Here is a 72,089-nt window from a genome sequence, read left to right as displayed (position 1 = left end):
ATCACCCTTGATGGTGGACTCTGAGACATATGCGGACGTGCAGCTGCAGGCATGTGAGGCCTCCCCTGTTTGTTACGATTCGAAAACAACATTACTTTGTTCACAGTACTTGCAGCAGCACTCGTGTGCTGAGAGATTTGTTTGGTATTGTCACTGATGGCGATGAATGCCTGGGCTATCGCTATGGCTTTACTCAAGGTTGGGTTCTCTATAGTCAAAAGTTTGCGAAGTATTACTTCATGGCCAATGCCAAGTACAAAGAAGTCCCTGAGCATGTGCTCCAAGTGTCCTTCAAATTCGCAATGTCCTGCAAGGCGGCTTAGCTCGACGACGTAGCTCGCCACTTCCTGGCCTTCAGACCTCTTGTACGTGTAGAACCGGCACCTCGCTATCAGAATGCTTTCCTTCAGGTTTAGATGCTCCCGGACCCGTGTGCACAAATCATCATATGACTTCTCTGTGGATTTCGCTGGAGCAAGCAGATTTTTCATGAGGCCATATTTTGATGTCCCGCTTCTCCTTCCACCTTGTTGGCCATGAAGTATTGGTCGAGTCACTCCCCAAGGTTTTCCAATCACCTCCCTCCAAAAATTCCTCTAGGATGCCCACTGTTCTCTGCGTCGTTGCGGTGGGGTTCGTCATCTGTATCTTGTCGCCAGTTGTTATGTATCGAATAAAGAGTCTGACCAGATACTGTGAGCTCAAAGTAAGGTGTGACCGTAGTCCTTTATTACAGGTCTCCAGAGTGCCTCTCCAGTCTTTGAGGCCTCCTTATGTGCAGGTGTTCCCAAGGGATTGTGGGATTCCTTGGGACTCCAGTGGATGAGCCCTCTGGTGATTAAACAAGGTATTTACAGGTTTACATATATAACACTAATCACCATCTTTATAAGAAATAAAATATGGAAGAAAGCAACTAATCTTTCTATGTGTAACTTGAAAGAGATCACTGAGAACCAAAATGCTGAAATGGATGTTCTTCATTTTTCCTCTTGTCCCAGGACACCAACACTGATGAACTCCAGTCAACCCATTGGCTCCTCCCATCGAAAGATAAAAACTGCTGTACGCAAACGAAGGTGAAACTACCAGTGCAACTCACCTAGCTAGTGTCTAGTCTTTACATGCTTTGCACACTACCTGTACTGTTTTCATTCATTTAGTTTGCTGCTGTATCAATATAAACAAAAAGGGAACCCTCATTTTGTTTTCTTGCTGCTTCCTGGTGTTTCAGATATGTTTCATACGGTTGAAGATTATAGAGAGCTGATTGATCAACTGAACTCAGCAATATCCAGGGCAAAATGATTCCATTTTACAAATGCTTGCTGCCAAAATTTATTGTAACATTAACAAGTTATATGTATTTTTATAAATAGGCAGAAATAACAATTAATGCAAAATATGGATATTTTTATCAATGCAAATTATTTCTGTCAACTCTGTGGGTTTGGGGGATGTGGTTTACTACTTACGGTGTAACAAAGTTCATGTTGGGAAAATATGCCTATTTACACAAAGTTAGCACCTTGCATTACTGTTTTAAGTATTAAATTGTTTATACAGGTTGAACCTCCCTTATCCAGAGCTCCCTTATCCAGAACCACCCCTCATCCAGAACCATTCCCAGCCACCGGGTGGCACATGTGCAGAACACCAATATGAACAAATTGAAGTCCTTCCTTGCTGTCGATTCCTGCAATCGCTGGCCTGACCCCGCGATCCACCGCCCCCACTCCATGATCTCTCTGCCACACTCCCAGCCCCAAGCCAGGCAGCCCCGATATCCCCTTTCTCAGTACCTGTACCATCCAATTTAACGTGACCATCCCTCATCCAGAAAACTCCCTTATCCAGAACAGGCCAGGTCCCGAGGGTTTCGGACAAGGGAGGTTAACCTGTAGCTCGTTTATTTTCACTTATTTTTAATGCATTCAAATGTTTGTATTCTATCTGTTCAATTCCTTTCAGCACTTCTGAATTTCCTGATTTGCCCATGCATTTATATCAATCATTTATTGCTACATTGAGGTAGTTTCTATGTTTTAACCATTTTACAGAGGAATCAGTTGAGGGTTGGACCCTAATAGCACCTCTGTTAACACCAGAGAGTACTAGTAAACAGTGCAAGATCGGGAGATCGGGAGCGGTGATAAAAGGTAACAAGAGGACACCAGTAAACAGCCAGCTGCAGCAGCACCGACCGACTGGGAGGATAAGAAATAAAAAGAATCAAAGTGAGACATCACAGGAAAGCAGGGAAGTGATTGTTTGGTAAGTATTTCTCTCTTTTTCATAGAATCATATCATCATAGAAGTTTCTAGCATGGAAGGCGGCCATTTCGGCCTATCGTGTCCATGCTGCCCAACAAGAGGCTATCCAGCCTAATCCCACTTTCCAGCTCTAGGTCTGTAATCCTGCAGGTCACGGCACTTCAGGTGCACATCCAAGTACTTTTTAAAAGTGGTGAGGGTTTCTGCCTCTACCACCCTTTCAGGCAGTGAGTTCCAGACCCCCACAATCCTCTGCGTGAAGAAATCTCCCTTCAAATCTCCTCTAAATCTTCTACCAATTACTTTAAATTGTTGACCCTTCTGCTGAGGTCAAAGAGGCCCCTCATAATTTTATACACCTCAATGAGGTCTCCCCTCAACCTCCTCTGGTCCAGTGAAAACAAATCCAGCCTATCTAGTCTGTTCTCATAGCTTAGATTCTCCACTCCTGGCAACATCCTTGTAAATCTCTTCTGCACCCTCTCCAGTGCAATCATGTCCTTCCTTTAATGCGGTGACCAGAACTGCACACAGTACTCCAGCTGTGGCCTAACCAGTGTTTTATACAGTTTAAGCATAACCCCCCTGCTCTTGTATTCTATGCCTCAGCTAATAAAGGCAAGCATTCCGTATGCCTTCTTAACCACCTTATCTACCTGGCCTGCTACTTTCAGGGATCTGTGGACATGCACTCCAAGGACCCTTTGTCCCACTACACTTCTCAGTATCCTACCATTTAATGTGTATTCCATTTCCTTGTTAGCCCTCCCAAAATGTATTAGCTCACACTTCTCTGGATTAAATTCCATTTGCCAATGTTCTGCCCACCTGACCAGTTGATTGATATCGTCCTGCAGTCTGCAGCTTTCTTCTTCATTATCAACTACACAGCCGATTTCAGTATCAACTGCAAACTTCTTAATCATACCCCTATATTCATGTCTAGATCATTGATGTATGTCACAAAAAGCAAGGGATCGAGTACTGAGCCCTGTGGAACCCCACCAATCAACCATTACCCATTACTTCTGCCTCTGAGCCAATTTTGGATCCAGCTTGCCACTTTGCCCTGGATTCCATGGGCTTTTACTTTTGTGACAAGTCTGTCATGTGGGACCTTATCAAAAGCTTTGCTAACATCCATATACACTACATCATACACTTTGCCTTCATTGACCCTCCTGGTTACCTCCTCGAAAAATTCAATCAAGTTAGTCAGACAAGACCTTCCCTAAACAAATCCGTGCTGACTGTCCATGATAATTCTGTGTCTTTCTAAGTGAAGATTTATCCTGTCCTTCAGGATTTTTTCCAATAATTTTACCACCACTGAGGTTAAGCTGACTGGCCTGTAATTACTCCCTTCTTAAACAAAGGTATCACATTAGCAGTCCTGCAGTCCTCTGACACCACACCTGAAACCAGAGAGGATTGGAAAACGATCGTCAAAGCCTCTGCTATTTCCTCTTCTGCTTTACTTAGCAGCCTGGGATACATTTCATCCAGGCCTGGATATTTATCCACTTTCAAAGCTGCTGAACCCCTTAATACCTCTTCTCTCTACGTTTATTTCATCTAATATTTCACACTTCTAATCGATAGTAGTGTCTTTTTTCTCCTCGATAGTAGTGTCTTTTTTCTTTGGCATTAGTTTAAATTAAGAGCCGGGATTAAAAATTAAACGTTCAAAACATAATTATACATTAGATATGGCAGGGCAGGTGATGTGTCACTGCTGCAGCATGTGGGAGCTGGTGGACGCTATTGAGATCCACGGCGACCACATCTGCAGTAAGTGTTGGCTGCTGGAGGAACTTCGGCTCCGTGTTGATGAGCTGGAGTCCGAGCTGCAGACACTGCGACACATCAGGGAAGGGGAGAGATATCTGGATGCTGTGTTTCAGGAGGCAGTTACATACCTTCGATTAATTCATTCAAATTTGGTCCTTGGTCAGGGACAGGAGAGTGTGACTACGAGCGAGGCAGGTATGGGGACTCAGGTTGGAGTGATGGAGGAGCCTCAGTCCTTGCTCTTGTCCAACAGGTTCGAGGCTCTTACTCCCTGTGTGGACGAGAGCAGGGACTGCAGAGAGGATGGCAAACTGACCACAGCACCGCAGTACAGGAGGCCATTGAAGCGGGGGGAGTAAAAAGAAATGTGATAGGGGACAGTATAGTTAGAGGCATAGATACTGTTCTCTGCAGCTGAGAACATGAGTCTCGAAGGCTGTGTTGCCTACCAGGGTTAAGGACATTTCTTCTGGGCTGGAGAGGAATGTAGTGGGGGCGGGAGGGGGGGAAGATCCAGTTGTCATGGTCCATGTAGGTAGCAATGACATAGGTAGGACAAAGAAAGAGGTACTGCTGAGGGAGTATGAGCAGCTAGGGGCTAAATTAAAAAGCAGAACCACAAAGGTAATAATCTCTGGATTACTACCTGAGCCACAAGCAAATTTGCATAGGGTAAATAAGATCAGAGAGATGAACGCGTGGCTCAAAGATTGGTGTGGGAGAAATAGGTTTCAAATAATCATCATCATCATCATCATAGGCAGTCCCTCGAAGCGAGGATGACTTGCTTCCGTGCCAAAAAGGGATGAGTTCACAGGCGTTTCAATTCCAGATCCCAAACTACATCGTGAAGGGTGGAAGATGCCTGTGCTTGGATTTTTTTGGACGTGTGGTGGCCGTTGCACACCAGCCACCACATGGGCTTGACAGGGCTAGGTCTTAGTCCAGTGGCAAGGATTACCCAAGACTAACTGGAGACCAGCTCTGCTGCACAGACCGAGCGCGCACACATATCGCAGTGTGGATTGGCCTGTACTGCCCCTGGGCCCTCGCCTCTTCTGGGCCCCAGATTCACGCCTCTCCTGGGCCCCAGTCACTTCCCTCTACGGACTTTTGCAACTCCTTCGCCCCTCCTGCTGTGCCTGCCCGCACTGCAATCAGCGACCTGGCTTCGTAGCCATCGCCCTCTTGCAGCAGCACGCTGCTCCCTGCAGTGGTATGCCGCACGCTGCTCCCTCCAATGGCCCCGGCCTGCTGAATCGGTCCCGGCCTGCAAGAGTCAATTCATAGGGCACTGGCACCAGTACTGGGGTAAGAGGGAACTGTTCTGTTGGGACAGGCTTCACTTGAATCAGGCTGGGGCAAGTGTCCTGGTGAATTGAATAACTCGGGTTGTAGATAGGGCTTTAAATGTAAAAAGAGAAAGAAGGCGGCAAAAGTGCAGGGTATCAATAGGGGTAATGATAACCAGAGTGTGACAGGAAGGGACAGAGCGTATAAACATAAGACAAAATTAAAAGCTCTGTATCTGAACACACGCAGCATTCGTAACTAGATGAGTTGACGGCACAAGTAGAAATAACTGGGTATGAGCTGATTGCCATTACAGAGACGTGGTTGCACGGGGACCGAGGATGGGAACTGAATATTCAAGGGTATTTGCCAATTCATAATGATAGGTAGAAAGGCAAAGGAGGTGGGGTAGCTCTGTTAATAAGGGATGAGATCAATGCAGTAGTGAGATATAGTATTGGCTCAGAAGATCAAGATGTAGAATCAGTTTGAGTGGAAATAAGAAATAATAAGGGTAAGAAGTCACTGGTGGGAGTGGTCGACAGGCCACCAAACAGTAACCACACTGTAGGACAGAGTATAAATCAAGAAATAATAGAGGTAAGAAAGGTATGGCAATAATCATGGGTGGTTTTAATCTTCATATTGATTGGATGACTCATATTGGCAAAGGTAGCCTGGAGGAAGAGTTCATAGAGTGCATGCGGAATGGTTTCTTGGAACATTATGTTGTGGAACCAACCAGGGAGCAGAGTATTTTATATCTGGTAATGTGTAACAAGTCTGGATTAATTAATGATTACATATCTAATATACGTATGCCTGGGTTTACCTGCCACTAGGGGGAGCGACCGTCGGAGGTCATTGGGCCACAGACACACACGTGCAGCCCTTGTATATAAAGAAAGCCTCCATGTTTAATCCTCACTTTGAGAGCTAATAAAGTAGAGTCAGGTCGCATCTGATTGAGTTCACGGTACGAAGCCTATTGAGATATTGCATGAGCAACATTTGGCGACGAGGCACAATACGAACTTTCACGCACAAAAAAAAGTGCACCGTTGGAATCCTGGAGCAATTCATGGAGGGAGAAGATTGGGAGGATTTTACAGATCGCCTCGACCAGTACTTCATGGCCAACAAGATGGATGAAGACGCTGACGCAGTTAGGCGCAGGACGATTTTCCTCACGGTTTGTGGTCCAAAAATCTATGGCCTCATAAAGAATCTATTTTCACCTGCATGTCCAACAGAAAAGACCTATGAGAAATTGTGTGCTCTGGTTCAGGACCATCTCAAACCTAAAGCAGGCATCATTATCTCGAGATATCACTTTTACTAGCATGTTCGTTCTGAGGGCCAGGACGTGGCGGAATTTGTTGCTGACCTGAGACGTCTCGCTGGGCCCTGTAAGTTTGAAACCGTGTTGGAAGACATGCTGTGCGACGTCTTTGTAATAGGCATAAATCACGAGGTGATCCTGCGGAAGCTGCTGGCTGTGGAGACGCTGGATCTGAGCAGGGCTATCACGATCACCCAGGCTTGCCTGACCACGGTTGATAGTACAAAGCAGATATCCTCGCAGAGTCGGAACTCCACGGCAAGTACTATGCACCAGATTGTGTCATCGGTTGGCAGAGCTGCACCTGACAGGGCCTACCCGACTGTGGTTTGCTAAACCTGTAGCTGCTCGAAGTCCGCCATTGGGCACGAATCTGATTTCACCCTGCTGGCATTGTGGGGGCAATCATCGGCCTCATCAGTGCCGTTTCAGACAGTATATTTATGGAGGCTGTGCGAAAATGGGGCACCTTCAGCGGATGTGTCCGCAGCTCAGCAAGCGTGCTGCGACACACCACGTGGATGATGATGACCGATCCGGAGCGGATCCGGCAATGGAACCCGAGATACCCGAGGAGGAAGTATATAGTGTACATTCGTTCCTGACAATGAGCCAACCAATAATGATTGAAGTATCTAGGAATTAGACACGGGTGCAAGTCAGTCAATTATGAGCCAGAGGACTTTCGAAAAGCTGTGGGACACCAAGGCCGTGAAACCCAAGCTGAGTCCAGTAAATGCAAAATTGCGTACCTACACCAAAGAGCTCATACCAGTGATTGGCAGTGCAGCAGTCAAGGTGCAGTTGATGATCTATCGCTGTGGATCGTTCCAGGCAATGGTCCAACGCTGTTCGGCAGGAATTGGCTCAAAAAAATAAAGTGGAACTGGAATGATATTAAAGCTTTGTCATCGATGGATGCCGCTTCGTGTGCTCAAGTGCTGAGCAAATTTCCCTCGCTGTTTGAACCGGGCATCGGCAACTTCAAGGGAGCCAAGGTGCAGATCCACCTGGACTTGGATGCAAGACCCGTCCATCACAAAGCCCAGGCAGTCCTGTACATGATGAGGGAGAAGGTGGAAATTAACTGGACAGACTCCAGCATGAAGGGGTCATTTCACTGGTTGAATTTAACGAATGGGCTAGTCGCATTGTTCCTGTGCTGAAGAGTGATGGCACTGTCAGGATTTGTGGAGACTAAAAGATTACGATCAACTGAATTTCGAAACAGGATCAGTACCCGTTACCAAAGGCTGATGACCTGTTTGCAACGCTAGCTGGGGGAAAGTCATTCACCAAATTGGATCTGACATCGACCTATATGACACATGAGCTTGTCGAATCATCGAAGAAACTTACGTGCATCAATATGCATAAAGGACTGTTCATTTACAACAGGCATCCTTTTGGAACTTGCTTGGCTGCAGCCATATTTCAGAGAAACATGGAGAGTTTACTGAAGTCTGTCCCTAGAACCGTGGTGTTCCAAGACGACATTCTGGTCACAGGTCGTGACATTGCCGAACACCTGCACAACCTGGAAGAGGTTCTACGTTGTCTGGACAAAGAGAGGCTCAGGCTGAAACGTTCAAAGTGCATCTTTAAGGCACTGGAAGTTGAATTCCTGGGAAGGAAGATTGCTGCAGACGACATCAGGCCTATGGACTCGAAAACAGAGGCCATCAAAAATACACCCAGACCCCAGAATATGACGGAGCTGTGTTCGTTCCTTGGGTCTTCTCAATTACTTACCTAAAATGAGCACATTATTAGAACCACTGCACATGCTGCTAAGAAAAGGCGACAACTGGGTTTGGGGTGTATCTCAAGACAGGGACTTCGAGAAGGCTAGAAATCTGCTTTGTTCCAACAAATTGTTGGTACATTATGACCCGTGCAAGCCGTTTAGTATTGGCCTGTGATGCTTCATCACATGGGGTTGGTTGCGTGCTCCAACAATCCAATGAGTCGGGCAAACTACAACCTGTTGCATACGCGTCGAGAAGCATGTCTAAAGCGGAAAGCGTCTATGGCATGGTTGAGAAAGAAGCTTTGGCCTGCGTATATGGGGTTAAAAAGATGCACCAGTATCTGTTTGGACTTTATTTCGAGCTTGAAACCGATCACAAGCAGCTCATATCTTTGTTTTCAGAGCATAGAGGTATCAATATCAACTCATTGTCCCACATCCAGAGGTGGGCGCTGACATTATCTGCCTATGATTATGTCATTCGCCATAGACCTGGCACCGAGAATTGTGCCGATGCATTGAGCCGTTTACCATTGCCCACGCCGGAGGTGGAAACGCCACAGCCCGCAGACCTTCTGTTGGTCATAGATGCCTTTGAGAGTGAAGGGTCGCCTGTCACTGCTCAACAAGTTAGGACCTGGACCAGTCAGGATCCGATCTTATCAGTTGTAAAATGTTATGTCCTTAGTGCTGATTGGTCGGCCATTCCCAGGGAAGTGTGTGATGGGACCAAACCTTACAACCATCGCAAAGACGAACTATCCATTCAATCTGATGGGTTTGCTATGGAGTAATCATGTTGTTATGCCCAAGAAAGGCAGGGAGAGATTTGTACAGGATTTACATAGTACCCATCCTGGTATTGTGATGATGAAGGCCATTGCCAGGTCTCACGTTTGGTGGCCTGGCATTGACTCTGATTTGGAGTCATGTGTGCATCAGTGCAACACTTGCATGCAGTTAAGCAATGCACCAGTGGAATCTCTGCTAAGTCTGTGGTCGTGGCCATCCAAACCATGGTCGAGGATCCACATCGACTATGCAGGTCCTTTCCTGGGCAAAATATTTTTGGTGATGGTGGATGTGTATTCCAAATAGTTAGAATGTGTAATCATGTCACCCAGCACATCCACAGCCACCATTGAGAGCCTTTGTGCCACGTTCGCCACTCAGGGTCTGCCCGACATCATTGTGAACGACAATGGATCGTGCTTCACGAGTTTGGAGTTTCAAGAGTTTATGAGACTCAATGGTATCAAGCACGTAAGGTCAGCACCATTCAAACCCGTGTCAAGCGGAGCGGGCCGTCCAAACCATCAAGCAGAGCCTGAAACGCGTAACTCATGGTTCTTTGCAGAATCGCTTGTCGTGCATACTGCTTAGTTACAGGACGAGATCCCACACGCTTACTGGGGTTCCCCCTGCTGAACTGTTGATGAAGAGAGGTCTCAAGACCAGGCTCTCGTTTGTCCACCCTGATCTTAACAATCACGTCGAAAACAGACATCAACATCAGCAGTGGTAACATGATTGCACTGCCGTGTCACGCGGCATCTCTATTAATGATCCTGTGTATGTGCTAAATTATGATCAAGGCCCCAAGTGGGTCACTGACACTGTTACGGCCAAGGAGGGTAACAGGGTGTTTATTGTCAGGCTCACTAATGGGCAAACATGCAGGAGGCACATTGATCAGACGAAATTGCGGCACACAGACGAACCGGAACAGCTTGAAGAAGACACCATCAATGACCAACCAATTCATATTCAGCCATCAGAAGACCCTGCTGTTGTCAATTAATCTGAACCTTCAATCCCTGACATGGACACTGCCACTCCCATTAGATCGGCTACTCAGCTCAAGTCATGAATGGCTTTGAAAGCTCACCCAGATCTGGAATTGAACTGAGACAATCAACTAGGGAGTGGAAAGCCCCAGATCATCTCAATTTGTAAATAGAACTGATACCAAGATCTTGGGGGGAATGATGTAATGTATGTATGCCTGGGTTTACCTGCCACCAGGGGGAGCGACCGTCATTGGGCCACAGACACACATGTGCAGCCCTTGTATATAAAGAAAGTCTCCATGTTTAATCCACACTTTGAGAGCTAATAAAGTAGAGTCAGGTCGCACCTGATTGAGTTCACGTAATAAGCCTATTGAGTTGTTGCATACACAACAACGTAGTGAAGGATCCTCTTGGGAAGAATGATCATAGCACGGTTAAATTTCAAATTCAGTTTGTGGGTGAGAAAGCTAGTTCTCAAACTAGTGTCCTGTACTTAAATAAAGATCATTACAAAGGTATGAAGGCAGAGCTGGTTAAAGTGGACTGGGGAAAATATATTAAAGGGTAAGATTGTAGAAAAGCAGTGAAACATTTAAGAAGATATTTCATAACTCTCAGCAAAGATATATTCCAGTGAGAAAGAAAGACTCTCAGAGAAGGATGAACCATCCATGGCTAACTAAGGAAGTAAAGGATGGTATCAAGTTGAAAACAAAGGCATACGATGTTGCAAAGAACAGTGGAAGGCCAGAGGATTGGAAAATTTTTAGAGACCAGCAAAAGATGAATAAAAAAAATTATAAAGAGAGAGAAGATAGCTTATGAGAGTAAACAAGCAAGAAATATAAAAACAGACAGCAAGAGCTGCTACAGGTATATAAAAAGGAAGCGAGTGGCTAAAGTAAACGTTGGTCCCTTAGAGGATGAGATTGGGGAATTAATAATGGGAAACAGAGAAAGTGGCAGAGACATTGAACAAATATTTTGTATCAATCTTCACGGTAGAAGACACTAAAAGCATCCCAATAATTGATAATCAAGGGGCTATTGCTGGGGGGGCGGGGGGGACGACTTAAAACAATCATTATCAGTAGAGAAAAAGTACTAGACAAACTAATGGGACTAAAGGTGGATAAGTCCCCTAGACCCGATGACCTGCATCATAGGGTCTTAAAAAAGGTGGCTGCAGAGATAGTGGATGCATTGGTTGTAATCTACCAACATTACCTGGATTCTGAAGAGAACCCAGTGGACTGGAAAACCACAAATGTAATGCTCCTATTTAAGAAAGGAGGGAGACAGAAAGCAGGAAACTATAGACCAGTTAGCCTAACATCTGTCATTGGGAAAATGCTGGAGTCCATCATTAAGGAAGTAGTCGCAGGACATTTAGAAAATCATAATGCAGTCAAGCAGAGTCAGCATGGTTTTATGAAAGGGAAATCATGTTTGACAAATTTGCTTGAGTTCTTTGAGGATGTAATGAGCAGGGTGGATAAAGGGGAACCAGTAGATGTCGTGCATTTTGATTTTCAGAAAGCATTCGATAAGGTGCCACATAACAGGTTACGGTACAAGATAAGAGCTCACGGGGTTGGGGGGTAGTATATTGGCGGGGGTAGAGGTTTGGCTAACTAACAGAAAGCAGAGTCGAGTTAAATGGGTCATCTTCAGGTTGGCAAGCTGTAAATAGTGGGGTGCCACAGGGATCATTGCTGGGGCCTCAATTATTTACAATTTATATTAATGACTTGGATGAAGGGACTGAGTGTAATGTAACCAAATTTGCTGATGATACAAAGATAGGTGGGAAAACAAGTTATGAGGAGGACGCAAAGAATCTACAAAGGGATATAGATAGGCTAAGTGAGTGGACAAAAATTTGGCAGATGAAGTATAATGCGGAAAATGTGAGGTTATCCACTTTGGTAGGAAAAATAAAAAAGCAAATTATTATTCAAATGGGGAGAGATTATAAAATGCTACGGTACAGAGGGATCTTGGGGTCTTTGTACATGAAATACAAAAAGTTAGCGTGCAGCTACAGCAAGTAATTAGGAAGGCAAATGGAATGGTGGCCTTTATTGCAAGGGAGATGGAGTATAAAAGTAGGGAAGTCCTGCTAAAACTGTGCAGGGCGTTGGTGAGAACATACCTGGAGTACTGCGTATTTAAGGAAGGATGTTCTTGCATTGGAGGCAGTTCAGAGAAGGTTCATAAGGTTGATTCCTGAGATGAAGGAGTTGTCATACGAAGAAAGGTTGAACAGGTTGGGCCTATACTTATTGGAGTTCAGAAGACTTAGAGGTGATCTTATTGAAACGTATAAGATTCTGATGGGCTTGACAGAGTAGTTGCAGAGAGGATGTTTCCCCTCATGGGGGAATCTAGAACTAGGGGGCATAGCTTCAGAATAAGGGGTCGGTCACTCATTTAAAATGGAAATGAGGAGGAATTTCTTCTCTCAGATAGTTGTGAATCTTTGGAATTCTCTACCCCAGAGAGCTGTGGAGGCTGGGTCATTGAATCTATTTAAGGTGGAGTTGGACAGATTTTTGAAAGATAAGGGAGTAAAGGGTTATGGGGAGGGAAGTGAAGTTGAATCCACGATCAGATCAGCCATGATCTTGTTGAATGGCGGAGCAGGCTCAAGGGGCCAAATGGCCTACTCCTTCTCCTATTTCTTATGTTCTTATGTTCTTTTGTAACACACAGTGGTATGCAGTTTGATCAAATGGGTTTGAGGAAGAATCTTGAGAAACGTCAGAGAAATCTAGCTGATAGCAGCTTTAAAGAGCGACACTTGGGCTTTTTACACCGATTTTAGAACGGAACAGTGTGTTATGTGTTCAATTATGGTTATGTTCAAGTTCTCAATGTAACACAAAGTTCTGTTTATTTTGAAATTCTTATCTTTTTGTCCCATTCAGTAAAGATAATTTTTCTAAAATTCTTGTTGTGGTGTATCCATCTCCTGTGCATCTCATTGTTCCAGATGGAAAAATAGGTATAAAGTGACATCAACGAACAAAAAATATGACCACATGCACTGAACCGTAGGTTAGTGTCGTGTTGTTTAAAGCTGAACGTTGATTTGCTTTGGAATTAAGAGTATGCAGTGGTTAGGCTAAATAGTCACCAGGTACTAAGGAGCCAGACTTGGTCAAGGTTTTGGACTGAAAGTTCAACATTGTTGGTAGATTTCGAAGTAATTTTTAGATATCAAATATATTATTTCCCATTCATCAAATGCTCGTTATTGGCCAGTATTGTACCGAGAGGGCGCCGAGCACCTCGAGTCTCAACGCCGAGAGCATGCAGAAATCAAGCGCAGACAGCGGAAAGAGCGCGTGGCAAACCAGTCCCACCCACCCCTTCCCTTAATGACTATCTGTCCCACCTGTGATAGAGTCTGTGGCTTTCATATTGGACTGTTCAGCCACCAAAGAACTCACTTTAGGAGTGCAAGCAAGTCTTCCTTGATTCCGAGGGACTGCCTATGATGATGATTTGGTTAAATAATATTATTTATGCAGTGTGGATGTAATCACACATCAATGAACAGGTTGCCTTTCTTCATCAGTTACATCAAGCCAATGTGAGGAAAATAATTATAATCCCACTTCCATAAAGTCCACATAGTAGGTTATAAAACCCTCTTCAACCTGCAATGTCATCCCAACAAATGAGAATAACTGAATTGATCGATATGTTGACTGCCTTTTAATCACTCCCTTTATCCATTGTTCTCTACATAATTCTGCAATTACTAAAGAATCACCATAATGGCAGTCGACAGGTTTGATCAATGTTGTCCAAGAGCTTTCTTGATATTTTTTGGCATTTCTGTCAAAAGTTTATCTGTTCACAAGGATTATTCACAATTCAGAATTTAGGCTTCCCAATCTCCCGGCGTAACTTTGGTTAAGGTTATAGCAGGAGATCGGAAGAAACCCCATCAAAATTTCAGCTGTAACTTTTCAAAAAATCCTTTATAATATATATCCTTAATAGATTTCTGGGAAATAAGGAAATGATTGCCCTTATAAACTACTTTAAATGCACTACTTGAGGTACTTTATAATAATACAGTGGAGCCCTGTTATTCCACTGAGCTATTACAGATCTTGTGATTACAACCTCTTGTTAGTAAATTATGTTATTACAGACTGCATTGCAGACCTCTTATTAATCTATATCACACTCTGGCATTGCTGACTTGCATTATTACTCATCTTTCATTAAGCTGCATTAGACACTTACCGTTTAAAAAAAACCTTCCTGCTCATCTCTGTAAAAGTTCTGTTAAAGTCATTGGAGAAGCTCAAACCTCAATAAGGATCTTGTTAAGAAATCAAATTTACTAATGATTAGATCCACCCACAAAAATCCCAGAATAATGTAAAATTGTCAATAAATTAAATAATATACGTCCAGTTAAATGTGCTTAACCAGCATTTTTTTAATATTACAAACCTATAGGTGAATTTAAATGGTTGAATAAAACAAGTTCCGACTTTATCAGGTGGCTCCTAGATAGGAACATGTAATTCCTGATAATGAAGTGATTTGGTGCATCATTTTATCCATCGGAAAGTCGTCTGCCTCTGCTCACTGTAGAAATCATGTCTCAAATTAATTTGGCTGTAACACAGTTTTTAGTGGACTTCCAGGAATTTGGTACAAACTGCCATTAAATTAGCAATGTCACTTAAAGGCCAAGGATAGCTACTGTGGGAAATGCAACATTTACACTGCTACAGTATTGGGTGCTTTCCTGGGGTCCAGGCTAATGGGACAGAGTAGATGGAGATTTATCCTCTATATAATTATGTGCTGAATAGTGGATATCCTGATGAACTAGCACAAGGTGAAACTCTTCTGTAAGTTTCATAATTATGGCTTTTCTAGGAATTAATAAATGCAAACTTCACTTTGGTACCGAAAAGATTGTTATATCTGTGTTTACTATAGTAGGGATTAGCGATTTGCTGAATCAGAAACGGACAATTTGAATTGAACACATTTTTATACTGTTTAAAAAAAAATCTATGCAGTGAACACTGCTTCATATTATTCATACTTTTCTCAATTCATACTGTTCCTATCTGGTTAACCAGTCCAAAAAGATCCTCAGTTCCAGATAATGACCGAAGTTTTGCACAGTTGCGATTGTCTTTCTGAACTCATCTAATGAAAGGATAACTGGTTCTGTTCCTTCCATGTGCTCATCACCAGAAGTTTCCTCATCCTCTCCCCTACTCAATGTCACTGATACAATAATATCCTCATCGCTCATGGTTTCCTGTGCAGGAGCTTGGCTTTCATGAAATTCAATTTCCTGTAATGTTGTTTCTGAAATTCTCAGTGGATCACATTCCTCTCCAACAGACTTCTTTTAATTACAATTTTCTACCGATCATCCAGCATATTTAAAGCAGTTCACAAAGCACATTTCTGACCCCTGCTCCCATGCTTTGCGCGTGAAGTGCGTGGCTTGCAGACTGTCTGCCTATCAGTTGCTGTCACTCTATCATTTCCCTAAGTAGGAACTTTCTGTACCAGGATTTGATGCACTGAATAACACCCTGGACCACGGGCTGTAGAACACTTGCATAAGAACATAAGAAATAGGTGCAGGAGTAGGTCATTTGGCCCCTCGAGCCTGCTCCACCATTCAATAAGATCATGGCTGATCATTCATCTCAGTACCCCTTTCCTGTTTTCTCTCCATACCCCTTGATCCATTTAGCCATATCTAACTCCCGCTTGAATATATCCAATGAACTGGCATCAACAACTCTCTGCGGTAGGGAATTCCACAGGTTAACAACTCTCTGAGTGAAGAAGTTTCTCCTTATCTCAGTCCTAAATGGCTTACCCCTTATCCTTAGACTATGTCCCCTGGTCCTGGACTTCCCCAACATCGGGAACATTCTTCCTGCATCTAACCTGTCCAGTTCCGTCAGAATTTTATATGTTTCTATGAGATCTCCTCTCATCCTTCTAAACTCCAGCGAATACAGGCCCAGTCGATCCACTCTCTCCTCATATGTCAGTCCAGCCATCCCGGGAATCAGTCTGGTGAACCTTCGCTGCACTCCCTCAATAGCAAGAACGGCCTTCCTCAGATTAGGAGACCAAAACTGAACACAATATTCCAGGTGAGGCCTCACTAAGGCCCTGTACAACTGCAGTAAGACCTCCCTGCTCCTATGTTCAAATCCCCTAGCTATGAAGGCTAACATACCATTTGCCTTCTTCACTGCCTGCTGTAGCTGCATGCCAACTTTCAATGACTGATGTACTATGACACCCATGTCTCGTTGCACCTCCCCTTTTCCTAATCTGCCACCATTCAGATAATATTCTACCTTCCTACCAAAGTGGATAACTTTACATTTTCCCACATTATACTCCATCTGCCAAATTTCTACCCACTCACTTAACCTATCTATATCCCTTTGCAGATTCTTTGCGTCCTCCTCATAACTTGCTTTCCCAACTATCTTTGTATCATCAGCAAATTTGGCTACATTACACTCGGTCCCTTCATCCAAGTCATTAATATAGATTGGAAATAGTTGAGGCCTCAACACTGATCCCACTAGTTACAGTTTGCCAACCTGAAAATGACACATTTATCTCAACTCTCTGTTTTCTGTTAGTTAGCCAATCCTCTATCCACGCTAATCTATTACCCCCAACCCTGTGAGCTCTTATCTTGTGCAGTAATTTTTTATGTGCCACCTTATTGAATGCCTTCTGAAAATCCAAATACACTACATCTACTGGTTCCCCTTTATCCATCCTGCTCGTTATATCCTCAAAGGACTCCAGCAAATTTGTAAAACATGATTTCCCTTTCATAAAACCATGCTGACTCTGCTTGATTGTATTATGGTTTTCTAAACATCCTGCCGCTACTTCCTTAATAATGGACACCAGCATTTTCCCAATGACAGATGCTAGGCTAACTGGTCTATAGGTTCCTGCTTTCTGCCTCCCTCCTTTCTTGAATTGGGGCGTTACATTTGCGATTTTTCAATCTGTTGGGACCTCTCCAGAATCCAGGGAATTTTGGTAGATTACAACCAATGTATCCACTATCTCTGCAGCCACTTCTTTTAAGACCCTAGGATGCAGACCACCTTTAGACCCATTAGTTTGCCTAGTACTTTTTCTCTAGTGATAGTGATTGTTTTAAGTTCCCCCTCCTGATAGCCCTTCGATTATCTATTATTATTGGGATGCTTTTAGTGTCTTCTACCATGAAGACTGATACAAAATATTTGTTAAAAGTCTCTGTTATTTCCCTGTTTCCCATTATTAATTCCCCAGTCTCATCCTCTTAGCTACTCCCCTCCTTTTTATTTACCTGTAGAAGCTCTTACTGTCTGATTTTATATTTCTTGCTAGTTTACTCTCATAATCTATCTCCTCTCTCTTTATTATTTTTTTAGTTGTCCTTTGCTGGTTTCTAAAGATTTCCCAATCCTCCACTAATCTTCACAACATTGTATGCCTTTGTTTTCAATTTGATACCATCCTTAACTTCCTTAGTTAGCCACAGATGGTTCATCCTTCTCTTAGATTCTTTCGGCTAGACTTTCCACGAGAGGGCCATCGCCCCCAAAAATGTTCCAGTGATGAAGGACGTCTCAGCCTTACTGGTCGCTGGTACAAGGCCCATTTTTTTGGTGCGATTTTCCACTCGGCCTCAGGCCGGCGATGTGGAATGGGCGATGTGATTTTTGGCGAAGTCGTGTTCGCCCACCAAAAGAGGAAGTCAAAAAGCTTCCCTAGCAACGGGCTTCTGGGCATGTGTGGGAGGTCAGAGGGAGGTCAGGGGTCATCCACACATGCGCAGAAGGCACAGGGAGGGGCAGAGAGAGAGGATAGAAAGAGTGGAGGAAGGCAAAGTCAGAGAGGAGAGAGGAGAGATCATTGTTTATTGTATGTTAGATTGTTTAAATTGTTCGTTCATAGTTGGAGGGGTAGGGAGGAGGTTGTTTGAAAAGAATTCTGTTTGCAATAAATTTTGTTAATGATTTTAACCATTGTTGTGCATTTTCTGATAAGGTTAGTTAACTTAGGCATTTTGAATAATTTAACATCTTTATTCTCTTGTATAACATTACTTAAGTTAAGCATTAATGCAAATGCTGCACTACAAAGGACAGGCCAGCGCAGGCAAGGCTAAAACGTAACTCGAAGTAACTCAACTCAAATGCAACTTTTGTATAAACGTAATTGTTAATCTAAATGTAAATGTGATGATCCCCAATGTAAGTTCATGCAAAGCGTTCCTTTATCAACTGCTGACACAACAGCTTTGCGGCCGCATAACTCCCACGGGGTACTGTTCTTCTGCGGGGGGCGGGGGGGGAGTTGGTTGTGGTAGGACCATGGCTACATCGTCAGGCTGGTCCTCCTCGAGGTCCTCACCAGCCTCCTCTTCCTCCTGCTGCTCCTCCTCCTCTTCCTCTTGCTCCTTGCCGGCTGGCTCTTCCATCTCCCCTCCTTCTGGAGGTGGACCTGCAGTCCCATCTGGCATTAGTTGTCCTCTCCTTATAGCTAGGTTATGCAGCATGCAACACACCACAATAAACTCAGCGACTTGGTCTGGGTGGTACTGTAGGCTGCCACCAGAATGGTCCAGGCATCTGAAGTGCTGCTTTAGGACTCCAATTGTCTTTTTGACGATGTTGCATGTCGCTATGTGGCTTTCATTGTAACGTTTCTCTGCTTCAGTGACGGGATTATGCAATGGGGTCATCAGCCAACTGGCAAGGCCATATCCCTTCTCCCCCAGCATCCAACTGTGACCTTCTGGCTGATTGACAAACAGGTCAGGGATAGCACTCTCACGTAGCATGAGCGCATCATGGATGCTGCCAGGCAATGTAGCATTTACTGTCATGATTATTTGTTTGTGGTCGACGACAAGCTGCACAATTATAGAGTGGAATCCCTCTCTGTTATAAAACACCTCTGCATTCTTTAAGGGAGCTTTCATGGTGATGTGTGTGAATTCTATTGCTCCCTGCACCTTGGGGAAGTCTGCTATTCTGGAGAAACCCAAAGCCCTCCCGGTCTGTGCCACCCTGGTCATAGGAAAGCTTATAAAGTCCATCCTGCGAGCGTAAAGGGCTTCAGTTACCTGCCAAATACAGCAGTGTGTAATGTGCTGAGAGATATACATAGAAACATAAATAATAAGAGCAGGAGTAAGCCATTCAGCCCTTCGAGCCTGCACCACCATTCGATAAGATCATGGCTGATCATTCCCTCAGTACTCCTTTCCTGCTTCCTCTCCATACCCTTGATCCCCTTAGCCGTAAGGGCCATATCTAACACTCTCTTGAATATATCCAATGAACTGGCATCAACAACTCTCTGCGGCAGGGAATTCCACAGGTTAACAACTCTCTGACTGAAGAAGTTTCTCCTCATCTCAGTCCTAAATGGCTTACCCCTTATCCGAAGACTGTGTCCCCTGGTTCTGGACTTACTCAACATCGGGAACAATCTACCTGCATCTAACCTGTCCCGTCCCGTCAGAATCTTGTATGTTTCCATGAGATCCCCTCTCATTCTTCTAAACTCCAATGCATAAAGGCCCAGTTGATCCAGACTCTCCTCATATGTCAGTCCAGCCATCCCGGGAATCAGTCTGGCGAACCTTCGCTGCACTCCCTCAATAGCAAGAACGTCCTTCCTCAGATTAGGAGACCAAAACTGAGCCCAATATTCCAGATGAGGCCTCATCAAGGCCCTGTACAACTGCAGTAAGACATCCCTGCTCTTATACTCAAATCCTCTAGCTATGAAGGCCAACATACCATTTGCCTTCTTTACCGCCTGCTGTACCTGTATGCCAACTTTCAATGACTGATGAACCATGACACCCATGTCTCGTTGCACCTCCCCTTTTCCTAATCTGCCGCCATTCAGATAATATTCTGTCTTTGCGTTTTTGCTCCCAAAGTGGATAACCACACATTTATCTACATTATACTGCATCTGCCATGCATTTGCCCACTCACCTAACCTGTCTAAGTCACCCTGTAGCCTCTTAGCATCCCCCTCACAGCTTACATCGCCACCCAGTTTAGTGTCATCTGCAAACTTGGAGATATTACACTCAATTCCTTCATCCAAATCATTAATGTATATTGTAAAGAGCTGGGGTCCCAGCACTGAGCCCTGCGACACTCCACTAGACACTGCCTACCATTCTGAAAAGGACCCATTTATCCCGACTCTCTGCTTCCTGTCTGCCAACCAGTTCTCTATCCACATCAGTATATTACCCCCAATACCATGTGCTTTGATTTTGCACACCAATCTCTTGTGTGGACCTTGTCAAAAGCCTTTTGAAAGTCCAAATACACCACATGCACAGGTTCTCCCTTGTCCACTCTACTAGTTACACCCTCAAAAAATTCCAGAAGATTTGTCATCCATGATTTCCCCTTCATAAATCCATGCTGACTTGGACTGATCCTGTCACTGCTTTCCAAATGCGCTGCTATTTCATCCTTAATAATTGATTCCAACATTTTCCCCACCACTGATGTCAGGCTAACTGGTCTATAATTATCCGCTTTCTCTCTCCCTCCCTTTTTAAAAAGTGGTGTTACATTAGCTACCCTCCAGTCCATAGGAACTGATCCAGAGTCGATAGACTGTGGGAAAATGATCACCAATGTATCCACTATTTCTAGGGCCACTTCCTTAAGTACTCTGGGATGCAGACTATCAGGCCCCAGGGATTAATCGGCCTTCAATCCCATCAATTTCCCTAACACAATTTCCCGCCTAATAAGGATATCCTTCAGTTCCTCCTTCTCACTAGACCCACTGTTCCCTAGTACATTCAGAAGGTTATTTGTGTCTTCCTTCATGAAGACAGAACCGAAGTATTTGTTCAATTGGTCTGCCATTTCTTTGTTCCCCATTATAAATTCACCTGAATCCGATTGCAAGGGACCTATGTTTGTTTTCACTAATCTTTTTCTCTTCACATATCTATAGAAGTTTTTGCAGTCAGTTTTTATGTCCCCAGCAAGCTTCTTCTCATACTCTATTTTCCCCCTCTTAATTAAACGCTTTGTCCTCCTCTGCTGAATTCTAAATTTCTCCTAGTCCTCAGGTTTGCTGCTTTTTCTGGCTAATTTATATGCTTCTTCCTTGGATTTAACACTATCCTTAATTTCCCTTGGTAGCCGTGGTTGAGCCATCTTCCCCGTTTTATTTTTACTCCAGACAGGGATGTACAATTGCTGAAGTTCATCCATGTGATCTTTAAATGTTTGCCATTGCCTATCCACTGTCAACCCTTTAAGCATCATTTGCCGGTCTATTCTAGCCAATTCACGACTCAAACCATCGAAGTTACCTTTCCTTAAGTTCAGGACCCTAGTTTCTGAATTAACTTTGTCACTCTCCATCTTAATAAAGAATTCTGCCATGTTATAGTCACTCTTCCCCAAGGGGTCTCGCACAACAAGATTGCTAATTAGTCTTTTTTCATTACACATCACCCAGTCTAGGATGGCCAGCGCCCTGGTTGGTTCCTCGACAAATTGGTCTTGGAAACCATCCCTAATACACTCCAGGAAATCCTCCTCCACCGCATTGCTACCAGTTTGGTTACCCAATCAAATCCTCCTCCACCGCATTGCTACCAGTTTGGTTACCCAATCAATATGTAGATTAAAGTTACCCATGATAACTGCTGTATCTTTATTGCATGCATCCCTAATTTCTTGTTTGATGCTGTCCCCAACCTTACTACTACTGTTTGGTGGTCTGTACACAACTCCCACTAGTGTTTTCTGCCCCTTAGTATTCCGCAGCTCCACCCATACCGATTCCACATCATCCAAGCTAATGTCCTTTCTTACTCTTGCATTAATTTCCTCTTTAACCAGCAATGCCACCCCGCCTCCTTTTCCTTTCTGTCTATCCTTCCTAAATGTTGAATACCCATGGATGTTGAGTTCCCAGCCTTGGTCACACTGGAGCAATGATGTCTCCGTGATGCCAATTACATCATACCCGTTAACTGCTATCTTGCTCAGTTAATTCGTCCACCTTATTCCGAATACTCCTCGCATTGAGGCACAGAGCCTTCAGGCTTGTCTTTCTAACACACTTTGCCCCTTTAGAATTTTGCTGTAATGTGGCCCTTTTTGCTTTTTGCCTTAGGTTTCTCTGCCCTCCACTTTTACTTTTCTTCTTTCTATCTTTTCCTTCTGGCCCCATTCTACTTCCCTCTGTCTGCCTGCATAGGTTCTCATCTCCCTGCCATATTAGTTTAACACCTCCCCAACAGCACTAGCAAACACTCCCCCTAGGACATTGGTTCCGGTCCTGCCCAGATGCAGACCATCCGGTTTGTACTGGTCCCACCTCCCCCAGAACCGGTTCCAATGTCCCAGGAATTTGAATCCCTCCCTGCTGCGCCACTCCTCAAGCCATGTATTCATCTGAGCTATCCTGCAATTCCTACTCTGACTAGCACGTGGCACTGGTAGCGATCCTGAGATTACTACTTTTGAGCTCCTACTTTTTAATTTAGCTCCTAGCTCCCTAAATTCGTCTTGTAGGACCTCATCCTTTTTTTTACCTATATCGTTGGTACCTATATGCACCACGACAACTAGCTGTTCACCCTCCTTTTCAGAATGCCCTACACCCACTCCGAGACATCCTTGACCCTTGCACCAGGGAGGTAACATACCATCCTGGAGTCTCGGTTGCGGCCGCAGAAACATCTATCTATCCCCCTTACAATTGAATCCCCTATCACTATAGCTCTCCCACTCTTTTTCCTGCCCTCCTGTGTAGCAGAGCCACCCACAGTGCCATGAACTTGGCTGCTGCTGCCCTCCCCTGGTGAGTCATCCCCCAAAACAGTACCTAAAGCGGTGTATCTGTTTTGCAGGGGGATGACCGCAGGGGACCCCTGCACTATCTTCCTTGCACTGCTCTTCCTGTTGGTCATCCATTCCCTATCTGGCTGTGTACCCTTTTACTGCGGTAAGACCAGCTCACTAAACGTGCTATTCATGTCATTCTCAGCATCGTGCATGCTCCAGAGTTCATCCACCCGCAGCTCCAGTGCCGCAATACGGTCCGTCAGGAGCTGCAGCCGGATACACTTCCCGCACACGTAGTTATCAGGGACACCGGAAGCGTCCCTGACTTCCCACATAGTACAGGAGGAGCATAACACGTATCTGAGCTCTCCTGCCATGACTTAACCCCGATATAAACTTAATTTGGCAACAACAAGGCTAAAAGGTTACTTACTGATAAAGAAAAGAAAAAGAAAAACCGCTTACCAATCACCAGCCAATCATTTACTCCCTTGGCTGTGATGTCACCTTTCAATTTCTTTCTACTTCTTTTTTGCCTCCCTGCTGCAGCTGCACCGGTAGGCCTTTATAGGCTCCCGGATTCCCCGGACTCGCGCTGCTCCAAGCTCCCGCCTCCTCATGCCTGCTGTGCCTTTATAGGCTCCCGGATTCCCCGGACTCGCGCTGCTCCAAGCTCCCGCCTCCTCATGCCTGATAGGCCTTTATAGGCCTCCCGGATTCCCCGGACTCGTGCTGCTCCGAGCTCCCACCTCCTCATGCCTGCTGGGCCTTTATAGGCCTCCCGGATTCCCCGGAGTCGCGCTGCTCCGAGCTCCCACCTCCTCATGCCTGCTGGGCCTTTATAGGCTCCCGGATTCCCCGGACTCGCGCTGCTCCAAGCTCCCGCCTCCTCATGCCTGCTGTGCCTTTATAGGCCTCCCGGATTCCCCGGACTCGCGCTGCTCTGAGCTCCCGCCTCCTCATGCCTGCTGAGCCTTTATAGGCCTCCCGGATTCCCCGGACTCGTGCTGCTCCGAGCTCCCACCTCCTCACGCCTGCTGGGCCTTTATAGGCCTCCCGGATTCCCCGGAGTCGCGCTGCTCCGAGCTCCCACCTCCTCACGCCTGCTGGGCCTTTATAGGCCTCCCGGACTCCCCGGACTCGCGCTGCTCTGAGCTCCCAGCTCCTCACGCCTGCTGGGCCTTTATAGGCCTCCCGAACTCCCCGGACTCGCGCTGCTCCGAGCTCATGACAGATGTTGCCAGCTGAAGCCTGAAAAGATCCCGAAGCGTAGAAGGCGAGGGCTGCAGTAACCTTCAACTCAACGGACAGTGCAGTTCTGATGGTGCTGGAAGGCTGAAGATCCCTCTTAATGGGCCCAAGTTTCCACATGATTCGCGCCTGATTTTTAGGAGCAACTGGTGGACTATTTTAGAAATCGCAATTCTCCACATTTTTTTTTCTGCAGTTCTAGTCAGGTAGAACAGTTCTAGTTTAGAACAGAATTTTTTCTTCAAAAGGGGGCGTGTCCGGCCACTGACGCCTGATTTGAAAGTTTCCACAGTGAAAATGTGCTCCAAACTAAAGTAGAATGGTGCCAGTGAAGATTTTTGTAGAACTGAAAAAACCTGTTCTACACATTAAAAAATCAGGCGCAGGTTACAAATTAGGCGCCCAGAAAGAGGTGGGGGGGGGAAGGGAACTCATTAAATTCGACAATAAATCCTTATTTATACTTCTACAAATAAATCCAACCTGAATAAACATTTATAAGCCAAGAAAAGATTAAATAAACCATCTTCCTACCTGTGTGAAAGTGCTTCAGCCAGGGAGAATTCTGCAGCTGTTCGTGCCGCTGAGCGAGAGAGGGAGGGAGAGAGAGAGAGGGAGGGAGGGAGAGAGGGGAGAGAGGGAGGGAGAGAGGGGAGAGAGGGAGGGAGAGAGAGAAGGGGAGAGAGAGAGAGGGAGAGAGGGAGAGAGAGAGGGAGAGAGGGAGAGGGAGAGGAGAGGGAGGGGAGGGGAGGGGAGAGGGAGGGGAGAGGGAGGGGAGAGGGAGGGGAGGGGAGAGGGAGGGGAGGGAAGAGGGGGAGGGGAGGGGGAGGGGAGGGGAGAGGGAGGGTTGGGGAGCGGGTGTCGGGTCGGGGAGCGGGTGTCGGGTCGGGGGGGGGGGGAGTGGGTGTCGGGTCGGGGGGGGGAGGGTGTCGGGTCGGGGGGGGCGAGGAGCGGGACTCGGGTCGGGGCGGGGGGGGGAGAGCGGGTCTCGGTTGGGGCGGGGGGGTGCGGGTCCCGGGTTTCGGTCGGGGCGGGGGGGTGGGGAGCGGGTCTCGGGTGTCGGGTCGGGGCGGGGAGCGGGTGTCGGGTCGGGGCGGGGGTGGGAGAGCGGGTCTCGGTTGGGGCGGGGGGGTGCGGGTCCCGGGTGTCGGGTCGGGGCGGGGAGCGGGTGTCGGGTCGGGGCGGGGGGGGGGGAGAGCGGGTGTCGGGTCGGGGGGGGGGGAGCGGGTCTCGGGTGTCGGTTGGGGCGGGGGGGAGCGGGTCTCGGGTGTCGGGGGGGGGTGAGCGGGTGTCGGGTCGGGTCGGGTCTGGTCTGGTCGGCGGGGGACGGGGGGGGGGGGAGCGAGTGTCAGGTCTGGTCGGGCGGGGAGCAGGAGCTCGCCGTGGGAGGAGCCTCATTCACGCAGCCCCAGTGAGGCCATTCAGCCAGGGCTAGGGGCTGCGTGCTTCGGGCCCCTCCCACACAGTTCGGCGCCTGGAGCTACTGCACTTGCGTGCCGACTGTAGCGCACATGTGCAGAGGTCCCGGCACTGTTTTCAGCGCAGGGACCTGGCTCCGCCCCCCCACAGCTCGTGCCGGCTGCGCCGAATGCCACAGGACCTGTAAGTCGGTGGAGAATACCGAGGATTTTTTTAGGCGCCGTTTTAGGCACGAAAAACGGGCGCCCAGCTCGGAGGGGCACCCGTTTTTTTTCTTGTGGAAACTTGGGCCCAATGAGCTGGCAAATCTCATCGATGACCTCCTTCTGGAAGCGCAGCCTCCATAGAAATGCGTTTTCAGACAAGTTGAAGTAAGATTGCATTTCTTTTTACCTTCATTAGCTGTACGCTCACCTCCTTTGTCTCCTCTGTCTCTGTCTACACATTTCTCTGCCACCTCTTCGATTGATCCTTTCAGAAACCAGCGTGTGAACAGTTACGAGTAATGGCGCAGAAAGCATAGGCCCCATTACTATCAATAATTATTTTCAATTGCTATAAATGAACTTTTCACTAAAGAATGTGAATCTATTAAACTACTCTATCTATTCCAGCCCCAGTCTAACACTAGGCCCCCTTCACTTTAAATAATTATTTTCATTAGGTATAAATGAACTTTTCACTAAAAAATGCCTAATCCACTCGGCTACTATTAGTAAAATTAAATATAATTAAAAATCTGACTAGCTCTATCGATACAGGACCCAGAAATCACTCACAACCATCTAAGCATTATTTTTTTAACTGTCTCCCCCCTTCCTCCGATCTTCAAAATGGTGCCCGTAGTGTCCATTTCCTTCTGTAAAGCCTGGTAAAAGCAACTATTTCACAGCGATTTTTTTCTGCCTTAAATCAGCCCGGCCTTGTGATGGCGATGTGCAAAAGTTGGGATGGGCCTTGTGTGGGCGATCAGCTTGGCCATCAGTTCGGCGAAGTGAGTCTAAACTTGGGGGCTTATTTTTCCGGCGATATTTCCGGCCTAGTTTTGGGCGATATATGGGCCATAGATGGGCGATGTGATTTGGAAAGTCTAGCCCCTTCTTTCCCACTGGAATATATCTTTGCTGAGAGTTATGAAATATCTCTTAAATGTCTGCCCGCTGCTTTTCTATCGTTTCACCCTTTAATTTATTTTCTCTGTCCACTTCAGCCAACTCTGCCTTCATACCTTTGTAATTGCCTTCATTTAAGTTCAGAACACCAGATTGTGAACCAAGTTTCTCAAACTGAATTTGAAATTCTAACATGCTATGATCACTCTTCCCTAGAGGATCCTTTACTATGCGATCATTAATTAATCCTATCTCATTACACATTATTAAAACTAAAGTAGCCTGCTCACTGGTTGGTTCCGCAACATTTTGTTCTAAGAAACCATCCTGAATATACTCTATTAACTCGTCCTCAAGGCTACCTTTGCCAATTTGATTTGTCCAATCTATATGAAGATTAAAATCGCCCATGATTATTGCCGAACCTTTCTTACAAGCCTCCATTATTGCTTGTTGCATGAGGGAGCAGAAATGCATGCCGATTTCTTTCAAGTCTCTGACTCTCTGATGCACAGAGGCAATGTCAATGAACAGAAGCACTTTAAAGTATGGAGATTGCATATTTCTGTCCAATGATCTGATCTATTGATTCCAGATGTCTCCAGTCATTAGGCTTTTTGTTGTTCCTCTACATTACCTGCAGCATCCTTACATTTTTCAAATACCTGGGATTCGCTGCTTTAGCAATTATAAAAGGGAGCAGACGATCAGTTCCATCCATGTTTCCTCCCAGTAGAAGAATAACTGTTTGATTTGTTTAGTGCCAGCACAGGCATCACCAGCATTGGCCAGAGGTTTATTAGGAAAGAGCTGATCATTAAAGACCAGTTTTGTCAATGTTATAAATGTCTCTTGGTCTTTATTTCTGTATAAGAAATGGAAAAACATCCTTCAGCCATGTGCTTGGTCACCTCTGTGTCAACTCCACCCTTTTTGCCGATGACTGTCTTCAATTTTAAATCATGCCGCTGTTTAAAGAGACCTGGCATACATTTGAACATTTGAAGATATTGATGTCTAAAAAAAGAATTTACAGGTCATTCGATCCAATATCTCTGCCGCTGTTAATGCTCCACACAAGTCTCCTCCCAATCTATTTATTCATCTCATTCTACCAACATATCCTTCTATTTCTTTCTTCCTTATGTACTTATCTAGCTCCCCCTTAAATATATCTATGCTATTTGCCTCAATCACTTCATGTGGTGGCAAGTTCCAAATTCTCATGACTCTGAGTAAAGAGGTTTCTCCTGAAGTCCTTATTGGATTTATGAGTATCTTATATCTTATATTTATGGCCCCTAGTTTTGGACTCCCCACAAGTGGAAACATCTTCTCTATTTCTAGCCTATGGAACCCCTTCATAATCCTCTTACCAAATTACACCACCGCACACTTATCGATGTTGAAATTAATTTGCCATTTACATGCCCATTCTGCAAGTTTGTTAACATCTTATATTTTGTCACAGTCCTCATCAGTATTAACCATACACCCCAAGTTGATGTCAGCCGCAAATGTTGATATTGTACTCCCATTTTCCGAGTCCAAGTCAGATATGTAAATGGTGAACACCACTTCCCACCTTTTGTCAACCTGACTAACTACCTTTAACCCCTAATCTTGGTTTTCTGTTTTGTAGCCAGCTTGCTATCCATTCTACTACTTGTCCCGTGACTCCACATTCTCTCGCCTTAGTCATGACTCTACTATCCTTATCAAAGCTCTTTTGAAATTCCATGTGTATCACTTCCACTACATTACCCTTGTCAATTCATTCAGTTCCTTCTTCAAAGAATTCAATAAGGTTGGTCAAACATGACCTGCCCTTTTGAAATCCATGCTGACTATTCTTTATTACATATTCAGTTCCTAGTAGAGCCCAAAATTGATAAAGGCCAAGGCCTGCCCAAGTGCCGCCCAAAGGACCGCCGATGGCCGCCGAGAGACTGAGCGGTACTTTGCCAGGAAGATTGCACTAAAAGTGGTGGCAGTACCGCCCGGCGGCAAAATAACGGCTTACGCTATCAATTTGGGCAATTAAATAGCTTTTTAAAATGAATTGTGCTGTGTTTTAAATCTCTCTGGAACACTTCAAAGCATCAAAGAAATGTCTAATTTATCACAGTAGATGTTCCCTGTTTTGAATAGGAATGTGCTTAGTATTTATAATGCTTGGTGTTTTATACATGCTGCATATCTCGACCCTGTAACAAGAATCTCTAGGTTGTAGTAAGTAAAACACACTTGGAAAAGAAAGTCTGAGTTGTAACATGTTCATTGCTTTGTTTATTTCCCCTTATTATTTTTAAAAATTAAAATGTTGAACATGGCAAAGATTAATCAGATTTGTTGGGGATGTTCTAATTTTGAATTCCCCGTCCCCTGCATTGTAGCATTTCGTGACAGCTTGCTGCCTGCGAGCAACACTATAAATGCAAGTTATTGTGGTCTTCCTGTGCTATACCTGGGACAAAAGCACCTGAAAGTGACCCACTGTTAGGCCTCAGATAATATAGGAAGCTCCTAGGATTATAGAATGATCATAGAATGATGCAGCACAGAAGAGCACCATTCAGCCCACCATGCCTGTGCCAACTCTTTAAACGAGCTATCTAATTAGTCCCACTCTCCCGCTCTTTCCCCATAGCCCTGAATTTTTTTCCTTTTCAAGTATTTATCCAATTCTCTTTTGAAAGTTATTATTGAATCTGCCTCCACCACCCTTTCAGGCAGTGAATTCCAGACCATAATCACTCACTGTGTGAATGTTTTTATTCCTAATGTCATCTCTAGTTTTTTTGCCAACCACCTTAAATCTCTATCCTCTGGTTCCTGACCCTTCTGCCATTGGAAACAATTTCCTATTTACTCTATCAAAACCCTTCAACATTTTGAACATTTCTATCAAATTTCCAATTAACGCTTTTTACTCTAAGGAGAACAACTCCAGTTTTTTTAGTCTCTCTGTGTAACTGAAGTCTTTCATCCCTTGTACCATTCTACTAAAATTCCCTCTGCACCTTCTCCACCTTGAAATGTGGTGCACAGAATTGAATACAATACTCCAGCTGAGGTTTAACCAATGTTTTATAAAGGTTTAGCATAACTTCCTTGCTTTTGTAATCTTTGCCTCTATTTATGAAGGCAAGGATCCCATATGCCTTTATAACAGAAAGAAAACTTGCATTTATATAATGCCTTTCACGACCACTGGACGTCCCAAAGTGCTTTTTCGTCAATGAAGTAATTTTTGAAGTATAATCACTGTTGTAATGTAAGAAACAGCTTTCTGAACTTGTCCTGGCACTTTCAAAGACGTGTACATATACCCCCAGGTCCCTCTGTTCTTGCACTCACTTTTAAATTGTACCATTTAGTTTATGTTACTTCTCCTCATTCTTCCTACTAAAATCAATCACTTCGCACTTCTGTGCTAAATTTCATCTGCTATACGTCTGCCCATTTCACCAGTCTATGCCCCTTGAGGTCTGTTACTATCCTCCTTGCTGTTTATATTTCCGAGTTTTGTGTCATCTGCAAACTTTGATTTTATGCCCTATATACCCATGTCCAGGTCATTAATACATATCAAAAGAGCAGTGGTCCTAATACTGACCATTGGGGACACCACTGCACACTTCCCCCCAGTCTGAAGAACAACCATTAACCACTACTCTCTGCTTTCTGTTAACTTAGCCAATTTTGTATCCACACAGCCACTGCCTCTTTAATCCCATGGGCTTCAATTTTGCGAACAAGTCTATTTTGTGGTAATTTATCAAACGCATGTGAGTTTGGATGTGATCTAGCAGCCTGAACTGATTCTGTACTACCATCCCTTTGTGCGCGCCTGTGTATGGCGTCTGCTGAACAGTCAGGTTGTGGTTGCAAACCCATGCTAGAGCACACTAAGATCCAGCATGTTGGAACTCCAGTGTGATGACATAAATTCACATTTCTAACTTGTTTTGTTTCAGGAATATTTTTTTAAAAATCATTTTACCGCAGAAACGATTTGAAAATGAGTTAAATTGAAGTAGTGTGTTTTAAATCAAAATGGCTTCATGTAGATTTGAACGTTTCTTCACAGCCATATACTGCAACTGCTGAGACAAAGAGCAATTTATTTAGGTAAAGTGCCAAGCACTGAAGATGTGTATTAAAGCTGGACGAACCAGTTTGTAGAATATCCCTACTCACAGATTACTTCAAACTAAGACAATTGACTAATCCCAGAGTCACTGAAGCAGGATGTCCCCTGTTCATTTTGATAATAGCAGGAGAGGGTTTCTAGGAACTTATACCTCAAGGCATGGGGGTGGGCATTTCTAACGAAAGGTCATCGACCGGAAACGTTCACTCTGTTTCTCTCTCTACAGATGCTGCTTGACCTGCTGAGTATTTCTAGCAATTTCTGTTAGTCCTATTATTTACACCTGCTGCTTTATAATTAGATATTGGGCAGTACAAGTATGCCTCCGAATGTAAGGCACTTGAAACTCTTACAAGAGTGACCAGTAATGCTGAAGCAGAGAGAATCGTTGGAACGTATTGATGGGGAACAAAACAGGTGATATAAGATCGGCCGCTCATTATCCACCCGGCCCAAGTTTCCTTTCCATTGAAGTTGTTTTTCAGGGAAGGGACATGCCACACGTCTACCTGGTCTGATCTACATGTCACTCCAGTCCCACACTATGTGGTTAACTCCGAGGGGCCGAAATTGCCCCTCCCAATAAGGCCTCTGGCTGCCTGAAAGCGGCGGCCACAGGCCGGAGTGGAATGGCCGCCGACTCTCTGCAGAGGGGCTGCCATTTTGGCAGTCAGGCTGACAATAAAAAATAAAATGGTGTCGCTGGCAGCGCTACCTCCCCTTTAAGGGCGGCCGCACCGCCAATCAACAAGGACTAACAAGGAGCGCACTGACACAAAAAACCGTTGGGGTCACCGGCCGGCGGGGTGGAGCAGTGTAGGGACCGCTCCGCCCATTTTCCTGCCGCAGCATGTATGCACCGATCTCTTACTGATCGGCAAATAACACTTTTACGGAATTGCCCCGCGGGAGAGGCGTGTCGGTCGGTGCCCCCGACAGCTTTTTGTGTCGGTGCACTCCTTGTTGGTTGACAGCGCAGCCACCCTTAAAGGGGAGATGGTGCTGCCAGTGATGCCATTTTATTTTTTATTGTTGCCTGACTGCCAGGTCGGCCCCACAAATATGCCCCCAGGTTCAACCGGGCCACTCATAGGCAGCCTGACACCTCCTCTTGGGTGCCAAGCTGCTGGCCCGGCCAAAACCCTCCCTGGTGGCCCAGTGGACCTAACTTAAAAATATGCAGAGCTCGCAGTGGCCCTCTCCTTTAACTGAAGGAGAAAGACGTGATGACGGTCTGAGAAATGAATTTGCTAGGATAGACAGGTGAATGATACTTAAAGGGTTGACGGTGGATAGGCAATGACAGACATTTAAAGATCACATGGATGAACTACAACATTGTACATCCCTGTCTGGCATAAGAATAAAAAAGGGAAGGTGGCTCAACCGTGGCTAACAAGGGAAATTAGGGAAAGTGTTAAATCCAAGGAAAAGGCATATAAATTGGCCAGAAAAAGCAGCAAACCTGAGGACTGGGAGAAATTTAGAATTCAGCAGAGGAGGACAAAGGGTTTAATTAGGAGGGGGAAAATAGAGTATGAGAGTAAGCTTGCAGGGAACATAAACACTGACTGCAAAAGATTCTATAGATATGTGAAGAGAAAAAGATTAGTGAAGACTAATGTAGGTCCCTTGCAGTCAGAATCAGGTGAATTCATATTGGGGAACAAGGAAATGGCAGACCAGTTGAACAAATACTTTGGTTCTGTCTTCACTAAGGAAGACACGAATAACCTCCCAAAAATACTAAGGGACCGAGGGTCTAGCAAGAAGGGGGAACTGAGGGAAATCCTTATTAGTCAGGAAATGGTGTTAGGGAAATTGAAGGGACTGAAGGTCATTAAATCGCCAGGGCCTGACAGTCTGCATCCCAGAGTATTTAAGGAAGTGGCCCTAGAAATAGTAGAATCATTGGTGATCATTTTCCAACATTCCATGGACTCTGGTTCAGTTCCTATGGATTGGAGGGTAGCTAATGTAACTCCACTTTTAAAAAAAGGAGAGAGAAAACAGGGATTTATAGAACGGTTAGCCTGACATCGGTGGTAGGGAAAATGCTGGGATCAATTATTAAAGATGTAATAGCAGCGCATTAGGAAAGCAGTGACAGGATCGGTCCAATTCAGCATGGATTTATGAAAGGGAAATCATGCTTGACAAGTCTTCTAGAGTTTTTTGAGGATGTAACTAGTAGAGTGGATAAGGGAGAACCTGTGGATGCGATGTATTTGGACTTTCAAAAGGCTTTTGACAAGGTCCCACATAGATTAGTGTGCAAAATTAAGGCACATGGTATTGGGGGTAATGTATTGACATGGATAGAGAACTGGTTGGCAGACAGGAAGCAAACAGTGGGAATAAACGGGTCCTTTTCAGAATGGCAGGCCGTAACTATTTACGGGGACCCCAGCTATTTACAATATACATTAATGATTTAGACGAAGGAATTGAATGTAATATCTCCAAGTTTGCAGATTGCACTAAGCTGGGTGGCAGTGTGAGCTGTGAATAGGATGCTAAGAGGCTGCAGGGGGACTTGGACAGGTTAGGTGAATGGGCAAATGCATGGCAGATGCAGTATAATGTGGATAAGTGTGAGGTTATCCACTTTGGTGGCAAAAACAGGAAGGCGGATTTTTATCTGAATAGCGACAGATTAGGAAAAGGGGAGGTGCAACGAGACCTGGATGTCATGGTACATTCGTCATTGAAGGTAGGCATGCAGGTACAGCAGGCCGTTAAAAATGCAAATGGCATGCTGGCCTTCATAGCGAGTGGATTTGAGTATAGGAGCAGGGAGGTCTTACTGCAGTTGTACAGGTCCTTGGTGAGACCACACCTTGAGTATTGTGTGCAGTTTTGGTCTCCTAATCTGAGGAAGGACATTCTTGCTATTGAGGGAGTGCAGCGAAGGTTCACCAGACTGACATATGAAGAAAGTCTGGATCGACTAGGCTTATATTCACTGGAATTTAGAAGAATGAGAGGGGATCTCATAGAAACATATAAAATTCTGACGGGATTGGACAGATTAGATGCAGGAAGAATGTTCCCGATGTTGGGGAAGTCCAGAACCAGGAGTCACAGTCTAAGGATAAGGGATAAGCCATTTAGGACCGAGATGAGGAGAAACCTCTTCACTCAGAGAATTGTGAACCTGTGGAATTCTCTACCACAGAAAGTTGTTGAGGCCAGTTCATTAGATATATTCAAAAGGGAGTTAGATGATGCCCTTACGGTTAAAGGGATTAAGGGGTGTGGAGAGAAGGCAGAAGTGGGGTACTGAAGTTGCATGATCAGCCATGATCATATTGAATGGTGGTGCAGGCTCGAAGGGCCGAATGGCCTGCTCCTGCACCTATTTTATATGTTTCTATGACATCATTAGCCCGGTGCTGATGAGTGATTGGGACGGCCGACCCCCTGCAAGGACACTTCCGCCTGTCAGCTGCTACTACATCCGCTCCGAGCAAAGAAAAACGTCCAAGTCCACCAATGCGGCAGAGAAAAACTCGAAAAACGGAAGATGCGCCCTGTTTTTATTTCTACCCCCATAATGCCCTCAGGGAAGCAACGGTTGGGCAATAAATACTGCTTTTCCGACAAGCAATAAAAAAATCAGTTCCTGAGGCAACGTAGATTGAATACTTTTTTTAATTTCAGAGATTTCCATATAATGAAAGGATGCACAAATAATGTTCGATGGATATATTTTATGTTTACTTATTACAAAATATAATCAGACTATAGGATGATTACATGTAATGGAAGTATTTAATACAGTGAGATCAAATATCTTAATGACGTACACTGTTTACTGCAGAGCAGGTTAAGGCACTGCATACCTATTAGCTGTGTGTGCTATGTTTTACTAGAATGAAAAGATGCAATTTCCAAAATGTGAAAAGTGTTAACCAAAAATTGGTTCTCAGACTAGTTTAATAGACCATGCCATTCGTGACATCACTGGCACTATAGCCAGAAAAGGGTGGACAACTATATTTACAAGGCACTCTGGGGTAACAAATGTACTTCAGTGTTTTGCATGATTCAACTTCAAAATACTTTATTCATGTGAAGTTGGTGCCCCATTGCAGTGCACTAAATAAAGGTATGAAACATATTTTCGTACTAAATAATTGCAGCTCAAATTCTGCAATATATGAAGTCAAGTTCTTTCAATGACACAGCATTTTTCAATTACAAGAAGAGCATTTTTGAGGACCTCTTCCTTTGAAGCACTGGCATCGACTACGACACAAGCTGGATTCTCCATTCTTCTGTAAGTTGCTTCCACCCTATTGTGCAAAAGATTAGAACCACATTTTAAAGAAGGGCAACACAGTTCTTGGTACAAACTAAAAAAACTGTTTGATGCGGTCAATTGCTGTCAGCAAATAAGTAACCTGAGGTTTCAGTATTATGATATTCTGTTATTTGTGGCCCTTATTGCAGTTCTTAGTTTCATCTTCATTACTTGCAGTTAGCACCTAAACTATGCTGCAAGTGCCTTGAGGGTACTATACTGAGTCACCGCAAAGACTATGGAGGTTCTCCTGATCTGCAGTAACCTCAGCAGGAGACCACGGAATTACAGGACCAAAGTGGTTCGCTTTAAAGAAGAGTAACGTTCTACCGTTATATTATCCGTGAACGTTTGACTGACAAAGGCACCCACCAGGTGTATTTGGAACCTTACATTCACGCAGAAGATGGTGGCCCAAATTGTGAGGCAAGCTACGGAGTGGCAAATGTTTTTTTTTGCACGTAAATAAACTTGTTCATCGAGGTACATTTTTCAAACAATATTTGATGCAACTTTTGAAGGACTTGTTTGTGGCACATTCCATTACTATTTCCATCAGCATTAAAGTACACAAGCTCACATGAAAGCATGGTGTGTGTCTTATAAATTGGTAGTGTATTTTTAATAAATTATTATAAATGAAATTAGCTTGTACAGGCATGATGGTCCGAACATGTGCTATATGATTTTATGATCAGCTGTTCCATAAACTTCAGAATGAATTATTTCTTCGTACAATGTAATCTCCTATTGCATAGCTCACAGGTGCCTGGAATGCAGTTTTTTAATTTCTCCAAGAGAAAAGACCCATTCCCACCTGTTGCTCACTGACATCCTGCCACTACTGTTGGAGTTGAGGACCCAACACGGAGTTGCTGCTCCGGTATCCCCCGTGCTGAGTTATCAGTCCCCAAAATACTCTGGGACAATCCCAGTTGCAGAAACATTTCAATAAGAAAGCAAACAGGGAACCACCAATCGAACAATTATCATAAATCATAAACATACATTTATATCGTGCACTTTATGTGACAATGTCCCAACACTTTACAAAGCTGGGAGGTGAACAATGATCAGGAAGTAAAGGAATTGGGGAAGGGAATGTCAGAGAAGCACAGAGTACATATTGCTGGAGAGGAAAGTCATGGAAGGATTCAAAAACAAGGACAGGGATCTTGGAATGCTGGAATTACTTTGTTGTCCTCTAATGGATGAAAAGTCAGAAAATAGATGCTGAGGCAAAGAAGGACCAAATACTTGGTCAAAAAGGTGGGTTTTAAGGAGGGTCAAATGAGGAGAGAGAGGTGGAGAAGCAGTGAGCAGTTTATTCTGGATAAATGCTAAGTAAATGAGCCAGAAATGTCTGCACTGTCTGCTCCATTTTAAGTAACAGCTGTCTTACTTTTGTCGAAATAGACTGTTTGCTTCCAGCTCGATTTCTTCCTTTGTCCTCATCTCTCCTCTTCGTTCTAAACGACGGACTCGCTCCTCTGCACTGACTGTGAGTAACAGCACCAAATCTGCTTGAACTAGATCCTGGGGCCACTGGTACAATTCATGGTGTGGGGGAGGGAGATTCGCCACCTTTCCACTGACTTCTGTTGCGATTGCATAGGCCGCAGTGCTATGCCAGAATCTAGAACATAACACAACATACTCATTCCTTGTAAAGACATACAGTATCTGTAAAAAATATGAGCTTGGTAACTTGTGAGAAAGATTGACAATAATTTGTGCAATTGATGAATTAATGAATGTCTTAGCCTACCAAAGCTGGACACCTTTTTGTGATCATTATTTAGAATAATTTAATTTACACTGTCAACAAGGCCCAGCTTCCTTGTTGACTTCATGAAGGCCGGTCATTAAATGGAATAAGTGCTGCCAATTTACACAGAGTTGTGTTCTGCTTTGTCAAAAAATGTATTGATTAGTGTCAGTGTATCTAATATATATATTTTTTATTGTATGTAACTAGGAAAGCTCACAAATAATACCTAGCACAGTCTACGAATTACAATTCATTAATTTTTTAATGGATAGTTTTGAATGACTAGTTTGTCAACTGAATTACCTTGTGAAATTTCATTGGCTAGTCTAAAGAATAATAAAGCTAGTCAATAAACTTATTGACAGCAAATTGGTCTTTGTGCAACTCATAGGAACAGGAGTAGACCATTCAGCCCCTTGAACCTGTTGCACCATTCAATTTGATCATGGGCTGATCTGTATCATAATTCTACCTACCCGCCTTGGGTCCGTAATACCTTGCCTAACAAAAATCTAACAATCTCAGTTTTGAAATTTTCAACTGACCTACCCGCTACAGCTTTTTGGGGGAGAATTCCAGATTTCCGTTATGTTAAGAAGTGCTTCCTAACATCACCTATGAATGGCTTATCTCTAATTTTAAGCTTATGCTCCCTTCTTCTAGACTTCCCCACCAGAGGAAATAGTTTCTCTCCATCTACCCTGTCAACTCTTTTAATCATCTTAAACACCTCAATTAAATCACCTCTTAGTCTTCTCTGCTGAAGGGAATACAAGCCAGTCGATGTAATCTGTCCTCATAATTTAACCCTTTTAGACTCAGTATAATTCTGGTGAATGTGCTGCAACCCCTCCAAGGCCAATATATCCTTCCTGATGTGCGATGCTTGGAACTGGACGCAGTACTGCAGATGGGGTCTAACCAGAACTTTATATAACTGTAACATAACTTCCACCCCTTTGTATTCCAACCCTCTTGAGGGAAAGGCTAACATTCCATTAGCCTTATTAATTTTTTTATCTGGCCACTAGCTTTTAGTGATTTTTGTGCTTGGAACCCTAAATCTCTGCTCATCCACGGTTCCTAGCTCCTTGCCATTTTGAAAATACTCTGATCTATCTTTCTTAGGTCCAAATTGGATCACCTCACACTTTCCCCACATTGAACTCCATCTGCCACAGTTTTGCCCACTCAATCTATCAATATCCCTTTGCAACTTTCTACAGTCATCAGCAAACTTGAATATATGGCTCTCTGTTCCTTCATCTAAGTCATTTATAAGTACAGTGAAAAGCTGAGGCTTAAGTACAGATCCCTGGGGGACACCACTAGTGACATCTTGCTAATTTAAGTCAATGCCCATTTTCTCTATTTTCTGTCTCTTACCTTCTAATCAATTCTCTACCAATGTCAATAGGTTGCCTCCAATTCCATGTTTTCTCATTTTTTGTAACAGCCTCTTATGAGGAATCTTGTCAAATGCCCTATCTACCATGTTCTCCTCCAAAAATTCAACGTGGTTTGTTGGACATGATTTACCATTTACAAATCCATGCTGGCTCTCTCTGATCAGTTCAGGTTTGTCCAAGTGCTCAGTCACTCTGTCCCTAATGACAGATTCTAGTAACTTCCCCATAACTGATGTTAAACTAATTTCCTAGTTTATATCTCTTATCCTTCTTAAATAGTGGAGTGACATTGGCAATTTTCCAATCTATGGGGACAATTCATGAATCGAGAGTTTTGTAAGATCATGACTAAAGCATTTACAATTTCCTCACCTACTTCTTTTAATACCCTGGGGTGGAAACGAGCAGGTCCTGGAGATCTGTCTCTCTTTAGTCTGATTAATTTCTCCGTTACCATTTTTAAAATTTATATTAAATCTAGTAAGTTCCTCCCTTGATTTAGTTTTACTTTTCCTCACTTTATCCTCATCCTCTACTATGAAGACCGATACAAATTAAGTATTTAGTCAGTCTGAAATGTGTTGAGTTTCAAGTACAATATCACCTGCGACTGGATTTAAGAGGCCCATATGACACTTAGCCACCCTCTTTATCTGAATATAATGATATTTGGCACCGTTTTTTTCTCATTTTCCCATTTTGCAACTTTTACTACTTTCTTTGGGCTAAAAATTCGCCAATCTTGTGCCCGTTTTTTGGGCGATATTTCGCTGTTTTTGGCAAAAAAAAAGGTGCGGCAGGAAATTTGGAGAAGTCTGCGCTTTTCAAATACCACTGGAGAGAGGAGTGCCATTGTGCAAGACTCGAAATATCGCTTTCACCAAAAATTTGGCTCTGAGCGCGCCCGTATTTAAGACGAAAAAAAACACCAAGGAAAAAGCTGCGTTGCAGCTCTTGGATCAGCGGTAAGTATGAAGACCTGCAAAAACGGTAAGTTAAAGTTTTTATTTTTTAATTCTTTTGCAGCGATTCGCTAGTTAAGTGTCTTATGACTGTTTTGTGATTTTTTTTATATTTTGCAATTTTTTCTTTGTGTTTTCCCCCCTCTCAAGGCTTCTCTCGCAACGGTAGCGGCCTCGGAGTAAATTGCAGAAAATTTACGGTTTGCACCACGAATCCTTGTGCAACGCCGATTTTTACCGCGGCACTAATTAAAGCTTGAATTTACGGCCTCATAGTGATAGCGTTGCGATAATAGCATTTTTGGCGAAAAAATACAATTATCGCCGAGAAACTAATTTCTAGCCCATAGTAGACTGTTCTTAATATCTCTCCTAGTCCGCGGGATCTCTACTATTCTTTTCATTCATATAAGCCCTTGCTTTTAGTTTTATACCATCTCTCACTTCTCTTGTTGACCAAGGTTATTTAATTACACAAGCAATGCCCTTTATGGGTATGTACCGGTTTTGTCTTCCATCAAATACTTCTTTGAACAGCTACCACTGCTTTTAGTTTTATTCATTAATATTGTTGCCCAGTCTACTATGGTCAATTTCTGCCTCCTTCCTCCAAAGTCTGGCTTACCTAAATTCAAAACTTTAGTTCACGAGTCACCCCTCTCCCTTTCAAACCTAATATCAAATTCAATCACCTTATGGTCACTGTTAGCTAGGTGTTCCCTTGCCGTTAGATTATTGACGAATTCAGGTTCACTACCCATCACTAGATCTAAGACAGCCTGTTCTTTTATTGGTTCAAGAACATATTGTTTCTGAAAACTGTATCAAATACACTCAAGAAATTTGCTGCCTTTGGAACTCGCCCTGCTACTTAATCACTACTATCAGGAGGTCTGTAGCCAAATCCCACCAAAGTCTTGCATTCCTCAGTTCTATCAAGAGTGTTTCTACTGCCTGCTCACTATTACCGATAGCCCTTCTTTCTAATGCTGTAAGTGTCCTATATTGCTCCTCCTCCTCCTCCTCCCCTGTCCTTTCTAAAGACCTTATAACATAAGAACATAAGAAATAGGAACAGGAGTAGGCCATATGGCCCCTCGAGCCTGCTCCGCCATTCAATAAGATCATGGCTGATCTGATCATGGACTCAGCTCCACCTCCCTGCCCGCTCCCCATAACCCCTTATCTCTTTATCGTTTAAGACCTGGTATATTTATCTCCAAATCATGCCCAGCATGGAGCCAGGTCTTAGCGATGGTCACTACATCACACCCTTTCAGATGAATTTGTGCTTCTAATTCACTTCTTGTATTCCTTATGTTATGTCCATTAGTGTATAGAACCTTATTTGGGAAACAGATCCTACCCTGCTCTTTTACCCTGATGCAGTTTCTCTTACATATTTTAACTTATCACACTCCTTGTTTTTCATCACTCTCGTTATAATTTCATCAGTTATTTTATTATTTTCTCTTTTTTTCTGAACCTAAAATATTTATATTACCTTTATAATAATGCTGCCGCACTGCCTGTTCTCCCGTCCTTTTTAAACTCTAACTAAATACTGTTGTTATTATTCGTTATCAATGATTGCACCATCTGACGACCAGCTACAACAAATAATATGCAACATTAACCAGAATCGTATATCACAGTCTGCACTCTCTATTGCAATGATCAATGTGTAAGTGTAAATGTCGGTCATTGCTACTGGAATATAGAGAAGGTAATCAATTGGGTTTGTAGTAGTGTTCTGAAGGAGGCTGTATCTTTTGAAGTTCGGATGACTGGGTGGCACAGTGTTAACATAGGCGACATGATGGGTGCTCTGCCTGCTTCTATAAAGCAAGTTCCGAGTCACAGCTCAACGATTGGGAGCAGCCACAGAATGGGTGTTCGATGCTACTCCAGAGAGAAATCAGAGTGCAAGTTAATCCATGTATGTCTGCTTAGACGCAAATTAATTTGTGTAAAAAATATGCAGTATATATTCAGAAACGCACAGGAGGAAGTTCAAAATGGTTAATAATTCAAAAACCTCCCTTTTCTGTTTGGTTTTAAAATATATTTATACATGTGGTCAAGTTACTAACTAGTTATTCATATGTACCACTAGAAGCATCAGACCCAGCTTTGAGAAACTATTTGTAATGGTTTCTGCACTAGGTACTGAGCTGGTGAATAATTTCTGATTGATAATGAGTGTGGCTATGGAAAAGGAGGTTACTGAAATAGAAACGTTAGTCTACTAAGATTGCCTGCAAACTTCTGATAATTAAAAAAGTGATGATATCTGAATTTAGATATGGACAGAAAAAACAAATGAACCCTTTTTCAAAATAAATCAAAATAAGTGTACGTTGTTCAAAGTCAAGTCAGAAATGCTGCAATTTAAAGCTATATTCCCAATCTGACTTGGTGCAAATCATTCAAACCATTTCTGCTTGTATATAAAGGCTCTGTATTTCTGTGGGATTTCTCCTAGTCCCCTACTGGAGATTGCTGGAGAAACAGCCGTTGATGCCATTCTCGCGGGGTTGTGCCGAAGTTATAATAGGAGATCGGCAGAACCCTGTGAAAATTTAGGACCAAAAGTATTCAATGATTGCATGCTAATCTGTGTAATTAATTTGGAATTTGTATGTAGATTTGTTTTAAAATGTATTCGGCTGCTACTGAAATAATTATGAGTAAATAAGATAATTGAATCTTAAATGAATAGATCGTGATCATTTCCAAATTGTATCTAAGTGTATGTCACCACTTATGCTGCCTTTGCATCAACTGAGCTTCTTTTATATATAACAAAGCTGGAACCAGAAAGTCAGCAAGTGGAAAATTCCTGCCACGTACTCTGAAAAATTTCATATCCTGAGGGAATGTTCTATATAAATATTTCAGGATCCCCAGAAGTAACAAATCAAAATTCCAGAATAGTCCTTTGTTATCAGCCTTCCTCTATTCACTCTGCCTTGATACCCTCCACACTATGTTGTCCCCTTCGCACCCCATGGCTCAACAATCATACATTGTTTCTTTCAACAATGCAACCCAGCAATAATCCCTTTAAATATCAATTCCATCTCTAACACTACACTTATTCAACTGCTTTTTCAAGCTAATATCTCAGCTTTAAATGCTTTTACTAACAGCCTATTCTATATATCCACTAATCTCGGTAGGAGATACTTAGGTTCACTAGAAGTTGCTTTTATGTTAGTCTTTAGCTGGTGACTCCTGTAATACAGATCTTCTTCAGTTTGCAAAAACGTTAACATAAACTGCCTAGCAGCCCGGAAGATCTGTTTCTTACTGGGACCAGTAAACAAGCTGTTCTGACTGCAGCACTACATTTTGGCAGTGATGTTTTCACAGAATTAGGTATATGAGTAGCTAATCATTTCTGTGACACAACATTGTAATTGTCATGACTTTCATATGCGCTCCATCCAAAATGCCAGGGCTAGTTTTAGCTTGTGCGGAATAGTGAACCTCAAAGTGTAGTTGGTTTACATGAAGACGGGCTGCACTATCCATAACTACATGTGGGAGGATGGTGCACTTAGCTTGCTCTCCCAAGACTTGGGCTCCAATATAAAAGCAGTGTGAGGCTTGTGAATTTTAAACCACTATCTCTTAATTCTGTGGTTATAGTACTAATTGTATCTTCTTCACTGTTTTCTTAAATTTGCAGTGTTTGTGTTTCTGTATTAACCCTGGGAAAGGGATCACATTATAGACTGCCTTTTTTTCCAGCAGAATTTCCATTTACTGCAGCAGTAATGGTGCTCACAGCTCAGTGTGTTTAAGAACTTAATGAACATGTGTATGTTGGAAGTTATAAATTCATCAGTTTCACTAGAGATCTACATTGTTAGTTCTTCACTGGACACCATTTAACGTTACACTCCAATGGACCATATATATGAAAGCTACATGTTAGTGGGCCATTTTTGCACACCATGGAAAGTTACCCACCAACAGACCATCACTGGATATCCATGAAGGTTATTCACTAATGACCACTCACTGGGTATCTCTAAAGGTTAGACTTACCGATCCACGATTACTGGAGTCTTTTCAGATTCACTTGCAATGATGGAGGCAGTAATGTAATTGCCCAAAGCATAAAAAGCCCGTCGAATGAGAGGTGGTTCTGCATCGAACGTTTTTCTCAAATGGCCAATGGAGTCTGGTGGGGACTTCAGAAGTGTTGCTTGAATAGATTCTCTTAAAGACTCAGTCAAAGTACTTTTTCCTGTAGATTACCCCAATAAATACATAGGGTTAAAAGCTACTCCCATAATTGATTATTATTCAGTTAAAGTGCACAGGCTACATATATAACCAAAGACTTCAACAGCATTGAACGAGGAAAATAACTGGGTTTTAAAATTCTACATGCTCAGCTACCCAATGGCCTAGTGGTTAAATGGATTATCTGGTGAGCCATATAAGCCAGAAGGTCCCAGGTGAGATAGCCACTCTGTGCTGATTTAGTTGATCTGGGACAGCAGGCACCACAACTGACCTCTAGACGTGGGAAAGAGCCACGGTTCCCACTCTGATTCCTATTCAGTAACTCCAGTAGAAGGTATGTATGTATTTGTTGGGTGAGGAACCAATGACATTGATGCCCTTTATCGTCGAATAGCCAGCCAACACTCACTACCTAGGCTCGTACGTACAAAAGGGGCACTTGAGCAACATGAAAATACCTTTTGGAGAGGAGGAGAAGAAACTGGCAACTGTTCTGTCTCCCTCCCCCCGAGTATCATCATCATAGGCTGTCCCTTGGAATCGAGGAAGACTTACTTCCACTCCTGAAATGAGTTCTTAGGTGGCTGAACAGTCCAATACGAGAGCCACAGACTCTGTCACAGGTGAGACAGATAGTCGTTGAGGGAAAGGGTGGGTGGGCCTAATAGATGTATTCAAAATTATGAGGGGTTTTGATAGAGCAAGTAAGGAGTAGGTTTGTTTCCTATGGTAAGTGGGTGGGTGATCAGAAGTCATAGATTTAAAATAATCGGCAAAAAACTAGAAGGAAATGAGGAGAATTTTTTCATATGTAGGGTTGTTAAGATCTGGATGCTCCACTTGAAAGGGTGGTGGAATCAGATTCCATAGGAACTTTCAAAAGGCATTTGAACATGTACTTGAAGAGAACTAATTCACAGGGTTATGGGGAAAAAGCTGGGGTATGGGACTACAATGGACAGCTCTTTCAAAGAGCCGGCACAGATACGATGGGCCGAACGGCCTCCTTTTGTATTGTAAGATTCTATAAAAAACCCCTGTTTTATTGATTAATCACTCCCCAACACTTTCATGTCAGGACTGACAATATCAGTCCAATGATATCTGACATTTAAACTTTAGAAGGCTTTAGTTACACTACATTAATGGAACTAGCTCCTTCAATGGAATTCTGCCCCATTGTTCATGTCGGGTATAGTTTATGACTTTTATACAGTACTAATTTACACATACTTAAACAGAATTCACAGCATATTTTGTGAAGGATGTTACGTTGTGTGAAATATAAAACACCTCGATGTTTCTCACCTGTTGCGTCGAGTCCTTCTATCACTATCACTGGAAATGGGCCCTTTCTGGAAGTCCTGTTGCATTGATCTGCTAATTGCAGAACATCCTTGGCTTTGGGAATCAATTCTGCACACTTTGCGGAGCAGAAATACAAAGACAACATAAGAGGAATCCTCAGAACAGTCTATAAATCATTGTTATTTTACTTAGTTCTTCGCTGTCTGAATGCCAATGTTTAGCCCTGTTATCCATATATCTTATTTTTTTTTAAATTATGTTTAGTAAAGAAAGACAGAGTCAATCAGTAATAAAAAAGTTACGCTTTTATCGCACCCTTTAAAGGAGCAATTATGTTAAGTTGGTGGAATCCATTGAATTTATGCATGGCATGGTTCTGGATTCAGTCACCAAAGTCCTTGACATGGAATCTCCCATCTCACTCATGAGGAAATCAGACACTCCCCATGAAAATGAGCAGAGAATTTATTCATGTTATCCTTTCGTACAGTACATCCTGATGGCCAATTTCACAGCGAGATTGGCCTAAGAGCATGTTACTTGCACACCCACCCTCTCGACCAAGCCTGGCGCATACATCGATAAGATCAAGAATAGGGAAGGAAAGAAGTACCTTAAGAGAGAGTCTGACTTTGAACACACACAAAAAGATAATCAAATGAGAATTCCTTAAGTTATTTAAAAACATGGTGGTGCCGTACATGTTTAAGGCGGAATCACATGAATTGACTGACTACATCTTTCTTTGCCAGACACAAAACAGAATCTAATGGGGATGCACACAAAAATCACAAGTCTTCAGCAATACAAAACCACTGAAGGAGTGCCCATATCTGGGACTACAAATGTATTATTTATATTGGTTTTAATTTGTTAAAGTGGTTAAAATATGGGCACGTAAATAACGCCTGCAATAAGAGAGCTTGACAAAGGAATTTTCATAAAAGCAAAATACTGCGGATGCTGGAAATACTCAGCAGGTCAGGCAGCATCTGTGGAGAGAGAAACAGTTAACGTTTCAGGTTGATGACCCTTCATCAGAAGTTTTACTTGACCTACAATGTTCACTCTCTTTCTCTCAGCACAGATGCTGCCTGACCTGCTAAGTGTTTCCAGCATTTTCTGTTTTTCTTAAAGGAGTTTTCTTATTAATTTGTCCAGGAGCTGAGTTGCCTGACAACAGGACGGCAACACTGCACCCTTTAAAGTAGGATGTCCAGCCTGCAGGTCAAATCTGTTCCAGTTCCCAATTATATCAGACCTGCAGCGTTGAGTATTTTAAGTGATCCCTCCTGCTCCCTGCACAGAAAGTGAGGCAAAGCATTATTATTGAGAAGCGCTCATCTTTGAAAAACAAGTCATTTTAAATATCTAACCCGCTTACCCCCCAAATAGTAACACTGCTGCCTGTCACTCACCGTCTGGGTCCTGATAGTGCTATCTGTCCCCGCCCACAGCTTCAGACACAAAAGGAGGTAAAAATAATAGAATATTGGTGCGAGATAAAGGGAAAGTGAAAAGCATGAAAAAACAAAATAGGAGAAACTGGAAAGACAGAAATGAAGGAAGCAAAATATAATCAGGCAGAGAGACAGAAAGGCGGAGGAAATAGATCAAAGATTCAAGGAAAGATTAAATAGATTGGGGTTTGAGCATGATGTTGCCTGGCTTAAAAGCCCAGATGCAGCCCAGTTACTAGTGGTATGGTAAGAACATAAGAACATAAGAATTAGGAACAGGAGTAGGCCATCTAGCCCCTCGAGCCTGCTCCGCCATTTAACAAGATCATGGCTGATGTGACCGTGGACTCAGCTCCACTTACCCGCCCGCTCCCCATAACCCTTAATTCCCTTATTGGTTAAAAATCTATCTATCTGTGACTTGAATACATTCAATGAGCTAGCCTCAACTGCTTCCTTGGGCAGAGAATTCCACAGATTCACAACCCTCTGGGAGAAGAAATTACTTCTTAACTCGGTTTTAAATTGGCTCCCCCGTATTTTGAGGCTGTGCCCCCTAGTTCTAGTCTCCTCGACCAGTGGAAACAACCTCTCTGCCTCTATCTTGTCTATCCCTTTCATTATTTTAAATGTTTCTATAAGATCACCCCTCATCCTTCTGAACTCCAACGAGTAAAGACCCAGTCTACTCAATCTATCATCATAAGGTAACCCCCTCATCTCCGGAATCAGCCTCGTGAATCGTCTCTGTACCCACTCCAAAGCTAGTACATCCTTCCTTAAGTAAGATGATCAAAACTGCATGCAGTACTCCAGGTGCGGCCTCACCAATACCCTATACAGTTGCAGAAGGATTTCCCTGCTTTTGTACTCCATCCCTCTCGCAATGAAGGCCAATATTCCATTCGCCTTCCTGATTACCTGCTGCACCTGCAAACTAACTTTTTGGGATTCATGCACAAGGACCCCCAGGTCCCTCTGCACCGCAGCATGTTGTAATTTCTCCCCATTCAAATAATATTCCCTTTTACTGTTTTTTTTCCCAAGGTGGATGACCTCACACTTTCCGACATTGTATTCCATCTGCCAAACCTTAGCCCATTCGCTTAATCTATCTAAATCTCTTTGCAGCCTTTCTGTGTCCTCTACAAACCCGCTTTCCCATTAATCTTTGTGTCATCTGCAAATTTTATTACACTACACTCTGTCCCCTCTTCCAGGTCATCTATGTATATTGTAAACAGTTGTGGTCCCAGCACCGATCCCTGTGGCACACCACTAACCACCGATTTCCAACCCGAAAAGGACCCATTTATCGCGGCTCTCTGCTTTCTGTTCACCAGCCAATTCTCTATCCATGCTAATACATTTCCTCTGACTCCGTGTACCTTTATCTTCTGCAGCAACCTTTTGTGTGGCACCTTATCGAATGCCTTTTGAAAATCTAAATACACCACATCCATCGGTACACCTCTATCCACCATGCTCGTTATATCCTCAAAGAATTCCAGTAAATTAGTTAAACATGATTTCCCCTTCATGAATCCATGTTGCGTCTGCTTGATTGCACTATTCCTATCTAGATGTCCCGCTATTTCTTCCTTAATGATAGCTTCAAGCATTTTCCCCGCTACAGATGTTAAACTAACCGGCCTATAGTTACCTGCCTTTTGTCTGCCCCCTTTTTTAAACAGAGGCGTTACATTAGCTGCTTTCCAATCCGCTGGTACCTCCCCAGAGTCCAGAGAATTTTGGTAGATTATAACGAATGCATCTGCTATAACTTCCGCCATCTCTTTTAATACCCTGGGATGCATTTCATCAAGACCAGGGGACTTGTCTACCTTGAGTCCCATTAGCCTGTCTAGCACTACCCCCCTAGTGATAGTGATTGTCTCAAGGTCCTCCCTTCCCACATTCCTGTAACCAGCAATTTTTGGCATGGTTTTTGTGTCTTCCACTGTGAAGACCGAAGCAAAATAATTGTTTAAGGTCTCAGCCATTTCCACATTTCCCATTATTAAATCCCTCTTCTCATCTTCTAAGGGACCAACATTTACTTTAGTCACTCTTTTCCGTTTAATATATCTGTAAAAGCTTTTACTATCCGTTTTTATGTTTTGCGCAAGTTTACCTTCGTAATCTATCTTTCCTTTCTTTATTGCTGTCGTTTAAAATTTTCCCACTCTTCTATTTTCCTACTAACCTTGGCCACCTTAAATTGGTTTTTAATTTGATACTCTCCTTTATTTCCTTGGTTATCCACGGCTGGTTATCCCTTCTCTTACCGCCCTTCTTTTTCACTGGAATATATTTTTGTTGAGCACGATGAAAGAGCTCCTTAAAAGTCCTCCACTGTTCCTCAATTGTGCCACCGTTCAGTTGTCTACTTTAGCCAACTCTGCCCTCATCCCACTGTAGTCCCCTTTGTTTAAGCATAGTACGCTCGTTTGAGACACTACTTCCTCACCCTCAATCTGTATTACAAATTCAACCATACTGTGATCACTCATTCCGAGAGGATCTTTTACTAGGAGATCGTTTATTATTCCTGTCTCATTACACAGGACCAGATCTAAGATAGCTTGCTCTCTTGTAGGTTCTGTAACATACTGTTCGAAGAAACAATCCTGTATGCATTCTATGAATTCCTCCTCCAGGCTACCCCGTGCGATTTGATTTGACCAATCGATATGTAGGTTAAAATCCCCCATGATTACTGACGTTCCTTTTTCACATGCCTCCATTATTCCCTTGATTATTGCCCTCCCCACCGTGAAGTTATTATTTGGGAGCTATAAACTACACCCACCAGTGACTTTTTCCCCTTACTATCTCTAATCTCCACCCACAATGATTCAACATTTTGTTCATTAGAGCCAATATCGTCTCTCACAACTGCCCTGATATCATCCTTTATTAACAGAGCTACCCCACCTCCTTTCCCTGGATCTGGCCCACCTCTTAAAACGGTTGAACACATCTGCTTGTAAAGAATCATAAAAACCCGTATACTTCTGACTTACCTCTTCTAAAACTGCATAAGCATCTTCATACTTGCAGAATACAACTGAGTTTTTAATATTTAGCACAGAGGGATGAAGCTCTGGTCTTTCTGCCAGTGAGATACAGTTGCTGAAGATCTCTCTTTGCTGCCCATCAGTGACCAGCCTCAGTCTCTGCCACATTCTGCCCCCATCGTCTCTCGTGTAGCTGCAGAGACTTGTCTGCCCACTTTCACGGACCAGATCTTGCAAGACACGCTCTGTGCCCTTAGAATTTTGATCATCTTGCACCAAAAATCCCTTGATCAAAGATCCCTGCTTGTTTGGGGAAAACGCCATCAGTTCCATAACGCGGCATCTTTCGGGCAGCCTTGTCAGTTTGTCTCGGAGATGTGCGTACGATTCTGCACCTTGAATCCTGTTTTCAGAGGCGATGCAAATTGAGTACGTTTGACCGCGGGTGAGGAGCTGGTGCAAACGGGAATTCTCATCCCAGGGCCCCTCACAGGTTGGGCTAAGAGCAAAATAAAGCGGCTCTAGGTTATTGCTGCACTCGATTGCAAAGATCCTTTTGGCCCATTCTTTATACAGAGCTGATCCGAGGGACTGGGCCATCTCTCGGCTGCAGCGGACATTCATTCTCGCCGCAGTGACTGGCGATCGGCGGCACGGGCGCGGCCTGAGTCAGCGGTTCCGCCAAGGGCACTTCATGAAATCAACACTGAAACTGCTGGGACTGCGGAACCGAAACCCAGCCACCGATAAACAATCGTGACGTTGGAAAGTGAAACTGTCCATAAGCAATGGAGAAATGAAACTTAGCGGCAGACTTATGTTTCTCCAACTCTCGCTTTCTAGAAATGGATTTGCGACTTTAATAGCAAGCTTAAAACCCCAAAATGAGCAGACTATAACGGGAGCAGGATCACGGGATCATGGCTGTAGTTTTGGCCATTTAGGTTATCAAGAGGACATTTTATAGCAAACTTTAATAACATTATATAAGGCCCCATATTTACAAGAAACAAATGATAGGGCTGTGGGGAAAGAGCAGGGGAGTGGGACTAATTCATAGCTCTACCAAAGCGCCGGCACAGCAAGTTGGGCCGAATGGCCTCCTTCTGTGCTGCATCGTGCTGTGATTCTATACGAACATAGGAACAATGACAGGTAAAGACCACCTGGTCCATCGAGCCTGTCCCACACAATTGCGATACCTTTTTAAAAATTCGTTCATGGGATGTGGGCATCGCTGGCAAGGCCAGCATTTATTGCCCATCCCTAATTGCCCTTGAGAAGATGGGGGTGAGCCGTCTTCGTGAACCGTTGCAGTCCGTGTGGTGAAGGTACTCCCACAGTGCTGTTAGGGAGGGAGGGAGTTCCAGGATTTTGACCCAGCGAGGATGAAGGAACGACGATATACTTCCAAGTCAGGACGGTGTGTGACTTGGAGGGGAACGTGAAGGTGGTGGTGTTCCCATGTGCCAGCTGCCCTTGTCCTTCTCGGTGGTAGAGGTTGCGCATTTGGGAGGTGCTGCTGAAGAAGCGTTGGCAAGTTGCTGCAGTGCATCTTTTGGATGGTACAGACTGCAGCCATGGTACATCAGTGATGGTGGGAGTGAATGTTTAAGGTGGTAGATGGAGTGCCAATCAAGTGGGCTGCTTTGTCCTGGATGGTGTCGAGCATCTTGAATGTTGTTGGAGCTGCACTCATCACACTCCTGACTTGTGCCTTGTAGATGGTGGAAAGGATTTGGGGAGTCAGGAGGTGAGACACTCGCCATAGAATGCCCAGCCTCTGACTTGCTCTTGTTGCCACGGTATTTATGTAGCTGGTCCAGTTAAGTTCCTGGTCAATGGTGACCCCCAGGATGTTGATTTTACGGGATTTGGCGATGGTAATTGTCATGTATTCAACTATCATTGTAACCCATGTATAAGCTGACCTAAGTTGTACACCTTGAGAACATTGACCACAAGGGGGTGAACTTGTGGGAGACACTCCTAAGCTCGAATTTCAGGTATAAAAGGAGAATCTCCACCCACCTTCATCACTTGAGGTCTTGGTAATAAAGTTAACTCGTCACAGAGTGACCTTCTCTCAAGTATGGGCCTCGTGTGCATTTATACTGTATAGTAAGGACATATCAGTAATGCTGTTGAATGTCAAGAGGCAGTGGTTAGACTCTCACTTGTTGGAGGTAGTCATTGCCTGACACTTGTGTGGCACGAATGTTACTTGCCACTTATCAGCCCAAGCCTGAATGTTGTCAGGTATTGCTGCATGCGGGAAAGGACTGTTTCATTATCTGAGTCGTTGCGAATGGAACTGAACACTGTGCATTCATCAGTGAACATCCCCACTTCTGACCTTATGATAGAGGGAAGGTCATTGATGAAGCAGCTGAAGATGGTTGGGCCCAGGACACTGCCCTGAGGAACTCCTGCAGTGATGTCCTGTGGGCCTCCAACCACCACAATCATCTTACTTTGTGTTAAGTATGACACCAGCCCGTGGAAAGTTTTCCTCCTGATCCCAATTGACTTCAATTTTACTAGGGCTCCTTGATGCCACACTCGGTCAAATACTGCCCTTGATGTCAAGGGCAGTCACTCTCACTTCACCTGTGGAATTCAGCTCTTTTTTCCATGTTTGGACCAAGGCTGTAATGAGGTCTGGAGTTGAGTGGTCCTGGCAGAACCCAAACTGGGCATCGGTGAGCAGGTTATTGGTGAGTAAGTGCTGCTTGATAGCACTGTTGATGATACCTTCCATCACTTTGCTGAAGATTGAGAGTAGAATGATGAGGCAGTAATTGGCCAGATAGGATTTGTCCTGTTTTTTGTGGACAGGACATGCCTGGACAATTTTCCACTTTGTCGGATAGATGCCAGTGTTGTAGCTGTACTGGAACAGCTTGGCTAGATGTGCGGCTAGTTCTGGAGCACAAGTCTTCAGCACAACAGCCTGGATATTGTCGGGGCCCATAGCCTTTGCTGTATCCAGTGTGCTCAGCCATTTCTTGATATCAAGTGAAGTGAATCGAATTGGCTGAAGACTGGCTTCTGTGATGGTGGGGACCTCAGGAGGAGGCCGATAAGGAGCATCCACTTGGCACTTCTGGCTGTAGATGGTTGTAAACGCTTCAGCCTGATCTTTTGCACTCACGTGCTGGGCTCAGCCATCTTTGAGGATGGGGCTATTCATGGAGCCTCCTCCTCCCATTAGTTGTTTAATGGTCTACCACCATTCACGATTGGATGTGGTAAGACTACAGAGCTTTAATCTGATCGGTTAGTTGTGGTATCTCTTTGCCTTGTCAATAGCATGCTGCCTCTGCTTTTTAGCATGCATATGCATATGCTTTTTAGCATGCATAGAGTCGTGGCCACCCTGACCTGTGAGAGGACACCATCGCAGATCGGGAGTATAAAGAGCTGGAGTATGCCACTGGAACTTCCAGCGCGAGCCGACACAATGTGCGATGGCTTTGAGGTGGGCGACTGGGTGACGTCATCAGGACCCAGGTCGCTGTTTGGACCATGGGCAGGAGCATCAGCGGGGCCCTGGTACAGCGGAGGAGCGGGAAGGTCATAAAAACTTGCGACGAGCGATCGGGGCGGAGGAGTGATGAGAGATCGTGGCTGAGATTTGATGGGTGATCGTGACAGAAGTGCAGCGAATGTTTGTGGCGGAGGAGTGGCGAGAGTTTTTGGTTGACGTGCGACGAGAGTTTGTGGCGAGGTGCGGCGAGAGTTTGTGGCGGAGGAGTGGTAAGAGTTTGTGGCGGAAGTGCGGAGAATGAGGGTGCGGGGCCCAGAAGAGCCGAGGGCCCAGGGGCAGCACGGGCCAGTCCACACTGCGATATGTGTATGCACTCGGTCTGTGCAGCAGAGCGGGTCTCCAGTCATCCCGGTTAACCCTTGCCACTGGATAAAGGCCTAGCTCTGTCAAGCCATGTGGTGGCTAATGTGCAACGGTCACCACATGTTAAAAAAATCCACGCACAGGCATCTTCCACCCTTCAATTGGAGTTCAGGACTGGAACATCGGGTCCTTCATTGAAACATCTGTGAACTCATGTGGAAGCAAGTCATCCTCGTTCGAGAGACTGTCTATGATGATGATGATGATGAGTCCTGTGTTGCAGCTTCCCCAGATTGGCACCTTGTTTTTGGTATGCCTGGTGCTGATCTTGGCATGCTCTTCTACACTCTTCATTGAACCAGGGTTGGTCCCCTGGCTTGATGGTAATGGTAAAGTGAGGGATATGTCAGGCCATGAGGTTACAGATTGTGGTGGAATACAATTCTGCTACTGCTGATGGCCCACAACACTTCATGGATGCCCAGTTTTGAGTTACTAGATCTGTTCTGAATCTATCCCATGAACATAAGATCATAAGAAATAGGAACAGGAGTCGGCCATATGGCCCATCGAGCCTGCTTCGACATTTAATATAATCATGGCTGATCCGATCATGGACTCAGGTCCACTTCCCTGCCCGCTCCCCATAACCCCTTAATCCCTTATCAGTTAAGAAACTGTCGATCTCTGTCTTAAATGTATTCAATGCCCCGGCTTCTGCAGCAAATTCCACAGATTTACAGCCCTCTGCGAGAAGAAATTCCTCCTCATCTCTGCTTTAAATGGGTGGCCTCTTATTCTAAGATTATGCCCCCTAGTTCTATTCTCTCCTATCAGTGGAAACATTCTCTCTGCATCCACCTTGTCAAGCCCCCTCATAATCTTATACATTTCGATAAGATCATCTCTCATTCTTCTGAACTCCAATGAGTAGAGGCCCAACCTCCTGAATCTCTCCTCATAAGTCAACCCTTTCATCTCCGGAATCAACTTAGTGAACCTTCTCTGAACTGCCTCCAAAGCAAGTATCTTTTCTTTTATACCCTTTTTTCATCACTGGAATATATTTTTCTTGAGAGTTGTGAAATATCTCCTTAAATGTACGCCACTGTTCATCACTGTCCTACACTTTAATCTATTTTCCCAGTCCACTTTAGCCAACTCTGCCCTCATACCTTCATAGTCTCCTTTAAGTAAGCTTCGTACGCTGGTTTGAGATCAACTTTCTCACCCTTCATCTGAATTTGAAATTCAACCATGCTATGATCACTCATTCTGAGGGGATCCTTTACTAAGAGATTGTTTATTAATACTGTCTCTTGACAGAGGACCAAATCCAAGATAGCCTGCCCCCTGATTGGTTGCGTTACATACTGCTCAAGGAACCTGTCCCTTATAGAAACATAGAAACATAGAAAATAGGTGCAGGAGTAGGCCATTCGGCCCTTCTAGCCTGCACCGCCATTCAATGAGTTCATGGCTGAACATTCAACTTCAGTACCCCATTCCTGCTTTCTCGCCATACCCCTTGATCCCCCTAGTAGTAAGGACCTCATCTAACTCCTTTTTGAATATATTTAGTGAATTGGCCTCAACAACTTTCTGTGGTAGAGAATTCCACAGGTTCACCACTCTCTGGGTGAAGAAGTTCCTCCGCATCTCGGTCCTAAATGGCTTACCCCTTATCCTTAGACTGTGACCTCTGGTTCTGGACTTCCCCAACATTGGGAACATTCTTCCTGCATCTAACCTGTCTAATCCCGTCAGAATTTTAAATGTTTCTATGAGGTCCCCTCTCATTCTTCTGAACTCCAGTGAATACAAGCCCAGTTGATCCAGTCTTTCTTGATAGGTCAGTCCCGCCATCCCGGGAATCAGTCTGGTGAACCTTCACTGCACTCCCTCAATAGCAAGAATGTCCTTCCTCAAGTTAGGAGACCAAAACTGTACACAATACTCCAGGTGTGGCCTCACCAATGCCCTGTACAACTGTAGCAACACCTCCCTGCCCCTGTACTCAAATCCCCTTGCTATGAAGGCCAACATGCCATTTGCTTTCTTAACCGCCTGCTGCACCTGCATGCCAACCTTCAATGACTGATGTACCATGACACCCAGGTCTCTTTGCACCTCCCCTTTTCCTAATCTGTCACCATTCAGATAATAGTCTGTCTCTCTGTTTTTACCACCAAAGTGGATAACCTCACATTTATCCACATTATACTTCATCTGCCATGCATTTGCCCACTCACCTAACCTATCCAAGTCGCTCTGCAGCCTCACAGCATCCTCCTCGCAGCTCACACTGCCACCCAACTTAGTGTCATCCGCAAATTTGGAGATACTACATTTAATCCCCTCATCTAAATCATTAATGTACAGTGTAAACAGCTGGGGCCCCAGCACAGAACCTTGCAGTACCCCACTAGTCACTGCCTGCCATTCTGAAAAGTATCCATTTACTCCTACTCTTTGCTTCCTGTCTGACAACCAGTTCTCAATCCATGTCAGTACACTACCCCCAATCCCATGTGCTCTAACTTTGCACATCAATCTCTTGTGTGGGACCTTGTCGAACGCCTTCTGAAAGTCCAAATATACCACATCAACTGGTTCTCCCTTATCCACTCTACTGGAAACATCCTCAAAAAATTCCAGAAGATTTGTCAAGCATGATTTCCCTTTCACAAATCCATGCTGACTTGGACCTATCATGTCACCTCTTTCCAAATGCACTGCTATGACATCCTTAATAATTGATTCCATCATTTTACCCACTACCGATGTCAGGCTGACCGGTCTATAATTCCCTGTTTTCTCTCTCCCTCCTTTTTTAAAAAGTGGGGTTACATTGGCTACCCTCCACTCCATAGGAACTGATCCAGAGTCAATGGAATGTTGGAAAATGACTGTCAATGCATCCGCTATTTCCAAGGCCACCTCCTTAAGTACTCTGGGATGCAGTCCATCAGGCCCTGGGAATTTATCGGCCTTCAATCCCATCAATTTCCCCAACACAATTTCCCGGCTAATAAGGATTTCCCTCAGTTCCTCCTCCTTACTAGACCCCCCGACCCCTTTTATAACCGGAAGGTTGTTCGTGTCCTCCTTCGTGAATACCGAACCAAAGTACTTGTTCAATTGGTCCGCCATTTCTTTGTTCCCCGTTATGACTTCCCCTGATTCTGACTGCAGGGGACCTACGTTTGTCTTTACTAACCTTTTTCTCTTTACATATCTATAGAAACTTTTGCAATCCGTCTTAATGTTCCCTGCAAGTTTCTTCTCATACTCCATTTTCCCTGCCCTAATCAAACCCTTTGTCCTCCTCTGCTGAGTTCTAAATTTCTCCCAGTCCCCAGGTTCGCTGCTATTTCTGGCCAATTTGTATGCCACTTCCTTGGCTTTAATACTATCCCTGATTTCCCTTGATAGCCACGGTTGAGCCACCTTCCCTTTTTTATTTCTATGCCAGACAGGAATGTACAATTGTTGTAGTTCATCCATGCGGTCTCTAAATGTCTGCCATTGCCCATCCACAGTCAACCACTTAAGTATCATTCGCCAATCCATCCCAGCCAATTCACGCCTCATACCTTCAAAGTTAGCCTTCTTTAAGTTCTGGACCATGGTCTCTGAATTAACTGTTTCATTCTCCATCCCAATGCAGAATTCCACCATATTATGGTCACTCTTCCCCAAGGGGCCTCGCACAACGAGATTGCTAATTAATCCTCTCTCATTACATAACACCCAGTCTAAGATGGCCTCCCCCCTAGTTGGTTCCTCGACATATTGGTCTAAAAAACCATCCCTTATGCACTCCAGAAAATCCTCCTCCACCGTATTGCTTCCAGTTTGGTTAGCCCAATCTATGTGCATATTAAAGTCACCCATTATAACTGCTGCACCTTTATTGCACGCACCCCTAATTTCCTGTTTGATGCCCTCCCCAACATCACTACTACTGTTTGGAGGTCTGTACACAACTCCCACTAACGTTTTTTGCCCTTTGGTGTTCTGCAGCTCTACCCATATAGATTCCACATCATCCAAGCTAATGTCCTTCCTAACTATTGCCTTAATCTCCTCCTTAACCAGCAATGCTACCCCACCTCCTTTTCCTTTTATTCTATCCTTCCTGAATGTTGAATACCCCTGGATGTTGAGTTCCCAGCTCTGCTCATCCTGGAGCCACGTCTCCGTAATCCCAATCACATCATATTTGTTAGCATCTATTTGCACAGTTAATTCATCCACCTTATTGCGGATACTCCTTGCATTAAGACACAAAGCCTTTAGGCTTGTTTTTTTTAACACCCTCTGTCCTTTTAGAATTTTGCTGTACAATGGCCCTTTTTGTTCTTTGCCTTGGGTTTCTCTGCCCTCCACTTTTCCTCATCTCCTTTCTGTCTTTTGTTTTTGCCTCCTTTTTATTTCCCTCTATCTCCCTGCATTGGTTCCCATCCCCCTGCCATATTAGTTTAACTCCTCCCCAACAGCACTAGCAAACACTCCCCCGAGGACATTGGTTCCGATTCTGCCCAGGTGCAGACCGTCCGGATTGTACTGGTCCCACCTCCCCCAGAACCGGTTCCAATGCCCCAGGAATTTGAATCCCTCCCTGCTGCACCATTGCTCAAGCCACGTATTCATCTCTATGAACTCTATGAACTCTTCCTCAAGGCTACCCTGACCAATTTGATTTGTCCAATCAATATGGAGGCTAAAATCACCCATGATTATTGCTGTTCCTTTTTTACAAGCCTCCACTATTTCCTGGTTTATACTCCGACCAACAGAGTTGCTACTGTTATGGGGCTTATAGACTGCGTCCACCAGTGACTTTTTTCCCTTATTATTCCTTATCTCTACCCAAACTGTTTCAACATCTTGATCATTTGAGCCAATATCGTCTCTCACTATTGCAGTGATTCCATCCTTTATCAATAGAGCTACCCCACCTTCTTTTCCTTTTTGTCTGTCCTTCCGGATTGTCAAATATCCCTGAATATTTAATTTCCAGTCCTGGTCACCTTACAACCACGTCTCTGTAATGGCTATCAGATCATACCCATTTGTATCTATTTGTGCCGTTAACTCATCTATTTTGTTACGAATGCTGCGTGCCTTTAGACAAAGTGCCTTTAAATTTGTTTTTTTACCCTTTGTTCCTGCTTGTTTCCTCTCTCCTTCAAACTCACTTTCTTTATTTTTGCTTTCTAATTCCAGCTTTACTCCCCTCCCTACTGAATCCATTTTCAGGTTCCCATCCCCTGCTAAGCTAGTTTAAACTCTCCCCAACAGCACTAGCAAACCCCCCCTGCGAGGATATTGTTCCCGGCTCTGTTGAGGTGCAAAACGTCTGGCTTGTACAGGTCCTACCTTCCCCAGAAGCGGTCCCAATGCCTCAGGAAACTAAAGCCCTCCCGCCTGCACATCTCTCCAGCCACGTATTCATCTGCTCTATTCTCCTATTTCGGTACTCACTAACTCGTGGCACCGGGACTACTCCGGAGATTACTACCTTTGAGGTCCTGCTTTTTAATCTCTCTCCTAGCTCCCTAAACTCTGCCTGCAGGACCTCATCCCTCTTTCTACCTATGTCATTGGTCCCGATATGGACCACGATCTCTGGCTGTTCACTCTCTTCCCCCATGGTGATAGTGCCACACAACATGATGGATGGTGTCCTCAGTTTGAAGACGGGACTTTGTCTCCACAATGACTGTTATGTAATGATGTGTGTATCGTCCCAGTACCTCAAATGTAATGTAAGTACTATGCCACACCACAGAGGGCGCTGCGGTGGGAAACCCTGGTAGTGCCTGTAACAAGGACTATATAAGGGTGACCACCACACCTGGGAGACACTCTGGAGCTGAACAATAAAGGACGAAGGTCACAGCAGTTAGACTTACACCAGACCGTGTGGAGTCAGTGATTTGTGTGCTACATACACCACATTGGCAACGAGGAAGCAGACGAACTCCACGCAACCATGGCTACTCTGGGCTCGCTAAAGGATTTTACCGTGGGCAATGATTGGGAGGCCTTTACGGAAAGGCTCGAGTACTACTTCACAGCAAATGACCTGACGGAGGACACATACGCAATGAGAGAGAAGCATAAGGTGATATTGCTCTCCAGTTGTGGAGATGAGGTTTACTGTCTCGTCAGGGATTTGCTGGCACCTGGGAGCGCCAGGGACAAGTCATACGAGGAGCTGACTGAACTCATTCGTGACCAGTTGAAACCGAAGGAGAGCATCCTCACGGCCAGATACAAATTTTACCATCACTGCAGACCCGAGGGCCAGGATGTCACCAAATATGCTGCGGACCTCAGGAGACTCGCGGCGCCGTGTGATTTTGGGGCACACCTTGACGAGGCTTTGCGGGACGTTTTCGTTATGGGGATTGGCCACGAGGGCCTCCTTCACAAGCTGTTCGCCATGGAACCCACAGTCACTCTGACAAAGGCCATCACCATCAGCCGGGCACATATGACCTCAACTTGCAGCACCAAGCAAATAATCCACACAGTCTCGAACCCGGCAGGCACTGTCCACAAGATAGCGCCCACCTCGGACAAAACTGCAGAACGTGGCTCTGTCCGGGGCAGAGAGCACGGACCTCGGGATCCTGGAGCTCAGAGTCCGCTGAGGGGGGCCAATCAAGCAGCACCATGCTGGCGTTGTGGAGGAAGCCATGGGGCTCACCGGTGCAGGTTTGCGGGGTACACGTGCAATACCTGCCACGTTAAAGGCCACCTTCAGCATATGTGTAAAATAAATCGGACTCACCATGTGGCTGAGGAGATGGGGGATGATCCACTGTTCAGCGAGGAGCAGGTAGAAGAAGATGAGGTGCTTGGACTGTATATGTGCACTGACGATTCGCCCCCAGTGATAAGGGAAGTAAGAATCAACGGAGTCCCTGTGAGTATGGAAGTGGACACGGGCTCGGGTCTGTCGTTGATGAGTCGGAGAACTTTTGATAAACTGTGGATTAACCCAGCTGCACGACCCAAGCTGGTCCCGGTCACGGTGAAGCTGCGTACCTACACCAGGGAACTAATACCTGTTCTCGGCAGAGCGATGGTGCAGGTATCCCACGCGGACGAGACGCACGCTTTACCTCTCTAGGTCGTTGCAGGTGATGGGCTGACGCTCCTCGGCCGGAGGTGGATGGGGAAGGTCTGTGGGAGCCGGGAAGACTTCATCACCCCACAGACTGCTGCTCCCCGGGGTGCTGCCGTGCCCCGGGTCCCCAGAGAGCAGCGCCGACTGAGCTGGAGCTGCAGCCTCAATCCCCCCACAGGCAAGCCCCAGGCCCGGACCTCACACAGAGACCCTGCAGCCTCAGCCCCCACAGGCAAGCAGCCCTGCACAGAGGGGCCTAGTGGGGGGGGTGAGCCGGCGGGGCGTTGCGGGCGGGGTGCTGAGGGATCCAGGGGCCGGCGGTTCGGAAGAGCCCCGCAGAGGGAGAGGCCGTTGGGCGGGCCCCCCCCCCCCGAGGAGCTGGTAGCGTCGGGCGGCCATGGCAGCCGCGGGGGAGGTGGCAAGTGCGGCCGCTGGAGGCCACGGCGGCCGCAGGAGAGGCGGCAAGTCAGGTGGCAGCGGAGGCTGCGACGGCGGAGGGCATTCGGAGCGGCGGAGAAGAAGATGGCGGCAGCATCGTGTCGGAGCTGCAGAGCATCAAAGATGGTGGCACCCAAGGAGAAGCCTCGTGGAATCCTCCTGCATCAAAGATAGCACCTTAAAGAGGAAATGCACCCGGGAGTCTTAAAAGGGCCTTACAAAGAGGTGGTCCCCACAAAGGACTTCTGTTAGGCAGAACGAGTCTAAAATGAGCAATGTTAACGTGAGATAGTGAATTTATAATAAGAATGACCTTTTTTATGCTGAATGGCCACTGTATTTGTGTAAAATAATGGATGAAGTACAATTAATGATAGCGGCTCACAAGGAAATCAAGATTCCGCTACCTGTCAATAACCAGTTAATGTACCAGATAATATGTACCATACTAACGCACTGTCTATGCCCACCTGCCTTCCGTTGGACAAGTGTGATGTTATGTAATGATGTGTGTATCGTTGTCCTGCGTCCAGGTGGGGGGGAAGGTGATGTTATGTAATGATGTGTGTATTGTCCCAGTACCTTAAATGTAATGTAAGTACTATGCCACACCACAGAAGGCGCTGCGGTGGGAAACCCTGGTAGTGCCTGTAACAAGGACTATATAAGGGTGACCACCACACATGGGAGGCACTCTGGAGCTGAACAATAAAGGATGAAGGTCACAACAGTTAGACTTACACCAGACCGTGTGGAGTCAGTGATTTGTGTGCTACATACACCACAATGACTGTGCGGTGGTCGCTGCTATCAATGCTGTCATGGACAGATGCATCTGCGACAGGTAGATTGGTGAGGATGAGGTCTAGTGGGTTTTTCCCTCGTGTTGGTTCTCTCACCACCTGCTACAAGCCCAATCTGGCAGCTATGTCCTTCAGGACTCAGCCAGCTTGGTCCGTAGTGGTGTTACCGAGCCACTCTTAGTGATGGACATTGAAATGCCCCACCCAGAGTACATTTTGTGCCCTTGCTACTCTCAGTGTTTCTTTCAAGTGGTGTTCAACATGGAGGAGTACTGATTCATCAGCTGAGGGAGGGTGGTAGGTGGTAATCAGGAGGCGGTTTCCTTCCCATGCTCGACCTGAAGCCATGAGACTTCATGGTGTCCAGAGTCAATGTTGAGGACTCCCAGGGCCACTCCCTTCCAACTGTATACCACCTTGCCATCACTCCTGGTGAGTCTATCCTGCCAGTGGGACAATACCTACCCAGGGATGGTGATGCAGGTGACTAGGACATTGGCTGAAAGGTCTGATTCTGTGAGTATGACTATGTCAGGCTGTTGTTTGACCAATCTGTGGAACAGCTCTCCCAAATTTGGCACAAATCCCCAGATGTTGATGAGGAGGACATTGCAGGGTTGACTGGGCTGGGTGTGCCGTTGTCATGTCCCTAGCCGGTGCTGAGTTTGATGCTGGGTGGTCCGTCCGGTTTTATTCTTATTGTTTTTCGTAGCGGATGTGTTCACCTGAGTAGCTTGCGAGGCCATTTTAGAGGGCAGTTAAGAGTCAACCACATTGCTGTGGGTCTGGTGTCTCCTATAAGCCAGACTGAGCAAGGACGGCAGATTTCCTTCCCTGAAGGACATTAGTGAACAAGATGGGTTTTTACGACAATCTGGTAGTTTCATGGTCACCATTACTGGTACTAGCTTTTTATTCCAGATTTATTTAATTAACTGAATTTAAATTCCCGAGCTGCCTTGGTGGGATTTTAACTTGTGTATCATAACATATACTTAAACTTAAAAAGTAGGACCTCAAAAGTAGTAATCTCGGGATTGCTACCAGTGCCACGTGATAGTCAGAGTAGGAATCGCAGGATAGTGCAGATGAATACGTGGCATGAGCAGTAGTGCAGCAGGGAGGGATTCAAATTCCTGGGACATTGGAACCGGTTCTGGGGGAGGTGGGACAAGTACAAACCGGACGGTCTGCACCTGGGCAGGACCGGAACCAATGTCCTAGGGGGAGTGTTTGCTAGTGCTGTTGGGGAGGATTTAAACTAATATGGCAGGAGGATGGGAACCAATGCAGGAAAACAGAGGGAAACAAAAAGGAGGCAAAAGCAAAAGACAGAAAGGAGATGAGGAAAAGTGGAGGGCAGAGAAACCCAAGGCAAAGAACAAAAAGGGCCACTGTAAAGCAAAATTCTAAAAGGACAAAGGTTGTAAAAAAACAAGCCTGAAGGCTTTGTGTCTTAATGCAAGGAGTATCCGCAATAAGGTGGATGAATTAACTGTGCAAATAGATGTTAACAAATATGATGTGATTGGGATTACGGAGACGTGGCTCCAGGATGATCAGGGCTGGGAACTCAACATCCAGGGGTATTCAACATTCAGGAAAGATAGAATAAAAGGAAAAGGAGGTGGGGTAGCATTGCTGGTTAAGGAGCAAATTAAGGCAATAGTTCGGAAGGACATCAGCTTGGATGATGTGGAATCTATATGGGTAGAGCTGCAGAATACCAAAGGGCAAAAAATGTTAGTGGGAGTTGTGTACAGACCTCCAAACAGTAGTAGTGATGTTGGGGAGGGCATCAAACATGAAATTAGGGGTGTGTGCAATAAAGGTGCAGCAGTTATAATGGGTGACTTTAATATGCACATAGATTGGGTTAACCAAACTGGAAGCAATACGGTGGAGGAGGATTTCCTGGAGTGCATAAGGGATGGTTTTTTAGACCAATATGTCGAGGAACCAACTAGGGGGGAGGCCATCTTAGACTGGGTGTTGTGTAATGAGAGAGGATTAATTAGCAATCTTGTTGTGCGAGGCCCCTTGGGGAAGAGTGACCATAATATGGTGGAATTCTGCATTAGGATGGAGAATGAAACAGTTAATTCAGAGACCATGGTCCAGAACTTAAAGAAGGGTAACTTTGAAGGTATGAGGCGTGAATTGGCTAGGATAGATTGGCGAATGATACTGAAGGGGTTGACTGTGGATGGGCAATGGCAGACATTTAGAGACCGCATGGATGAACTACAACAATTGTACATTCCTGTCTGGCGTAAAAATAAAAAAGGGAAGGTGGCTCAACCGTGGCTATCAAGGGAAATCAGGGATAGCATTAAAGCCAAGGAAGTGGCATACAAATTGGCCAGAAATAGCAGCGAACCCGGGGACTGGGAGAAATTTAGAACTCAGCAGAGGAGGACAAAGGGTTTGATTAGGGCAGGGAAAATGGAGTACGAGAAGAAGCTTGCAGGGAACATTAAGACGGATTGCAAAAGTTTCTATAGATATGTAAAGAGAAAAAGGTTAGTAAAGACAAATGTAGGTCCCCTGCAGTCAGAATCAGGGGAAGTCATAACGGGGAACAAAGAAATGGCGGACCAATTGAACAAGTACTTTGGTTCGGTATTCACTGAGGAGGACACAAACAACCTTCCGGATATAAAAGGGGTCGGAGGATCTAGTAAGGAGGAGGAACTGAGGGAAATCCTTATTAGTCGGGAAATTGTGTTGGGGAAATTGATGGGATTGAAGGCCGATAATCCCCAGGGCCTGATGGACTGCATCCCAGAGTACTTAAGGAGGTGGCCTTGGAAATAGTGGATGCATTGACAGTCATTTTCCAACATTCCACTGACTCTGGATCAGTTCCTATGGAGTGGAGGGTAGCCAATGTAACCCCACTTTTTAAAAAAGGAGGGAGAGAGAAAACAGGGAATTATAGACCGGTCAGCCTGACATCGGTAGTGGGTAAAATGATGGAATCAATTATTAAGGATGTCATAGCAGTGCATTTGGAAAGAGGTAATATGATAGGTCCAAGTCAGGATGGATTTGTGAAAGGGAAATCATGCTTGACAAATCTTCTGGAATTTTTTGAGGATGTTTCCAGTAGAGTGGACAAGGGAGAACCAGTTGATGTGGTATATTTGGACTTTCAGAAGGCTTTCGACAAGGTCCCACACAAGAGATTAATGTGCAAAGTTAAAGCACATGGGATTGGGGGTAGTGTGCTGAAAAGGATTGAGAACTGGTTGTCAGACAGGAAGCAAAGAGTAGGAGTAAATGGGGACTTTTCAGAATGGCAGGCAGTGACTAGTGGGGTACCGCAAGTTTCTGTGCTGGGGCCCCAGCTGTTTACACTGTACATTAATGATTTAGACGAGGGGATTAAATGTAGTAGCTCCAAATTTGCGGATGACACTAAGTTGGGTGGCAGTGTGAGCTGCGAGGAGGATGCTATGAGGCTGCAGAGCGACTTGGATAGGTTAGGTGAGTGGGCAAATGCATGGCAGATGAAGTATAATGTGGATAAATGTGAGGTTATCCACTTTGGTGGTAAAAACAGAGAGACAGACTATTATCTGAATGGTGACAGATTAGGAAAAGGGGAGGTGCAAAGAGACCTGGGTGTCATGGTACATCAGTCATTGAAGGTTGGCATGCAGGTACAGCAGGCGATTAAGAAAGCAAATGGCATGTTGGCCTTCATAGCGAGGAGATTTGAGTACAGGGGCAGGGAGGTGTTGCTACAATTGTACAGGGCCTTGCTGAGGCCACAGCTGGAGTATTGTGTACAGTTTTGGTCTCCTAACCTGAGGAAGGACATTCTTGCTATTGAGGGAGTGCAGCGAAGGTTCACCAGACTGATTCCCGGGATGGCGGGACTGACCTATCAATAAAGACTGGATCAACTGGGCTTGTATTCACTGGAGTTCAGAAGAATGAGAGGGGACCTCATAGAAACGTTTAAAATTCTGACGGGGTTAGACAGGTTAGATGCAGGAAGAATGTTCCCAATGTTGGGGAAGTCCAGAACCAGGGGACACAGTCTAAGGATAAGGGGGAAGCCATTTAGGACCGAGATGAGGAGGAATTTCTTCACCCAGAGAGTGGTGAACCTGTGGAATTCTCTACCACAGAAAGTTGTTGAGGCCAATTCACTAAATATATTCAAAAAGGAGTTAGATGAAGTCCTTACTACTAGGGGAATCAAGGGGTATGGTGAGAAAGCAGGAATGGGGTACTGAAGTTGCATGTTCAGCCATGAACTCATTGAATGGCGGTGCAGGCTAGAAGGGCCAAATGGCCTACTCCTGCACCTATTTTCTATGTTTCTATATACACTCCACCCCACCCAAAACCATGTGATCTCCTGGGAGAGGCAAAAAAGCAGATATAAAACCCAGGCCAATTTGGGGGGAAAATATCTGGGAAATTCTTCTCTGACCCATCTAGGCTGTCGAAACTAGTCCAGGAAATTACTCTGGCATTGCATTCCCTGCAGTACCTATCTTATGTAACAGGTGATCTCTACCTCAGCCAGAAACAAATCCAGTTTTTGCTTGAAGGAATTCAGCAAGTCCGCATCCAGCACACAAAATGGTAGATTGTTCAAGATTGCCAATTATTCTCTGGGAAAAGAATAACCTCCTGACATCTATAACCGAGATCTAGCCCTATGCAACTTAAATTTGTTACCCCTGGTCTTGCCTAACCTAAATAAACAACTGGAACACCGTCTATTCACTTCATTATCTTACAAACCTCAATCAAATCCTACTGAAGATTATGCTGCTCTAGGGTATAGAGTCCCAACTCTTGTAGCTTCCCTTGATAACTAAGATGCTTTAGACTTGGAATTCATGATTTGGAACACTTGGAAATCTTTGATTTTATAAAGTGTCAAAGTAAGTTAGCAAAAATGGTCTTCCATTTCAAAATCTGGGGAGGGGCGAACATACCTAGAATGGTGGAATGATGAGAGAAAGCACCATCAATCCGCCCTTTGAGCATTCGTACCTCTCAAAAACATGTTAGAATAGCTTGAAAAAAGACTGAGCGAACTTAAAGTCCCATTAAAGGCCATGAATTGACTATTGGTTGAGGATTCTGCAGCTACAAAGCCACATCAAAAGGTTCATACCTGCTAATAGTGATGTTACAAACATGAGTGACTACGAGCATGGTGTCGTGACTGTTACTTTAGATGTAGCAGGCATCAGTAAAGAAAGAAATGGCATTTATATAGTGCCTTTCGCATCCCCATAGGGTTTCCAACTCTCCTGGATTGCCCGGGAGACTCCTGGAATGGGGCATGGATCTCCTGGGCACAGTTGATAGCAGCCCATGAGATCCTTGGGCTTTAAATTTCCCACAGCACCTACATTCTTATGAACAATTCTTCATGTGAGCCCAGCATTTTTTTTTACATTTTAATCTATATAATGAAAAGTTTTGCATCTGATGGATGTCCAACCTGTCCAAAGAATGTTCAAATTTTCATTCATTAAAAGCTTATCAATCAAAACTATCTATAATATCTTAAAATCTTACATTGGTTGTATACTTTATTGAAAATTCCTAAGTAAACATTTTTGATGGGAATTCCAATGCTAAACTGTCAACACTTACCTGTTAAACTTACCTGTAACAGTTACCTGTAATAGGTGTCTCCAACATTAAAGGTGCCATATAAAGGCATGTTGTTGTTGTAATTCCACTAAATGGCATTCTAATGGGAATTCCATTGTTAACGGGCTGTAAATTGCGGCATCTCTGGATGCGTACAATGGGTGCACATGCCCGAAGAGGTCCTGCAAGTTCCAGGTTTAGGCCTGGACTGCACATGCACCTAAACCCGGCACTTGTGAATTGGCAAAATTTCTTTTGACAGTTCGTAAGAATGCGAAAGTAAAAGGGCCTCCGCGGGTGTAGAGTTGGGCTATTTGCCCAACTCCTGCCCAGCGAATGTCCTTAAAATTCTTACGCCTGATAAAAGCAGGAGTGTAAGGCCTGCTTTTACCAGTGTAAGAGTTTTAAAAGATAGAAAAATAAATTTTAGGACTAATTTTTACATTAAAAACCCTGTCCATTAAGGTAAGTTTATTTTTTAACACTATTAAAACATACTAAAAAAAATTCAAAAACATATTTGGTTTTCTAAAGCATTTAATTCAAATTCATACTAATTGTAAATAAGTGAGGTAATGTTTTTATTTATGTGAAGTGTTTTCATTGTTTTGGGGGGTATTCCCATTCATAGTAATGGCAGCTCCATACAACAAGACTGTGGAGTTGAAAAAAATCAGGAGTGCGGCCTATTCAAATGAACTTTTTTGCCAGGTCTTGTGGGCGGTACTATTTTCTGAATGAAGCCACAGCCTTCACGTGTGCAGCGTTCCTGGACAGCGTGACATCATGCGCTGTCCAGGTCTCTGCCGGTTTAAAACAGAATTCTCCCTGTGCGCAGGGACTGGAGGTAGGTGCATATCGTATTTGGTGGTTGGAGGCTTGCGTCTGCGGGAAGCCTCCCACCGTAATTTTTGGCCCAACGCCTCAACAATCCTGTAACATTCTCCTGTCACATCAGCAAGGTGTTGCTGTAGAGCCTCATCATTCAATAAGACAACAACTTATTCGTAGTTCCATCTGCTGCATTCTCTGGAGTTGGTAAGTATTACATTATTTACTTTTACATTTTCTAAAATGTACTCTCTTAAATTTAATTTAAAACAGAAATAATGAGAAAGAGAGTTTGGCAAAATAGCACAATGAGAAAAGCGTGTGATGGTCGTATAGAAATAGAGCAGTTGGAAGGCAGATCAAAGGGAGTGACACACAAATAGACAGTGGGATAGAACCAGAGTTAAAGGAGAAGCAATATAAAGCCTGAGTTTTTGATCAGAATCAGGGATGCGCAAGCCATGACGGAGGGAACAGGGGGTGGGGGCTTCACTAGCCTGGCCAAATTTTCCTGTTATCTCCTTCCTAATGTGTTCTGTTTCTCGATCAAGGCTACAAACAACCACAGGTAGAGGAATCCTGCAGGAATGATTTATTATTATGCAGAGGACCATGGAGCGAATGGCAACTTTATGGTCGTATGAAAAGAAATCCCAAAGCTGTGAGTGGGCAAGCATGGATTAAAAGCCGACAATCCTCCTCGACCTGATGGCCTACATCCTCGGGTTCTAAAAGAGGTGGCTGCAGAGATCGTGGATGCATTGGTTCTGATCTTCCAAAATTCCCTAGATTCTGGAATGGTCCCAGCAGATTGGAAGGTAGCAAATGTAACACAGCTATTCAAGAAAGGAGCCGAGAGAAAATAGGCCAGTTAGCTTTACATCAGTAGGGGAAATGCTGGAATCAATTATTAAGGAAGTGGTAACAGAGCAAACTTGGATATGTACCTGTTTATCCCTACTCTCTGAGTTCTGTCCGTTAACCAATCCTCTAGAAAATCATAGAACATCATAATATGATTAGGCAGAGTCAGCATAGTTTTATGAAAGGGAGATCATGTTTGTTAAATTTATTAGAGTTTTTTGAGGGTAGATAAAGGGGAACCAGTGGATGTAGTATATTTGGATTTTCAAAAGGCATTTGATAAGGTGCCACATAAAATATTGTTATGCAAGGGGTTGGGGATGATGTATTAGCATGGATAGAGGATTGGTTAATGGACAAAACAGAGAGTAGGGATGAAAGGGTCATTTTCAGATTGGCAGGTTGTAATTAGTGGGGTGGCACAAGGATCAGTGCTGGGGCCTCAGCTATTCGCAATCTATATTAATGACTTAGATGAAGGGACCGAGTGTAATGTATCCAAATTTGCTGATGATACAAAACTAGGTGGGAGATGAAGCTGTGAGGTGTTTGCAATGAGGCTGCAAAGGGATATAGAGTGATTAAGTGAGTGGGCAATAAGGTGGCAGATGGAGTATAATGTGGCGAAATGTGAGGTTATTCACAGGCAAAGTGTTGGGTGTGTATTGTCCTCACATTTCCTAGTGGTGGGAATAAGCTTTCTCTTTATTTGCATCACAGTGGTGTCAGCAAACGTTCTCCTTCTGTTGGTGAAATCACCCTATATGATAGGCTGGGCAGCCTTACCAGTTGAAGGGCATTACCAGAAAAGTAGAGAGATGTATTTGTACTTCAGAGTTCTGGAGTACCGATGAGTTCTGTACATTGCTGGTTATGCTTTTCAACACTATTAGATTCACTTTTTTAGAAAAAGAGCTTGCAGCGGAAAGACAAAATGACAACTTTAGTCCTGAAATTAACTAATGTGCCACAACTTACTGATTTTGAGTTAAAACCGTTTTCCTGGCAGCACAATCCTTATCATGCCTTCAAGAGGGAGCTGGGTCAGAGCAGAAATCATATAGAAATTAAGTGACATATAGAAGGGAAGTGGTTTTGCATGTGATCTCCTGACTTGATTTCAGTCTCCTGAAGGGGACGGAGAGGAATTTTCCCCTATTGGCTCTGGTATTTTGTCTCTACGTGGCTGCGGGGAGGAGGTGGGTGGGGGGGCGGTTGGAAAATTCTAGTCATAATGCTCCACCTATCATGATTGTGAGGCAGACTTGATGGACCAGCTGGTTGTTTCCTGCCTGTCATTTTCATGTGTTCATATGTATTATCAGGAAAAACTCAAGATTGTTTTTTGAAGAAGGTAATTTGGGAATTATACAAACACTAGAGGGAGCACTGGTCAAAGTTTAGGCCGTTTGTTTTTAAATAGGAAGTCACCACAATTTGTTTACATTGTAAGACCAAGGAGGAGCGGTCAGCAGTTACTGTGAAGGCCACCAGCAAAGGTGAACAGAGTGAAGCTGAAAGATAAATCAGGAAATGGTGAGTAGATAGCATCCAGCTTAGGTTTAAACCTGAAGATTATATACTGAGGGAGATCATGAATTTGTTTTTGAGGTGCTGGGTGGGGGACACTTTGTCATTTCCACACAATGAAGATGTCGGGAGGAGGACGTTTGAGAAGGATGACACATTTAAAGTTTCGGCAGAACAAAAAGGAATAAGGGGGCGGGAACAAATATATAACTGGGAATGTAAATGCAAGGAGCATGGTCCATAGTAATAGTGGTAAAATAGTGAGAGACAAGAAGGCTAGAAGTGCAAAATTATTTTTTTTGTACCCTGTCCGGAAGAGCAAAGGTTAAAAGAGCCTGCCCAGATATGAGAGCATTATTCAAGCCTTGTATGCACTGGGATTTTATACAGTCAAGTTGTTTCATGCAACATACTCTCTTTCTTGTAAGAGGGAACCAAGCTTCTTACAGGCAGTGGAGATGTGCTAGCTGTTGTTTGGAAAACATGCTTTTGAAAAATTAAATGAATAGAAATATTTTTATTAACCTGTTGAAGGGCCTTGTCTTCTGATTCAATTATTGCACTGGAGGTTATATGCAGTGATGGTGTGCAATCTGAAGGACATTGATGAATGTTGAGTGGGATCATCAGCAAGAGTGGATAGGGTTGGATAAGTGGAGGTGGTCACTTATATGACGGAAGAAGAGTGGGAGAGAGGAGAAAGCCCACTGAAACTTCAAAGCAGTTTGAGAGATAAGTAGATACCCACAAACAGCTTTGTTAGGCGGCCATATTCTGTATGATGGCCTGTGCCTATCACATTATTAATGTATTAAACAATCGTAATGAAGAAAGCTTAGGAGCGAAAGGGGGCTGGAAGAAATGAAGCTGGAAGCTCTGCTCCCCAAGAAACTCTTTAAATATATAGTGGGGAAGGCAAGTTCTTTTTATTCAAAATGTTACTCCATTTTATAGAATAAGTAATTAGAATTTTCATTGATGCTTTCGTTGAAAGCTTCAGCCTTCAAATTACACAGTGAAACATTAGTGCTTGAATGCTTGATATGTTTGTACAAAATTCTTCTGGCTGCTATTTTAAAGGGGTATTAGTTCATTCATTTTACACAGGTTAACACCTCCCTTAAAACAGAGCAAGGAAATTCAATCCAACATTTTGTGACAAAAACAAAGTAATCTTTTTCATTCTTTATTCTTAATTTACTGGGTCTCCTAGTTCAAATATTTTCAACTCTATTTAAAAGCCAACATATTGGCTCATGCAACTATGTTCAACAGCAGTGCTGTGGGAATCCCAACTTTGCAACCCAGGGAACTCAGTCCAAGGTGTGCTTATTTTTCCTATTTGTTGCTGTGCTCTGTTTGAATTTTATAGGGTTGGAGGACTGGACGTGGCTATTTTTAGTGCTGTTGTCTCAAGGTCTGTTAACT

General features: G+C 44.3%; 1 protein-coding gene across 1 annotated transcript; it reads right to left on the bottom strand.

Annotated features, from left to right (window-relative positions):
- Positions 1 to 34,748: 34,748 nt before the first annotated feature.
- Positions 34,749 to 50,278, bottom strand: cmpk2 (cytidine monophosphate (UMP-CMP) kinase 2, mitochondrial). Its single transcript, XM_070884364.1, has 5 exons — positions 49,574 to 50,278; positions 45,088 to 45,202; positions 43,576 to 43,777; positions 36,780 to 37,013; positions 34,749 to 35,369 (listed from the first exon to the last, which is right to left on the bottom strand). The coding sequence occupies exons 1-5, from the start codon at positions 50,189 to 50,191 to the stop codon at positions 35,240 to 35,242; spliced, it is 1,299 nt and encodes a 432-aa protein (XP_070740465.1). The 5' UTR covers positions 50,192 to 50,278; the 3' UTR covers positions 34,749 to 35,239.
- Between the last annotated feature and the right edge of the window lie 21,811 nt (positions 50,279 to 72,089).

The sequence above is a fragment of the Pristiophorus japonicus genome, chromosome 7 (assembly GCF_044704955.1).
Source record: "Pristiophorus japonicus isolate sPriJap1 chromosome 7, sPriJap1.hap1, whole genome shotgun sequence".
NCBI classification, from domain to species: Eukaryota; Metazoa; Chordata; class Chondrichthyes; family Pristiophoridae; genus Pristiophorus; species Pristiophorus japonicus.
This window is presented reverse-complemented; position numbering and strand designations above follow the sequence as displayed.

Coding starts and splice junctions, on each gene's coding strand:
- cmpk2 (XM_070884364.1), bottom strand. CDS start 50,191: ATGAATGTCCGCTGCAGCCGAGAGATGGCCCAGTCCCTCGGATCAGCT. Junction 45,203..49,573: donor CTTATGCAGTTTTAGAAGAG/GTAAGTCAGAAG, acceptor TGCTCCGCAAAG/TGTGCAGAATTGATTCCCAA. Junction 35,370..36,779: donor AACAGTCTATTTCGACAAAA/GTAAGACAGCTG, acceptor TTTGCACAATAG/GGTGGAAGCAACTTACAGAA.